Raw genomic sequence first — 72089 nt, forward strand, 5'->3', positions numbered from 1 at the left:
TAGTGAATGGAGTCCTGGACACTGTAAAATCTCAAAGTGTCAGTTTGTCTCAGAGAGTTCCAAAATATGCAGATCAATGTTTTGTTAACACTCTCTGAGTTGATTTTACAGTGTAGAGGAGTGGCACTGATCAACTGATCAACATTATGTAGGCCTTTGTTTGTAAAAAGTTGTACATGTATAGTGTAGTTTTTTGGTCCTGTGTGTGTGTGTGTGTGTGTGTGTGTGTGTGTGTGTGTGTGTGTGTGCGTTGCGTGGCGTGGCGTGGCGTGCGCATTGCATGCGGAGCAGCAGCCGTTTGGTCCTCCCGTCATCTTTATATCGGCCCCCAGTAAACTGGCGCGTCTCAGACCACCATCCAATGAGCATGGCGGGTGGGCTGCTGGGAAACCGGGGTTCCGTCTCACTTGGCCTTCTTCCGGAGGAGTTTCTGGGACTCAGGATAGTGGACCAGGATCTCTCCCAGGTCTTTCTTATCCAGGATGAAGAGGTTGGCGAAGCCGTGGGCCTTCACGTTGGCGGTACGCCTGTTACCTCCGCCACCTGCCAGCAAACTGAACCATTGGAGAAATACATCTTGTTACTATAGTCTGAGTCTCACACAAAGCCCCATCCTTCAACCTCTTCGGATTGCAATTTGCAATTAAAGTGGACTAAAACGTTTCATCCATTATTATTAAAACACGAAAGCATTTAATATAAAAGCATTTGCCTGACACCAGCATGCCATTCATTCATTGCCACATGTTTAATTATGTGATCAGCAAATCATCAAAAGGGAAGGAACTCCAACCTGATTTCACCAAACACGGAGCCAGCCTTGATGGTCACAAACACAATCGACAGGTCAGGACCTCCAACCACCTGCACCTCCCCTTCTTTGATGATGTACATCTCCCTGCCAATCTCCCCTGCAGGACATATGATGAACCACACTTGTTATGCCTGCCATGCAGGCGCGTGGACACATAGACATCGAAGGGGCCTTTCAGCCGCTGCCCTTTTACCCGTTTTTAAAATATATATATTTTTTTCTCCCTTGAATTCCTTGGATCATCACTCTCTGGCTCTTCGGCTACTCCTAAAAACCTGTGGAGTTTCATAATAATATGAGCCGCCAGATTATGGCATAATGGCGCTAAAAAGGATAGTCGTTTCGTATTTTAAAACAAAGTTCCAGACGCCAGAGGTTTAAAATATAATAATATTATACTTTTTATGACTTCGTATCAAGAGTAATATATTATACTAGAGGTAGTGGCCCGCACATGTAGAGTTCGGGTGGCTACGCGGCCCTCTACAATCATGAATTGAACAAGGTGGACCCTGTTGTAAACAAGTGTAATGCTTTATTGGGTCGTCCACTCACAGTTAACAGTCTTTGTATTGCGTTGTGCTTGAAATGTACTGTAATTCTGCAAACTGTTAATAAATATTTCAATCAAATCAATCAATCCACCGCCGATCAAACTGATATGCCCATACAGTATCTGGAGATCTCTGTCAGTCCTTGTCCCTTTTATGCCCAAATATGGGCATGATGTCATCAATATAATGCCACTACTGTGTACTGTATGTGGCATGCGCCTTAGGCCATCGGCACCCAAAGCCAATTTTAATATAGGATAGGATGACATATTACAGTATATTACATCACTTATATGGAACAATAATTATCCTTACAGGATCAGTCAAAAAGTACATTGGGTACACATTGGGTACTAAAAAGCCTCTCAAACCTGCCGTTGCTTCAAAATTAGATTGCGGTTGAAAGCCATTTGTTGACCGCACAAAGTTTACAATGGACTGCCATGTTTGCACTGGCCTGCAGTGTTATCTTTGGCAGCAAATTTAGATTTTGGTTTTAGTCATAGTCTCTTGAATAGTTTTAATTTAGTTTTAGTCACATTTTAGTCACCTGGAATGTTTTAGTGTTAGTCTAGTTTTAGTCGACTAAATATCATAAGGTTTTAGTCGACTAAAGCTACAGTTGATTTAGTCGAACAAAATGTATTTTTGTGTTTTTTTCACTTGCTGAAAATAGCCGATCTACAAGCTCACAATGCTATGCTAATTTTACGTCTAGTTTTTATTTGTTGACGAAATTGTCAGTATATTTAGTCATAGTTTTAGTCATCATAGCTTAGTTTCTATTTAGTTTCCATTTAGTTTTCGTCAGTGAAAAAAGGTAGTCGACGAACATTTTTCGTCCTAGTTTTCGTCCTAGACGAAAACAACACCGCTGGCCTGGCGTAGACCTGTGCACTGAGGAGCACATGCACTTTTCTACTTGTACACTGCATCACGTTGCGCTCTGAAAATAGCCGATATACAAGCTCACTATACGCATCGCAATGTGTTATGGGGCTTGTAGCTCATTTCGCTCCTATATGCCACTAGAATGTGGAATGCCCTACCAACAGCCGTTAAGAAATGTATATTTATAGGCCTTTCCCTTTTTTTTCTAAACATGAATATGATGATTTTTTTTGTTGCATTGTAGCATTACGCGGAAGTGGGGATTGAACGCGGGCGTCCCACTTGCCAGACCAACGCGCAACCTGTCGTGCCAATAGGGCTGAGCCTGATTGGCAGGGCTGTTGTGGGCTTGGTCTTGACTGTCTTGCCTACACAAAAACATTATAAATATTTGTATGTTTTTAATTAATCGAAAATGGAGGACCCTTACTGCATGTAAACAAATCTTATAGTTATTTTTCTGGTTTTATCCTCGTAACCTCGTTTTTGTATCGACCTGTACCTTCCTTGGACTGCACCCATTCCGCAATCAGTTAATAACAATAACATTTTCAATCAATCAATCAATGCTGTTTTGTGCACACGGCATGAATATGAACGTAGGAGGCCAAACATCAACGCTATATGTGCACGCATGCACACACTCATGCATGCTCACAGGCACACGCATTGACATACAGTACACCCACACACACACATTGACTCATGCACACATCCAAAACTGTGTTTTAAATGAAAGGCGGACGGTGTGATTCTTACCTTTTTACAGACAAAGTCCCCTGGCAGGTAGACCACAGACTTGAGTCTCAGGAGCATGTCGAACATCATCTGTCTGTCACAACCCTGACGGAGATGAAGACAGAACCATGACTAACAAAATACAAACTTCTTCTTGTTTATAGCAAAAGTGTTGTTGTTGAAAGTCTGTGCGTCTACTGTATGTGCAATTGTGTACAGTATGTACAATTGGGTGCATGGACATGTAAGTGCACGTGCCTGTGGCGTGCGTGCGTGCCTGCGTGCGTGTGTCTTACAGACCTGAAACAGGGCTACTTTAGCGATAATGGCAAAGTTGACGTCTGAGGCGATGTCCATCCTCATCTTGATTGGAAGCTGGACGAGCAGCTCCAGTTCATCTGCACGACAGAGACAGTATACAGACAGAGAGTTCCAACGTCAGTTCAGTTCAGAGTTAAAAGCTGTCTAATTCTGTTCATCTTAACCCATTTAGACCCGAGGACGATTCTACAAATGTTGGACCCCCATCTGAAAATATGTAGCCATACTATATATGCTCGATAGCAGGCTTGATAAGCTTAAAGCTTATTGATACCGGGTACTCAATAAGCTTGTTATTGGATTTTTTCGGGGTATCGGTTATCGAGCTCCATCCCTATCCAGGGACACCCCCCAGACGCAAAGATTTGAGTTAAAAACGTTTGCTCTGCCTGGGCCGCGGCTCAGCGGTCCAGGCACCTTGGCTGGTAATCCAGTCTGGCAGTGTGCCGCAGGTTCGACTCCCGATCCCGACGGCCTTTACTGCATGTCATCCCCCCCATCTCTCTCCCCATTTCCTGTCAGCCTACTGTACAGCACAGCCTAAATAATAATAATAATAAAGGCGAAAGCCACAAACAAAACATTTTCTCGCTCTGAAAGAATATACATTCCAGATTTGAGCCACATTTTCACGATTTTTCAAAAAATAGCAGATCTACAAGCTCATAGCGCGGCACCCTGCTATTTTTCAACAGCTAAAGTGTAACATAATTGCTTGAAACGCCAAAAAGGGTTCCCGCCCCCAGAATGTGTTAAAAGAGCAACAATCCTTGTTAAAGTGCAAGGCAGTGTTTGGTCTCTAAAGTATGTCTTTACTTTCTTTACTTTCTGTGTTTTATTTGTGCTCTCTCATTCGTCTGCTGGGTTGTGTCACCTTCATTGGCCTCTTTTTCTGTACAGTACTGTTTGTGAAGCATACAGTGTTTAACGCATTCTGACCTGAGATCAGATTCATACGAGGTTTCCACTGGACACACACTGGTCTGATGAACCCATTCTGACTTGAGATCAGATTCTAGAAATGTCAGTCGCTCTTCGATTTTTCAAAAATAGCAGACCTACAAGCTTGTATCGCGCCACTCGGTGGCACGATATGAGCTTGTAGAGCTGCTATTTTTCAATAGCTAAAGCATAACGTGATGCCGACACCAAAATGGGTGCCCGTTCAGAATGGGTTAAGAAGAGAAATTATTCATTATTGAGTTATTACGTAACAGCACTTTTTTTTAAATCAATTCTGCTTATGGAACATTAACAAAAGCATGGTTATAAAAGTCGATACAGTATGCATGCATTACAGACATAATTAATAAAGCCCGGGGTTATTTAATCCATTAACCCATTCTGAACGGGCACCCATTTTGGTGTTGGCATCATGTTATGCTTTAGCTATTGAAAAATAGCAGATCTACAAGCTCATATCGCACCACCGAGTGGCGCGATACGAGCTTGTAGGTCTGCTATTTTTGAAAAAAATCGAAGAACGACTGACATTTTTAGAATCTGATCTCAGGTCAGAATGGGTTAATCAGACCAGTGTGTGTCCAGCGGAAACCTCGTATGAATCTGATCTCAGGTCAGAATGGGTTAAATCATAGCGCCCAGCACATTTAGCGACGGAACCGGATGCTATCCCGGATGTAGCTGAAGTAGCTTGATGTAGCCAAAACACTCTCGATGCGATTGACAACAACGGGAGGTACGATTCATTCTAACGCGACTAGCGACGGGACCACGATGGGCCGTCTAACACATAACGTTTTCTTAGAATTGGACGGAATGATTTAGAATTTTAGACATTTTTAATGACGGAGAACTCCGTCCTTGCCGCTCAGGGTGTTCAGGGTGCTTTCTATAGCTCTTACCCAGCATGCCCTGGCTCTTCCAGGTGTAGTCGTACCATGTCTTGATGCGGTTCTGGACGTGACTGGGGATCTTTTCTGAGTTCATGTACTTGACGGTGCTGTCCATGCAGGATCTGTAGTAGTTCTCCCCCGCAGTCGCAGCCCCCACCACGTCTCTCATCTGGACCCACATTTAAAGCATATCACACACCACAAAAGAGTCACATTTGAACCTGCGCGTGCGTGCGTGCGTGCGTGCGTGCGTGCGTGCGTGCGTGCGTGCGTGCGTGCGTGCGTGCGTGCGTGTAATGCATTATGTAAATTAAAGCAGCGAAGCAAAGTGAAACTATATGCAGAGAGGTTTTAGTTGACTGACCTGACCAATCATGGTGGAAAAGGCAAAGACGCCAATAAAATAGTTGACACCCTGGAAGCTGATCTCAAACACGGTTTGAGGGTCTGGTAAGCCTCCGATAGTGATCAAAGTCTTCACGGCATAGAGGTAACAGCGGATGTAGCTGCACACACATACAAAACATCCATTGATCATTGAATGCACTGTGGTAAATTACACAATCAAATGTCTAGCTTTGTCTTTGTATAATCTGTATTTCTATACGTTATATTATCTAAAAGGAGAAATTATTTCAAAATACATGTTGTTTTCAAAATGTATTTTTGGATGTACAATTACCTACTCAAAATATTTTAATATTTAAAGAAAGTATTTTTCTTCTTCTGCATAAATCGTTGCTGTAGTAAAGTAGTAAAAAGTGCTTTGGACAAAACCTCTTAACTCCATTAGAACCTCAAATTGTCTGCTAAAACAACTAACTCCACCGCCTCGCCCCCTCTCATGGAAGTAATTGACAATACGTGTATATAAAGTTACGACACGAACTTTGATGAGGCTATATTGCTTTGTTATGAAAATATAAGGTTTTCTTAATTTCCTGAAAAATTAACATTTGAGTTATGAGGTTTCCTCCAGACAGCAGAGATATATATACTATTCATAGCACAACAATGACTAAATGGAAATAACAGCAGTTTGTCCATACGCAAAGCCCTTGCCATCGTAGACCCATTTGGTAGAAGCCAGTCCTTCCCAGTCAGAGCCCCAGTAGAACAGACAGGCGTTGATGTGGAGAGAGTAGAACAGGTAGAGTGTGGTTCGGATGATCCTGAACAGGAATGACGATAATTACAAATAAACACAAGAATCATGGATTGCAGGTAAAAATCATGAAATGCATACGCACGCACGCACGCCCGCACGCACGCACGCACGCACAAATAACAATGAAAATAGTTAGACAATGTACTGTAATTAATGTTCATGAGGTGTGTGCAATTTGAAAATTCTTCTGCTACCTGTAGATGTAGGCCTTTTTCATCACAGATTCGACACGGTCGTTGAATTCGCCAAAGACCATAAACTGGGAGGGAGACATAGTTTCAGTCACAATCACAAATACATAGCGTTTTATTACATTAAATTACATTAATGACTTAATGACTTTTGTCATTAAGATTCTTGCCCGGACAGTGGATGACGTGACTGTTTTTTCACCTAAATTCTTATCCCACGACTTTATGTAACCCATTTTTCACCCAGCCAGTGCCAATTGCCTAAACTTTAATCCTGGATGCTATACTCCCTTTGCCAACCTGGGGAGAGCCCTGAACTGAGCTCATGCTTCCTTCAATGCATGAGGAGTTAACAGGCCGCTTCTTATCGCCTGACAGGGTAGGATGGTAGGACGTAGCGTGTGGAAGGAACACGTTATTCCAACCACTTCCTTACCCCAGAGACCAGGATCACTGCATGTTTCCGTGAGGGTATACCTACATACTAGGGATGTCCCGATACCACAGTTTCTGATGTGTTGTGTTGTGATCTTGTATTGTGTTTATAGCTATCTAGCTATATACTGTATAACGTGTTGTGTTTATAGCAGACTCCTCACTCAAATGTGCACTTGCAGTTTGGGGCAACTCCAAAGCAAACTCCACATGCCCCAACATTTTATTTACCTGCCATAGTGTCAAACCCCTTTACCCACTGTGTCGGATCGGTGGTTATAGACTGGCATATTCGCCGATACCGATATGACCCGATATGACAAATAAGGGCCGATATACCGATACTTTTCCGATACAGTATCGGGACATCTCTAGTACCTACAGTACCCAAGGGGACACGGGGAGAACATGCAAACCCCACACAGAAAGGCCCTTTCGCCAACCCCGCGCCTCGGGTATGGGCGCTGATGACACGGAGGAGAGAACACGTACATCCCCAGCACCCCCACAGCGTCCCCGACAGGAATAGAATCTGGGACTTTGTAGCTGTGAGGCGACAGCGCTACCGCCTGCGCCACCGCACCCCCCAAGTGGATGATAATTTGGCAACTTTAGCGCTGAATAATATTCAAATGAATAGTTTGCAATAGAAATATTTCTGGGTCGAAAGAAGGGTATGAGTTGAGTTATTTAATATTTATATGTATACATTATTTATGCCCTTTAGACAACAAATCTGCACGTCTCTTCCATGACACGCATACATATACAGTAGTAGCCTACTGTACCCACATGCAGTACAAATGAACTGTTCTAGAACCACAACAGTTCTATATGCCAACAAGAATCCCCTACCTTCAGAAGACGTGGGAATCGCAACAGACTGTTGACCCCAGTGAAGACGTAGAATATCTCCATGGGACATAGACTTATAATATCCATCTGTAAAATGATTTACCTTGTTAACTCAGAATTCAGAAGCACTTTATTTCCTACATTTATATTCATCATACGCACAAGGAAACTGGTGCAGGACTATCACCATTATGCAGAAAGAACCATACAGACTCATCATAACGTATCATCACATAATTTATGTCAAACTAAATCTAGCTCTGCCAAATCTTTGAAATCTCTGAGAAAAAGGCTATACCAGCCCCCCCATGGGCTTGCACAACGTATTACCTCACCTGTATATCTGTTTCTTATTATCTTACCGTGTATCTTTCAGTTGACCGGTAGTGGTCATACATTTCCTTTGGATCAATCTGAAATGTAAGAAGATTCAGAAGATTTTATACGTGTGACTGACACAGGATCATGTGTTTACTGTATTTACTGTAACAAACAAAAAAAGTAAGACAATTTAACTGACCACAACGTCTCCACCACGGACAAACTGCAGCCTGGGCTGGAATACGACAATGTCTATGATGTAGATGGCGTCACAGGTGTAGTCCATTAACAGCCAAAACCAGAGGTTTTCTGGGGTCTGGTACGGGAAGGTCCAGCGCACAGGGATCAACCACACGTTCCAGTTCCACGCACATACCACCAGGAACAGCCAGCACACATACATTAGGTCTATGGAAAACAAAAGGAGACTTTGGTCATGTCATGTTCAAGTTCCTGATTCAAGTCAGCTCAGTTTAGCTCAGTACAGTTCCAGTTCCAGTTCCAGTTCCAGTTCAATTCAATTCAATTCAATTCAATTCAATTCAATTCAATTCAGCTCAGCTCAGGTAAACTCAATTCTGTTACATTAAATTGAGCTCAAAAGTTCACAAAAGTAATGTTCAGTTCCGTTCAGATCTGTTCAGCTATATTCTGTTTCGACTCCACACGTACCTGTAAACGGGTCAATGTTTGAAGGGAACTGATAATATAGAATGGCTTGGAGCCAGCCGGGCAGTTTGGAAATCTTGAATGGTAATTTGATGGGTTGTCCAAAGACCACAAAGGGTTTCTCCTCCACCTCCTCCTCCTCCTTCTCCACTGCTTCAGGTGCTACTTCCTCCTTCTTCTCCTCCGGTGGGGGGGGAGGCGGCGCAGCGCCAGCGGCGGGTTTTTGCACTGTGAAGATACAAATATATACAGATATATTTCTAATTGCAAAAAAATGAGATTTTAACCTTACTACTACTTTGTACTACTGGTACTTTGCAGAGGAAAACAATGATGTTAAAAAGAAGGGAAAATGTTATGCACATTTATAATAATAATAAAAATAATAATCAATTAATAATTTACATTTGGGGGATATCTTTCACAATAATTATTGTACATGTTCTAATCTAGACGTTCCTGATGATCACAAATAAATATATTGCAGGCGTTTTACTTTACTTTTTTCAGGGTTAAAGGTTAAAGGTCAAAGGTTACAAATTGTTAAAAAATGTAGTCTAGAGATTTTGAAGTTGTGTGAATTTCTGCCGCTGTGGTAATTCCTTATATGCAAATATCATGACCAATGGCATTGTAAGACTAAATAATGCACATCAATGGTGATGTTTAGGTGAAAAAAGAACAGAAAAAAGAAATGAATATGAAGCATCGCTGGGGAAAACAGAAACAGAACAGAAAATAAAGACGCAGCGCCGCAGATGGAGTGAGCAGGTTCCATACTTATACTACTTATTTACAAAAGGAAAACATTTAAAATATAAAAAAGAAATGTTCACACAGTGCACACTGAATTAAGCTGTTATGTTATGGCTTCATCGGGGAAAAGGATGAAGCTTACAATTTCGGTCTGATGTGCACACTCTTCTAAATGTTTAACTTTGTTATTTAAAGGACAACTTTAGTTTTTTTTCAACTAAGGTTCATGTTTTAGGTTGTTATTAGAGAAACTAAAAGGTGAGTGTTAATTTTCTTTCATTTGCTGCTTTCTTTAGTTTTGGGGATTTTAGCAGTTTTTGACAGGGGGGCAGGGGCATTCGAGCATGGGGCTAAATATGTATTTTTATACAAAATATTATGGCGATTTATCTTTTTATTATTTACTATAGTCCTAATAAACCCCAAGAAATTTAATCTGGCCACAAAAGATCACAGGGTCTACTGAATGTGACAAACTGACATATTGAGCCTATGACACACAGAATAAGCCTTCCCCCAGTAGGCTACCTTCACATTCAGTAGATCCTGTGATCTTCTGTGGCCAGATGTAATTTCCTGGGGTTTATTAGGACTATAGTAAACCATAAATAAATAAATCACCATCAAATTTGGTAAAAAAATACATATTTAGCCCCATGCTCGAATGCCCCCGCCCCCCTGTCAAAAACTGCTAAAATCCCCAAAACTAAAGAAAGCAGCAAATGAAAGAAAATTAACACTCACCTTTTAGTTTCTCTAATAACAACCTAAAACATGAACCTTGGTTGAAAAAAACTAAAGTTGTCCTTTAAGTGACTGTACCTGTGGGGACAATGGGACATATAACTGTACACTGATGTATTTGCACTGTGCCCATTTCTCTATTTAACCCATTAGACCTGAGGACCATTCTACAAATGGCTTCTAAATCCTAAAAGGTTTCTGAAAACTAAAACTGTGTTTCTATGTCAGTGGTTCTTAAACTATTTAATTTCAATGACCTGAAAATATGTTTTGAGTTAAAAATGTTCGCTCTGAAAGAATATATATTCCAAATTTGTGCCACCTTTTCATGATTTTTCAAAATAGTAGCCGTAGTGCGGCACTCAAGCTTGTAGATCTGCTATTTTTCAATAGCTAAAGTATAATATAATCCTTATAACACCAGAACCTCCTCAAAAATCAGTTACCCCTTCAATAAAAAGAATCACGCACGCACGCTCAGACATTAATCAGATACTAAACTTGCCATGTTGTTGCCATAATGGCTTTTAATTGGTGAACAGACAGCAGAGGCACTCCGCTGTCTGTCTGTCTGTCTGTCTGTCTGTCTGTCTGTCTGTCTGTCTGTCTGTCTGTCTGTCTGTCCGTGGTCGTTCCTTACGTTGTAACAATTCTTCTTGATCTTCTTCAGAATCATCAGGGTCCAACAGACGGTCTACGGACCTCGCTGTCCTCGCTTTAAACAGCTTGAGCAGTACAGAGACGTGCTCGTCCATCTTCAAACTGCCCAGGAGGGGATTTGATGGTGGCCTGTGGCTGTAGTCTGAGCATACTGATACTTCTGGTCTGTCGAACAGAACAAGAGAACTGATTTAACACAGTTATCACAGTGTGTGTGTGTGTGTGTGTGTGTGTGTGTGTGTGTGTGTGTGTGTGTGTGTGTGTAAAAGGTACTCATGTGTTTTATTTAAAGTATCAATACTGTGACATAGAAATTCTTAAAAATAGAAGTCTGGGATTCAAAATGTACTTGACTAGAAGTACAATGTTGGTATCAAAAGTACTTAAAGGACCACTTCAGCACTTTTCAACCTATCTTCATATAGCCTGACCTAAGCAGAGACATTTCTGGCCTAGATGGGAGGGTCGCGTCTCAGAAAAGCACGCACCCTGATTGGATCTCATCGATCTGTCCGTCACCCCCGGCCCCTCCTCTCCCCCCTGGTGCAGCGCTACGTCACATAATTTAGAGTGACGCCTACGCAGAAGGGTTGACTCCCACTTTTAGACTGGTTCAGCCCACGGCTTTTTCCAGGCTTTCATCTTTCACGCAGACGAAATGAAAGCCTGGGTATCGAGGCTAATCTTCATATAATAGGTCCTCACTAATAATCATGATAAAATGGCACGATTTTTACAAAAAATGTTTAGATTTTCATTATTGTGAGAACGATGGCTTCCATTTTCGCATTGCAACTTTTCAGGACTAGAAAGCCTGCAGCTTCTATTAGCTTGTATTCCCCATCGATGATGTCACTGGAGGACGGCTTCTGAACTGCCCACAGCCCTCCTATGAGACACAGACTGAGTAGGAAAAAATTGCGCCATTCTTTCATGATTGTTAGTGAGGACCTATTATATGAAGATAGGTTGAAAAGTTGTGAGGTGGTCCTTTAAAAGAGAAAGTTCTCATTATGCATTGTGCCGTTTTCAAACGTATACAATGTATAAAGAAATCATTTGAAAATAGCAGATCTACAAGCTCACAAGTCACAATGCATCACATTGTGAGGCCTAAAATGTATATGCTGAAGTGGTTAATGTATGTTTTATAATACTAATCAAAGTCTACAAAGTAACTAAACAGATAATTGGAAGTAGTCCAGTAAAATAAAAGTACCTTGAAATTGTACTAAGTACAACTATGTACTTAGTTACGTTACACCACTGTGTGTTATTATATGTTTCTCACACGTCCTTTGCACTCAAGTGTGTGTGTGTGTGTGTGTGTGTGTGTGTGTGTGTGTGTGTGTGTGTGTGTGTGCGTGTTCCACCGGTCCCTCCCCTTACAGCTGCCAGCTGGTCACGTGATCAGTTCTACAGCCAGACACTCCTGCAATATCTCACTGCATTGAGATTGCCTTCAATGATGACAACTTCAAGTTCTGCCTTGCCTGCTGTGAGACAGATACTGCCCCAAAACGCCCCATACCCATACCAAGCCGTTGTGGCTGCGCATGGATCTTCCAGACGTTCCCTAACACTGCAGTGTAAAATGAATAAAAGTGTAAAAATGTAAATTGTCAATTATGTGTATTATATATTTTTTCCCTTATTACTGTGGGAAAGAGCAATCATCCAATCCACTATAAGCAACCCAAAGCAAGGCTGAATACCAACCACTTGGAGGCGCTACCCACACATTAATTTAACTCTGACTGGGGAGAGAGTTAGTTAGTTTATTTATCTCAGTCATTTACAGTACAATACATTTCAGAATGGGGGTTTCAGAATTACAGTTTGACTGAAAAGGTTTGGGCTGAAGCCGCAGCTTATTATGCCCACCTTATTAATTATTCAAATAATAGAAGAAAGGGAAAAAAAGGAACAGAAAAAACAAAAACAAAAACAGGAACAATAGCAATGGGAAAAACTGATTCTCTGTAGTGATGTGCTTCTTGTATACCAATGATGAACAGAAAATTCATATTTAGCTTAAATGCCTTTACTAGTTACGTTACGCCCACATAGATTTAGCTTTTTTAGAGCGTACTTTTATATTTGAAGTGGTTGCTTCAAATATAGTGTATATTTTTATTCTCGTTTACTTTTACTGCATATGTGTTTGTATATTTATGTTTGAAGTGGTTACTTCAAATAATTTATTTTATTTATATATATATATATATATATATTATTATTATTATATATATATATATTTTTTTTTTGTAATATAATTTTGTAATATAATTTTGTAATATCTACTGCCTATGCATATTGTATATATTAAAGTGATTTTATATATTGTCAATTATCATAGCTTTATATGATTTTTTAAATGTTCTTATGGAGTTGCTCTCTTTTAGTTCTGTATTGAGTTCGTTCCACAGATTCACCCCAATGGCAGATAGACATCTCTCTTTTATGTTAGTTCTTGAGATTTTGATTTTTTTTAATATTCCAGAGTGGTAATAATAACCCATTCTGACCTGAGATCAGATTCATACGAGGTTTGGACACACACTGGTCTGATTAACCCATTCTGACCTGAGATCAGGTCAGAATGGGATAATAATTGAGTCTAATAATCATAGTGAAAGAAAATATTTCCAAAGAGAAAATTAACAATCAAAATCGGATGGAAATATTAAATTTTGATGTGGTGTCATAATTAAACGCAATGTCGATATGGCATGGCGACAATCAAGAAAATAGAAGACACAGCACTGCCACTTCATGTCAAAGGTTGCCAACCCCTGCTGTAGAGTAGACCTACTTATTTTACAGCAATGTCCCCGTGTCCCTATGTCCGTCCCTATGTTTAGAGTACCAACAGGGGGCACTGTTGCACCACTGACTTCAGACTGGTCTGATTTTATACTGTATCTGCTCTGCAAACTCTGCAATTGTTACTGTAAATTTGTATTGCCTCTCCCCCCCTCCCCCCCTTTTTAATTTCAGCTCCAGATTTTACAGAAGCCTCTTCGCATATGCTGTGTTCAGCACCAGGTCACTCATCCTCGCTCGTTGGCCTATCCACAGTGCCCACTAGTGCTCGTAGTCGGGATCAGTGGATTCTTAGCACGGCCTTCTAGATGTCCATGATGACAACAGGAGGGTGGTAGCCACAACTCACAAGAATATGTGTATAGTCAATGTCTGTCTGTGGCCCCCTCCCTACCCTGGAGGTATCGGGCAGAGGGGAAAGGGCCCCGAGACTGCATGCCCCTGAGCCCCATTGCAGCCCGGGGAAGAGCGCCGCATGGTCGCCACAGCGGTGAGCTGCTTTTTTTCCCCCCAGAATCTTTGGTATATGACCCGGCCGGGCATGGAAGCCTGACCTCCCAGTCCCAGGTCAGACACTAACCACAATACTAATAATTATTATAATTATTTAGTATTATTATTAACCACAAGGCCATTGGGCTGGTTCGGAGAGATGCCCTCTCTGACAATTAACATAACGTTGTACAAATCTCTCTCTCTCTCTCTCTCTCTCTCTCTCTCTCTCATTAGCAGGCAACAGTGCAGCACTGTCTCTCTCTCTCTGTTTCTGGCACAACAGCGCCCCTACTGGTACTCATAGTCATACTGGTGCTCATTAACGTCACATAGGTGAACCAACATGTGAACACGGACATTGCTGTTCCTTGGAGTGGTTGCACCACTCAAAAACAGTTCAGCTATAACACACAGTTTGGTAAGAAGCCGTTTTATTTGAATGTTGCATTGAGCATTTCAACTACTTTTGACACTTTTATTTATTTATTTAATTTTTTTTGACACTTTTATTTGAGCAGGATATGGCTGTGATACAGAAGAGGTGACCTGGCTCCAGTATTCCATCTACCTAGATGCCGGGAATGGACGTTTTCTGAAGTGGTCAGTTTGAAATACAACACTTACATAATCAGTACTATAGATTGCTAATGCTTACAGTTGCTTCAAACACTTAATAGTTATTAACTGATGTTAGAATGCAATAATTCAATGATATGTTTCAGTCACCTTTCTCTTTTTACTCTCTTAGTCCAGCTGCTTAGCTCCAATATATAAAGGAATCGTTGAGTTTGTGATAAAAGCATGAAATTTGGTACACTTATAGGATAGCCAAAGGCATTCCCAAAAGATTTGGATGTGGAGGCATCATGAATTTTCAACATGGCGCCCATGGCAGCCATTTATCAAAATGGCCACCAGCAACAACCGTTTTCGAATGATTTATGGATGTAATATGATATTGCAGGCACAATTTGTTGAATTTATTTGCCATACGTACTTGGTAATGTGTTTTTGGGGTAATTGAACATTGTAATTGAACAAATTCAAAATGGCTGCCATCTTTTCGGAGTTATGGGTGATCTCTGTGTCGAATTATACATTTTTGTTGATGCAGAATTTGAATTAGGAACTTTATTCTTCCTTCTATCTCATAAGACTCATTAAAGATGGAGTGCTGTGATCCAACCCCCCCTAAATAATATGATCATCAGGTACTACATGATTATATATACACTAGGAGGAAGATTTATTTCAAAATATTATTTTATTTTTCAGTGTAGAGAAAGTGTTAAAATTATGTTTTCATGTGGCCACACCCACCAGCTCATTAATTATACCTGGTTTTCACATTAGCACCACCCACCTGAACTTAATTAAGCCTCGCCCACAGCTGTGTGTTGTATGATAATGGTTATGATGAAAAATGGTGTATTTTCGAATGGGCCTTTTGACTCAAAGGCTTTCAGATTTCAGTAAGAAACCAAAAATACACAGAGAAGACATATGCTATTTGACTCCATCTTTAAGTGAAGCCAAACCTAGGGTGTTTCACAGGGAAGACTATTCACACTCACCTTCACAGAAATGGAGGGCTATGAGTGTGCACTGAGTCTGTAACTGAGCTTTTTTGCACTTGCACTGCCCAACACAAACCTTACATTTGCAAGAGACAAGTTCATAACTGGTCTGACCTCCATACACTAGCATAGTCCCTACTCCTTTGGGATGTTTTTTTGTCACATATGTAGGCCTAATAGGCCTATACCCTATTATAGTATGCACATATGTATGTGGTATGTCATTTGGGCCCGATGACAGTTTCAACAGGACATGTGTAATATCAGGGTCCCATACAGCCCACAGTCCTTTTCCCATGGCCATCAAAGCTTGACACAGTGTGACAACCCATATATTAGCACCATAGGGGCAGCAGTGGCTCAGGAGGTAGTGTTGGTGTCCACTTGGAAACTGGAAGGTTCCGAGTTTGATCCCCAGCTCACCCAAAAGTCAATGTCGAAGTGTCCTTGAGCAAGACACTGAACCCCTAATTTCTCCCGATGAGCATGGTTATTGCATGGATTCGTCCAGCATTGGTGTATGAATGTGCGTGTGTGTGAATAGGTGAATGTAGCACAATCTCTGTAAAACATCTTGGCTAAAGGCGCAATATACAAGCCCCCAGTGAGGATCTCCAGCGTTGAAGCACACGGCCCTAGTGGTTGGAGCGTGAACTGCAGGCGGACCCGTGGATTCAGTGCAGCTGGGCTTTAACTTTGATCGGTCGGTTGCACTTCGGGCATTTGCCAACCAAAATTTGGTTAGCAAATGCGGAAGTAGACTTCCTATATGAAACGAATGAACTGGTGAGGAAGTTTCCATAGTGGACAGTCTGAAGGTGGTTACAGAGGTAATTCACCCATAGCAAAGCCCCGCCCTCTACTAGTACTTGGACAGTAGACACTCCCACTTGGACACTTTCCAGCTGGGCTCATTCATTCCAATGTAAATATCATGGATTTTACACATTAAATACTGGTTCATTTTTGGAACCAGACCTTCAACATCTCTTCCAAATCCGTCAACAAGGCCTGCCGTATGCACTGGGGAAATATGTGACATTTCTTTTATCTTTTATTGGTGGAGAGGTTTGTCTAACCCATGTTATGCTTAGCTGTGCTTGGACCATAGCAGTTTGGGGAGGGGCTTAGCTATATAGGCGAGTAAATCTATGAAAAAAAGCACCTTACCCCCAACAAATTGCAACAAAAGGTTTCTCAACTGATTTATGTAGTATTAGGTGTCCTTAATAATATACTAAAAGTCTACTAAAGTCTGACCACCCGAAAGGTGTTATTTTCAAGATGGCGTCCAAGATGGCCTAAAAACCATTAAAATAGCCTAACTCCTTCATTATTCATCCTAGACAAGTATTTTTTGTGTTTAACCCTATGTTTTTGGGGTCTAGGAGTCCATTGAACTTGTCCAAATTGCAGAGATACAATTAGATAATTGTGAAATCCAATATTGTGTTTGTGACTCTGTTTAAAACCCTCTGAAATAGTCACCAGTTTCAAGTTAACTAAACTAAATATTTAATAAATGTCTGAATATTTATATATTTTTTGTAATAAGGTTTCAAGATATCAAAACACAACAACACTACTAGTCACAATTTTCAGTAATTCAGAAGGTTGTGGCAGAGAATATTGTCAGTTGATAGATAATAGCCTACATGATTGCAATATTGAAACGTTTTGGATAGCTCAGTGGATAACATTTGGCTCAAACTACTGTAAATAATTCATCTTTGACTATACACCCCACCCAAAACTAATTTATTGCATTATAGAGCGTCGCAGTCCCGCCCCCTTTCATGACGGCGCCAGGCCCAGGAAATAATTCCCAATGCATTTTTCCCATAGACATTTTGAAACGTATTTATTTAAAGACATCGTACAAAGCCAACTCTTGTCGTGACAAATCATGACAACAAACACAATATTTTGGACCAAACAAATAGTTTGGCCCAAAACATTGTGTTTATTGTCATGATTTGTCACGACAAGAGTTGGCTTTGTCCGCGGCGTAAACGTCTTTAAATAAATACTTTTTGAAAAGTCTATGAGGAAAATGAACGGTGATTTATTTTTCCGGGTCTCTCGAGGGGGCGGGACTGCGACGCTCTATTTACTCTTAGTGCAGAGTAGTAGTCAGAAGTCTCTACTGGGTGCAGAGGGGCGTATGATAGGTGGGGTTGGGTGAGAAGGTGAAGGGGGGTCCGGTCTAGAGTTTAGTGGGCCTAGGGTTGGTATGGGGAGTGGGGGTCACTGGATTTCTCCCTGGGGACTTGGAGCACAGAAGAGCAAAGTTAAGAAGACCCTCATGGTCTTCTCCTCTCTGCATGTCCGAGGTGGCTCATACATGTCCCATTAAAGCTATGGGGTACTTGAGAGCTTGAGAGATTGGGGCTTGTCTGTCCCTGTGGTGGTAGTTCTAAGACCTCCATGTTGTGCATTGCAATAGCCACATTCCAATATTCAAGTATACATTCTTGTCCAGGAGGGGGGAATAGACCTGCATCATTTTGAAGTAACAGCAATTATGACATGTCACACAGTTGGATTGTTGGACCATTCCGGAGCTCCGAGGATTGTCATGTAGAGAAGGAGAAATGATACGCCACACATTTCAACAAAGACAGTTCTGCAAACGATACATGAAAGATCTTTTCATCTTTGACATATCTCACTCCAAGTGGCTTAGGGAGCCTGCACTCTCCTCGTTCTCAACCCCTCCAAAAGCAAATTAGCATTTGGGATTCAAACAATTTCTAAGGCATGGCATGCTGGAGAACGGAGTGTGGAGGAGGTAGAAACTAAGGAATTGGGGTTTTGCTTAGGCTGGGAGGAGTGTTCCTATGTCGCCTGGCTCACTAGTCCCACTGGTCCCATGTGGACCATGCTGGCTCTTACTCCCGAGATAGGAGCTCTTGAGTTAGCATAGGTAGTGAAGACAGTCTCCACTGATGGTGGTTATAAGACCTCCACATGTTGCAAGACTGTCAGGCAGACAGTCGTTTTCCTAAATGTATGTATGCTGGTCCCAAATGGACCTCCTGCTGGCTCTGAGCTAGGCGCTTAGAGTGGGCATAGGTATACAGGAGGGTGAGACCCACATAGTGGTGGTTATAAGACCTCCACGTGGTGCATCATTGTTTGTCAGGCAGACAGGGGTGTCCCTATGTCGGACTGGCTCACATAGGAGAGTCGGCGTCTGGTTGGTGGCTGGGGCCCCCAGTGACTGATCATTATGGCGCAGAATGTCCTCTCCCCTCTCTAGAACAGCTAGTACAAAAATGCAAAAAGTGCAAAAATCACGAAATGAGGGGCACCCACTGTATTTATATCGGCCACATGTCATCCTACATTGTCATTTAGTACCATAAACAAACATTAAAGTCCATAGTCTTGGCTGCCACATGACTTCAAAAGACACGCATTGGAGGGCCTGGCACCCCTCAAACATGCAGTCTGACCATTAGGTCTATGCAGAAAGCAATGCTTGTTTGTTGGATAGCAGCAGGGACACAGCGTGGAGGGAGGTTAGATTGGGATTCTATGGGGAGACCGAGACTGGAGCCCAGGATTCACCAATCCTGGGCAGTACGGCATTATAGAAAAGGGAAATGTCCTATTACACTGTTATAAACAATTGCTTTAATATATCATTGTACTTTTAGATATAATTTATATATGCTAATTGGATTCCTAGATAACCAAAACATAGGGTTAGACACCAACATTTTCTAGGATGAATAATGGAGGAGTAATGGTATTTTAAGAACTGGCGGAGGCCATCTTGAAAAAAAAAACACATTTCGGGAAAATTGTGACTAGTAGTGTTATTGTGTTTTGAGGATATCTTGAAACCTTATTCCAAAAAATATATTAATATTCAGACATTTATTAAATATTTAGTTTAGTTAACTTTAAACTGGTGACTATTTCAGAGGGTTTTAACAGAGTCACAAACACAATATTGGATTTCACAATTATCTAATTGTATCTCTGCAATTTGGAAAAAAAAAGTACTTGTCTAGGATGAATAATGAAGGAGTTAGGCTATTTTAATGGTTTTTAGGCCATCTTGGACGCCATCTTGAAAATAACACCTTTCGGGGTCAGACTTTGGTAGACTTTTAGTATGTTGTTAAGGACACCCAATACTACATAAATCAGTTGAGAAACCTTTTGTTGCAATTTTTTTGGGGTCAAACCATATTCTCACCCGCCTAATAGGTCAATTAGGTAGATTTCACACAATATTATTAAAATCAACCACAAATCAAAGTATCTGTGTTGACTATTACCCATATGCAAGTATAGCATGACATCACAGGTCTTCAGATTTGGGGTGACTGGATCCCTGACTAATGAAACTTTCTGCATAATCATCTACATATCAAGGTTTGATTTCAGATGTGGAAACACTGACCTCTGGTGACCTTGAGGGGTCATTGACCTCAGAATCACATTTTTGCCATGCACTTTTTGCCCAATGATTCTCCATTATTATGCTTGTTAAAATGACAGTTTTGGCAAGAACACTCTCCTGGGGTTTTTATGTGGGTAATATGTGTTAAATATTTAAAATGTGTGTAGAAATCTTTGTATTTCAGAGTGTCCATGATGTCATGGACACTGGGCTCACTTCCTTCCTGGACTACAATTCCCATAATGCTTTGGTGCACGGTTCCTCCTTGTGGATATGTTGTTACAGCTAAATTCCAATACCCAAAATCTCGGCCACTCGCTCACTCCCACTCGGTCACTCGGGGTCATTCCAGCGTGACCCGGAAATGGTTAACGTTCCGATTGTTAAAGTGCTCCATCGAGGAGGAGAGTGGAGTTGAGTGGAGGAGCCGAGTGGGCTCTCCGAGACACGGCATAGAGCGAGTGTACATCAGGTGCAGGCTCGGTGGGGTGTTTTGTCTCCTCGCAGCGGATTTCCGCATCACGTGTACATGTTTTTTCCTTCTCCAGTGACATAAGTCCGCCTCCTCCACATGTGGCACATAAAACACTGCTTGAAACCCGATACTATGCACCCCCCCCCCCCCCATCCACCGGCGGCTGAGTCGCTGACCCAACACACACATGCACGCACTGTGCCTACATAATGTGAAAGTGAAAGGACCACAACAAGCCACTGGCTTTATTGCGTTGTGTCATATAAGCATAATAAAAGTAGGATATATACATTAGGCCGGCTATATTGTGCACACCTCAAAAGCTATAGTTAATTTATCTCTGTGCATGCCTGAATGCACAGACTGCTATGAATGACGGTGACAAAAATGTATTTATTTATATGTGGACTGAACTGAATAGGCTATGTAAGTCAGAGAGACTTGTAACCTAATTCCTGTTATAGTGTCCGTTATTTGCAAAGACCGTCGGAGGAGGACTTATACTGTCGGAGGAGGGGGGGGGTGATTTATACGTGTGCGCATCCTGGCGCTTATTCACTATTTTCAGGAATAAATAGCCTTGCCTTGCACATGTTACCAATACATACACATTGGCCTCGGACCCTCGGTTACATGCACAAAATGATGAATTGTCTATTCTGTAGACTGTACGGCTCTGTTCGGAGTTCCAGTGCATGATCCAGCTGTGTGACACTGTATTGTTCCACCACGGAGCCGAGGAGCGAGTGGAGGACGCGAGGAGAGTGAGCGAGTGTGAAAGTTGTGGTATTGGAATTCAGCTGTACTGAGACAACATGTAGTCCAGGAAGTAAGTGAGCCCAGTGTCCATGACATCATGGACACTTTGAAATACAAAAATATCTAAAAACACCTATTAGGCCTACCCACATAAAAACCCCAGGAAAGTGTTTCTTGTCTCCCAAACATCATTAAAATATGATCTGGTTGCAAAAAGGATGAAGTGTGTGTGTGTGTGTGTGTGTGTGTGTGTGTGTGTGTGTGTGTGTGTGTGTGTGTGTGTGTGTGTGTGTGTGTGTGTTAGGCTGCACAACAGTGACACTTGAAAACCAACCAAACGCAATTCTCAGGCTCGGATGGACACAGGCAGCCAGGGACAGACGCAGAAAACAATCCATTTCCGACAAGGGAACGCCGCTTTTATGTTTCCGATTATCTGTTTCCGTTTCTCTGTTTCCTTTCCTCTGGTTGGCACCCCCCCCCCCCCCCCCCCCGGCCCCTCCCCTTGCAGCTGCCAGCTGGTCACGTGATCAGTTCTGCAGCCAGACACTCTTGTGTTTTTAAGCATGCACACACACACACACAGACACGTGTGTGTGTGTGTGTGTGTGTGTGTGTGTGTGTGTGTGTGTGTGTGTGAGTGTGTGTGTGCGTGTGTGCTTTGTCTCACTCGTCCGCTGGTTCCGCCTGCAGCAGGTTGGCCTGGGTCTGGGCGACGGCGATCGTCTCCTCGGTCTCTTCTTCAACCATCTGGTCAGGTGTGACGATCACTGGGATAGTCATGCTCCCATCCACATCCTCCACTGTCACTGTGGGGGTCAATGAGCTGGCTGTGGAACACATCACAGCTCTCTCAAACCGTTTGCTAACATAGCTAACACATATACGCACCGCTATAATGGGCTAAATCTGATTATCCAGACCTGACCTGAACACTTGAACTCTCTGCACTTTATATTTATTCACCATTAATATATCCAAATATATGAACACCAAATGATGTACAGTGGGTAGTACAACGAAGTCATAGATCCTATTATTTTGAGGTGTAATCAGTCTGGACCAGGGGGTGTATATACTGTACGTTGGTTAGACATGCCAACAGTCCTACAGTCATTAGTCCGACAACACCGTCGTTAAAAGTAACCCGGGTGCTGCAGGTTTAAAATCACCTGTGGCTCCCGACATGTGCTGCGGCCGTCCGTGTACGGTTACTAGCCCGGGCACCAAAAAGTGTGTTTTGAAGAAGAGTCAAATTGGCTGAAAGTCTATCCTGACACAAATGGGCGTGGCCTATATGGGGAGATGCGTCATGACCCACGGAATCCAGGGAAAGTGAATTTTTGATTTTATGACGTACGGTTCAAGAGTTATAAGGCGAAATGTAAAGTGGGCTGTTTATTACATTAATGTTAATTATTATAAACCTCCCCTCCAAGTGACGTTTTCGCATTTTCCCATGTAAGTCGATGATAATTTTTAATTCACTTATAAATTAATTATTAATTAATACTTTGTTAAATTGAAAAAAGGGCTTTGTTAAGACCTACCTAACATTATGGGCAATGCCTGTGTGAAAAGTCGGAGCGTTTGGTCCAGCCAGTGAGGAGCTACGACAGTGTTTCAGACAATCATTCATTCAGACCGACATTCATTCAGACATTGAGTGAATTATAGTTACATTAGATAGGTATTTAAATGTCGATTTCAGCTCTGACATTTATTTCAGACATGCTCTAGTATGTGAAGAGTCTGCCTGTGCTATTAACTCATTTTGGATTTTTTTTTTTATGCTTTTTTCTCCTGCGGTGAAAAGCTTAACTGAGGGGCTGCACGGTGGCAGCCCCTCAGTTAAGCTGGGTCACATATCTTTAAAGGTCTATTCAGTGATTTCACTTAATTCAAATTATCACATTTTCTAATTTATTTTCTTGATAATCCTCCATACTATAGAGTATAGAGTGTGCTGACTATAAGGAGTTCCTCCCTGTTCCCAGTTTCCCCTGGGGTCAAAAAAACGTAGGTTTCGTTTTTGGCTAGAGGGCCTAGCCTTCATCCAATCAGGATCGAGTGGGGGCCTTGGTACACCAGCTGTTGGCCTGTTGTGTCTCCCCCCCACTGTAGCATGTGTGCACATGTGTGCATGTGTACATCTCGTTACCGTGGCGGACTGTTTTTTTTCTCCAAATCACCCAAATCAATGAATGCTCCTTTTATCGTTAAATGTATGGAAAAGTAGCTTCGGTGTTCAGTGAATGAATAATCAAGGGAAGTAAACTATGCATACATAAAAGTTATACTGAAATGCAGTAACAAAGTAATTGTACTTGGTCCCAAACCTTGGAGCAAAAGCACATTACTTGAATGCACAGCACAGCACAGCACAGCACAGCACAGCACAGCACAGCACAGCACAGCACAGCACAGCACAGCACAGCACAGCACAGCACAACACAGCACAGCACAGCACAGCACAGCACAGCACAGCACGGTTCTAAAACATTGAGGTCACCTGGTCGGTTGGCAGCTCATTGCGAAACAGTGCAGTTGTGCAGAGCGACAAGAGATGCAAAGCCAAAGAACAAGCTGTGCTGTGGTCGGTAGGTAGGTAGGTAGGCTGTGGTAGGTAGGTTTGGCACTTCAAAGTTTGTTGGTATGAGGACTGCCATTAATCTTGCTGAGAAGGGGTCTGGGCAGTTTAAGGCAATTGAGTCGGTTGACAATGCTCCGGCAGCAGGCTGGACAATTTAGAAGCGCCATGTTTTATTTTATGCTGCAGTTGTCGGTAAGTTGGGAGGCACTTGGCAATGTGGGGTATTCGAAGCAACATGCTCTTTACTGGAGAAAAGGTGGCGGAAACTGAGAGACAGCCATGGGAAGCAATGACAAGTTGATAAGACAATGCAGTGCTAAACCACATATTGAAGTGAAAATAGCAATTACAGCATTGTCTGCATCTGTTTATTTTGATTCTGTTGTAGAACTCTTGAATCTGACCTTCACGTCCACCCTCCACATCTTCTGCCGTGTCTTTACCTGCTGTCTCTGGTTCAGGTTCTGGTTCTGGTTCAGGTTCAGGTTCTGGCTCTGACTGTGTAGTAGCTGGTTCAGGTTCTTGTTCTGGTTCTGGCTCAGGTTCTGGTTCAGGTTCTGCTTCAGGTTCTGGTTCAGGTTCTGCTTCAGGTTCTGGCTCAGGTTCTGCTTCAGGTTCTGGCTCAGGTTCTGGTTCAGGTTCTGGCTCTGGTTCAGGTTCAGGTTCTGGCTCTGACTGTGTAGTAGCTGGTTCTGGTTCAGGTTCAGGCTCTGGTTCAGGTTCTGGCTCTGACTGTGTAGTAGCTGGTTCTGGTTCAGGTTCAGGCTCTGGTTCAGGTTCTGGCTCTGACTGTGTAGTAGCTGGTTCTGGTTCAGGTTCAGGTTCAGGTTCAGGTTCTGGCTCTGACTGTGTAGTAGCTGGTTCTGGTTCAGGTTCTGGCTCTGACTGTTTAGTAGCTGATTCTGGTTCTGGTTCAGCTTCTGGCTCAGACTGTATAGTACCTGGTTCAGGTTCTGGTTCCGGTTCTGGCTCAGGTTCTGGTTCAGGTTCTGCTTCAGGTTCTGGCTCAGGTTCTGGTTCAGGTTCTGCTTCAGGTTCATCCCCAGGGACTTCTTTAAGGCTGCACAAAGATACAAAAGCAGCTTTGACGCTTCCATCATCAATATGTACATTGTTGTTTTACAGAAGTAGAAATGATCAAACTAGTTGTCCATAGTCTGGCCACACTCATAGATTGCAGACTTATGAGGTGTGATTGTGGACAAAAATGAAGCCAAAGAGTGTCACTGTTTGTAGTACCAGAAATTAGTTTGCTCAAATATTTGTTTTTAATTCATGAATAGTTTTGCTTTTGAAACTGTTTTGAATTAATAATAAATTAAAAACAAGATTTAGGAAACCAAAAGATAAATAACAATGTGTCCGCAACCCACAAATGGGTTTGGGAAACAGTTTCCCAATAGACTCTATTGCACCATTTAAGCTCCACGCCTCAGTGATCTCTCATCTAGATCTTTAGACTTCGCTCAAACAAGCCCAACGTACCTTTCGACGACGCCTGGCCTGATTCACAGAAGAAGATGTTACAAAACAACATAAGACATGAGTGAAACATACTGTACAGTAGGCAACAGGGGTTCGGTGCATAGAATGAATAAAGCCTCAACGCAATGCATATGCAGCAGGTGGCAAGCTACGTGAGCATGGACAGTCACACTACGGAAATATAAAGTAGCACACATTGTTTGTCTTGCACTGAGTCCTGGGTTGATGCTGTATTCCAGTGGTTCTCAACCTTTCCAGGCCCTGACTCCCCCAAGAGAATCATAATTTGAACCGTTGAACTGGAGACCCCCCACCCTGATAAGTAGCCTACTTGGAATGTAGAGTTGAGGCATTACATTTAGTACTCTGCTCCACAGATAAAACTGTAAATATTGTGAAAATAGCCCATCTACAAGCTCACGTTGCGAGGCGTTGTGAACTTGTATAGATCTGCTGTTTTCTCAATGTTTGCCTCCGTCTTATACTGTATTATTTGGCCAATGTTTAGGCTAGTTTTTATAGTAGCCTACAGTTTGTTGATTACTTTTGATGCAGTAATGGACTTTTTTATTTGTTCTCCACTCTACTGGAAATTCCATGAACCCAGAAATGGTGATTAATGTAAACTTTTATGATAGAAATGTTATCTATAGGCCTAATGGATTGGTTGGTTGCTAAAAGTTGCACGTTGAGCAATTTGAGTTATTAGCATAATATGTGACCATACCATTAACATCCAATATAAGGCAAAATTTCAGCATGAGACATATGAAACTATGGGTGGTTTTCATGATTCTGAATCCATTCCAAGCATTAGTTTTGCACAAAAAACACTCCTTGGGCTAAATTCGGGCATATCCCAAATGTGCTGACCTCATCACATTTGTGATGACGGCTATGGCTGTTTTCCTCCCAAGGAGTGTTTTTTGTGCAAAACTAATCCTTGGAATGGATTCAAAATCATGAAAACCCCCTAGTTTCATATGTCTCATGCTACTTAAAGAATGATGACATTTGGACTTTTTAGCCATACTGATATATAGGATGTTAATGGTCACATATAATAATCACATATTATGCTAATAACTGAAATTGCTCAACGTGCAACTTTTAGCAACGAAGCTTAATCTCATCTGCTAAGCCTATAGATGACATTTGAATCATAAAAGTTTACATTAAACAACATTTATGGGTCTAACATGGGACCTATGGGGGCTTTCAGTAGTCTTGAGAACCACTGCTGTATTCTCATTACTCTCTTCGGGGTCACATGTTACACCTTGTTCACGGGTTTCAGTGTCTGTGACGTTTTTTTCCCCCAACTATCTCTGATGTATTTAATTTGTATCCCCTTTGGCATATTACGTTCTACCTTTCCACTCTTTATCTTTATCTTCAGCATTTATTTTTAACTTTCCAGAAATTATTTCTCATCAGCTGTAACTGCCTTCATGTTTTCATTATCTCTCCCATTGTCCTGCTGTGTGGTTGGACTTCCTTTGATATTTTAGGCATTCTGTACTACCACTTTTTTTTTTTTTTCCTGAGACTATCGCTTGATTTGATTAAAGGACCACTTCACCACTTTTCAACCTATCTTCATATGATAGGTCCTCACTAATAATCATGATAAAATGGCACAATTTTGTTCTACTCAGTCTGTGTCTCATAGGAGGGCTGTGGGCAGTTCAGAAACCCCTCCACCAGTGACATCATAGTTAGGCAGATGTTTTTTAACAATATTTTTTCGCAAAAATGTTTAGATTTGTATTATCGTGACGGCTTCCATTTTCGCATTGCAACTTTTCAGGACTAGAAAGCTTGCAGTTTAGGTTTGATTCCCCATGGGTTTCTGAACTGCCCACAGCCCTCCTATAAACACAGAGTAGAAAAGTGCCATTTTATCATGATTATTAGTGAGGAGCTAGTATATGAAGATGTGGTGAAGTGGTCCTTGAAGTTCCATTTTCCATTTTATGTGCAGCAAACATCTTTTCTGCGGTGTCCAATTCAGTTTTGTGACGCGGTCCAGAGTCGACGTTGCCCTCTGGCAGCTGTATTTCCTCAATGCATTTGGTTTATTGGTTATTTTTGGATTTTCAGAACTCCTACTGTTATTTTGCTTTCTGTGTGTTTGCTCTATAAGGATGGCCACTCTCTTCTGTGGATGAACTGATTCAAAACCTTCCTCTGTCGTTATAACGTCCTGAATATAACATGTCCATCAATATGCTGACCATCCTGCGTGACAAGTAGGTGCTTGATATTTCTATCATGATCTTTGATTTCACAAGCTCAATGGCTCCCACCTCCTCTAACTCCTCTAACTCACTCTCCAAGAGTCTTGTCCTTTTTAGGATTATTTTCTTTGTCTTGGCCATTCTCTGCTCATCATCCTGTTATCTCCCACAGGAGTCTTTCTCCCAGAGATTGTGCATGAGGGGACAAACAGGTTGTGCATAACATAAACAACAATTGGTACTATATCTCGCCATGTTAGGAAAGTCACTGATTATAATGCACTGTTAGCATTGCACATGCTATAGTATTGCCTAATAATGCATTACAAGCAGGAACTAGCTTTCTAGCTTTCAAAAAGCGTCACATTACATGTCATTCATTATAACATGTTTCACATTAAGCTCTGGTCAGTTAAAACAGTTGAAGAAAAATAAATATTGAAGCTTTCAGTAAAATACATGTTATTTTCCGGGGTCAAAGGTCATCATCAGGATTCTTGTTGTGAACCTTTAACTGCATGAACCCTCATGAGAGGTCCCGGTTCTGGGAATAGACGAACAGTCGGCAAAAAGCCACAAGCTCACAACACGTGAGCTTGTGGCTATTTTCACTATGACCCCTTTTCCACCGGTTGGTTCCCAATGGGAACCGGTTCAGTTCTTTTTGGTTCTTAGTCCATGAGCCAGAGCTCCAAAAATTGGAACGTTAATTATGAATTGAGTGGGCAAAACTATACCTATATTAGATTGTTTATATGATCAATATAAGTAAAGTAGCTTTAGCTTTTTAGTAGCTTTTTCATATTATCTATTTTTTGCATATTTTCCTATACATAATGCCTCATTTACAAAAAATATTATTCGTAATACAATAAATCATTCGTGCAAGTAATCAACTAGGGAAGTTTCATGGTGATAACAATTTTATATACAGTACTGTAGGTATGTTTTTTTTGCCCACTCAATTCATAATTAACGTTCCAATTAACGTTCCAAAAAGAACTAAACCGGTTCTCATTGGGAACCAACCGGTGGAAAGGGGGCCTATTTGATGTACAACAAAGTGTGTAGCGTTCAAGTGCAGCCTATACTTAATTTTGCATGCGCGGGCTTAATTCCTACAGTGCAATACACTGTAAGAGAGTTGCAGGAGGGATTTGCGGCAGAGTGCAAGAATAAAAGGTACAGTCAGACTTACTCTGGTTCCTCTGGTTCGTCTTCCTCTGGGATTTTGGGCAGCCTTTTCAAAACAAACAGCGTCAGGACAGTTTTATGGCAGGAGGTCTCCATGAAGACGCAATGTCCTGGTGGGAGTGTTATGTGCATCTGTGTTGTGTGTGTGCGCGCGCGTGTGTGTGTGTGTGTGTGTGTATGTGCTTGCATGCATGAGTGCATGCATGCATGTGATGTTCAACTCTTTCTATCCAAGACTCAGGCCCACATAGCATTATACATTGACTCCATTAGGTGGAGCCAGCACGCCTGAAAGCACATCTCACTGAGCCTATACCCTTGTCCAACACACAGGGAGGAAATATCACGCCCCTTCCAATGACAACAGTACGCCTTGTCTAGCTCTAATCTAGCACATAGTCATCCACATACCTCTCCTCCCCTCTTGCTTGATTCCCCACCCCGCCACACCCCCCCTCAGGGGCGTGCACAGATAAGACACGAGGTAGTGCCAGAGCAAGGGTTCTCAACCTGGGGGGGGGGGGGGGTGCGAGACATGGCCAAAAACGGTGAGAACCCCTGCGCTAGAGCACCTGCCCTTTTGCCCTCTGGACAGCAATGTGCCCTTTTTCAAAAGTTTGTTTTTGTACAGTTTGTTCATTACATTTTTGTTTTGTACAGTGTACAGCAGGGGTGGGAAACTGGTGGCCCGGGAGCTACATCATGCGGCCCCCACCTTCACTTAATGCGGCCCGCATGTTAATATCAGAATACTGATATAGTATTGATTTCAGCTGTTACAATTCCAAACACGCTTTGATCACTTCATGACTACCGTAGTATTAAATGTAAGTTATGTTAACAGTTCATGAAGTTAACATAACTAAATGCATTTGAAGTTCAATAAAAAAGGTTACTTTTCAGGATTCCAATTGAAAAATAGCAAAATTATTCGGGTTTTCAATTCAAATATAGCCGGTCTACAAACTCAAAACGCGTCGCATCGCGACGCATTTTGAGCTTGTAGATCGGCTATTTTTGCTCCACGCACCGCACAGCAAGGTGTCCTTTTTTTCACTTGAGCACCTGCCCCTCGAAATGTCTGTGCACGCCCCCCCCCCCCCCCCCCCCTGTCTTCCTTTTAGTCAAAGACTAGAGAGCAATCACCTACCATTAGGCCCTGAAACCCAACTCAGTACAGCGCTTTGTTGGTGGTCGCATTTTAGCACAATTTTAGTGCGTGTCCACCAGCGACCAACCCCGTTGGCTGAAGCCCTGACACTTCATTCAGAGCACATCAGAGCTACACTACATGCTTATGCAATCACCATCCATCACACAGTATAGCAATCAAAACAAGGCTACCAAGTAGCCCATATTGGCCAGGTCTGCTCTTCAGAATGTGCTTCTGTTTGTTCTCTGGTGACACTTACTGTTTCTTAGAGTCCTGACTTTCTACGGTCATCTCCTTCATCTCAGCTTTAGACTCCTGTTGTTCTTTGGCCAGCTGTAGAGCACTCTCTGTTTTCTTGGCTGCCTGTAGAGCAGTCTCTATTTTGCCGGCGGTCTCCTTTTCCTTTTCCATTCGCTCCTGCAAACACATGTTATCTTTTTCACGGGGGCAGCTGTATAAGGCCGTCGTTTGCCAAACCTTTCAGCTCGAGACCCAAAAGAGAGATTAGACGTTTGCCCGGGACCCAAACCAGTGAAAATAGCAGATCTCTCTTGTTTTGAGCTGCGTTGCGAGCTTGTAGATCAGCTATTTTCACTACTTCTTGAAAGTATGGTAAGTGATTTTCTTTGGTTAACATTTAAAAGCTCTATGTTGCGATAGAATCATTGCTAGTGTAACAGGATCAAGTTTCCATGTCTCTCCAGCTTTTTATTAAACAGAAAATGCATTTTCAGGTCGGGATACAAATTTCGTCCAATCGGGATAGAGAATGCAGTCAGGACTCGGGGTACAGATTAAGTGGAATTGTAAGGCCTCATTCACACGTACCAAACACCAATCAAGCAAATGTTTGGTCGTTTTTTTGGGGCCACCACAATGCTTTTCCAATGGGAGTTACATGGTTTGACCAAACATTTGTGTTTGATTGCTGATTGCTGGTGGTGTTCTGCCCCTCCCCTTCAACAAACAAAACTGTTTGGTCAAACCATGTGACTCCCATTGGAAAAAACTACCAAACATTTGCTTGATTGGCGTTTGGTATACATGTGAATGAGGCCTAAGTGATGACACAAAGAAATGAGCAGACAAAATTGGATCTGGAATACTATAAAACTTAAGCTGAAAAATGGCTACTCCCTCCTTATTGGCAGAAAATGTGTCACCTAACAGAGAAGCTGTATAAAAAGTCTGTAAAGTTTATTAAAGCGCTGGAGAGACATTCCTGTTACCGAACAAACACTATAGCAATGATTAGTGATTTTAACAAAAAAACTTTTTGTTTTAAATAAATAAAAAGACCACCCTAACCTAATATAGCCTAACTTTAATTATAAAGTTAGGGTAAAAACACGGGGAGAGAAATACAGAGAAACATTTCTTTGATCTAAAGTGAATGAATGCCCTTTGACCTATATAGACTCACCTCATTGGCTCCGGGCTTTTACTTTGTTTATTTGGACGTGACATTGTATATTAATGGACATTACATATGAATGCAATGTAAATACAGAACAGGCAGACAGTGAAGCACATTCCACTGGGAAACAAAGCATAATTAAAAACATACGTACCATGTACTCCTCGTACATGGACTTCTGGGGCGGTGTGACCGCTTTTTTGCTGGTCGCCACTTCCACCACCGATTCTGATGGGTTTTGAATGATGTTAACGGAACACATGTCACAGGGTGTGTGTGTGTGTGTGTGTGTGTACGTGTTCCATTATTCCACACCCAATTCTTACAAAATAAAATGTGTAGTCTGTAGTGTCTGTAGTACATGTATACCAATGAGTCCAATACAAATATATCACCTTGTTTATGTGTGTATCATAGCTACACACATAAATAATGGAAAAAAGCATTGTTAAACAGTAAAAAAACAAAAAAACAAGGCTATGTTGGTCACTCCAAATGCTATTGCAGCTCCAGTGAACATCTCCACTCGAGATGGAACTCCCATCGAGTGGGTGGAGTGGTGTAAATACTTTGGTTTCTGGTTGGATGTCAAATCAAAATAAAGGCTTGTGTTGTATCATACAACTGTTTCTAATTAGTCATCATTGCATGCCATTAAGTTTCTACTTTGAAGAAAATAAATGAGTGAGGAAATCTATGTGTGTGTGTGTGTGTGTGTGTGTGTGTGTGTGTGTGTGTGTGTGTGTGTGACTGTGTGTGTGTGTGTGTGTGTGTGTGTGTGTGTAAAACAAATCTGAACTATCATATATTTTTTTTTGCAAAAAGGGTAAAGTGTCCCTTTAAATGGAAACTAGGCTGAAAGTTGGGTAGTGTCCCAGGGCCTTAGCCCTTAACTGCAAGCTAACGTGTCAATGTAGACTGGGTAGTTGAACTATTTCAAAATGTTTTTCAAAATAGTAAAATGCAGCTAATAAGTTTAGGGGTAAGTAAGTAAGGCCCAAATGTATATTATTGTCTAAGACGGGGTTAAGGGAGCACTCAATTTGTTTATCGTGATAACCTATTCCATCCACCAAGGTTGAATTTGATTTTAAAGATGGAGTGCCACAATTCTTGTATTTTTCCAGTTTTCCATGTGACAGCACTTCATTAGACACCCTGGAGTCGTTTTTATGTGCAATGGTGTATTAACTTTGTATTTAGGGTTTCTTCCTGGAGGATGAACCCTTGACAGTCAAACGGGCCAATGAAATAAACAGTAATATAGTGACATTACACTATCAGCCCCTCCCCTAACCCCTCCCCTTTTATCATACAACTACAGCTGTGGGTGCGGCTTCAGTTCAGGTGGATCACCACCCATCACCACCCACCAGGCAAACCAGGCATACTTAATGAACTGGTGGGCGTGTCCACATAAAAACAACATTTTAACAAATACTGTACACTTTTTTGAAAAAGTTATACCTCCTTATATAACAATAACACCTGATGATCATGTTTTAGGGTGGAAAACAATCACGGCACTCATGCATTTGTTGTAAAACCTTGTTGTAAAACACAGGAGGCCCAAACGTGCTGCTGAGCGAACCAACCTTTTCCTTAACCTCATGATACTGCATATTGTATTGGTCATACAAAGTACAAGATATACATTGTGCAAATTAAAATGAGTGCTCTTACATCCCCTCCTCATACTGCACATCCCACATCTAAAAGTGGTGCATGTTATTTTTATGGTGGGTGGTAGTCCCTATTAGGGCTGACCTCGGTTAGTCGACTAATCGATCGGAACGGGTCTCAGTCGACTGATTGGTTGTTTTTCTTACCCCAAAATATTGTATATAAAAATACAATATTTACAAAAATATACAAAAATATTGTATTATTCCACTAGGTCTGTGGGGGACATAAACACATTTGAACATTCTGACTGTTCAAATCTCCAATGTGTGTCTGCCTGTGTGGCAATGTGCCACTGCCTGTGACTTGAATCGCACATGCGCTGGCCTGATCAATCTGGCTAATGACAAGCCTCTCAGTCGATGTTCACAATTTTTGGGGGGGGGTGCTCAGTCGACTATTAGTCGACTAACAGCAAATTTATTCATCTATCAGTCGACTATACAAATCCTTAGTCGGGGACAGCCCTAGTCCCTATACCTGAATACATTTTGGAGGTAGTTGGTCATGGTTAAAAGTCACAAACACAATACAGTATATAATCATAATAATAATAATAAACTTTATTTGTATAGCACCTTTCATACATAAATGCAGCTCATATAAACCAAACAGATTGATTAATGGATGGATTGAGATGGATGAATGGGTGGGTGACTGATTGTTTGTTTTACTAACAGACAGACAGATGGATTGACTGATTTCATAATACATGACATGAACCAATTCTCCTCTAATCTATTCAACTTGACAAGCACGCTCTCAGCAACATATTTTCCAACTCATGCGTTTATTGTTCATGAACATGATACTGTATACTAAAATATGTGTTGGTGAACATAGTGCATATGTAGCATAATATGTGCTACGGCAAAAAGTAGACTCGGACAGTTAACCCATTCTGACCGGGCACCCATTTTGGTGTCAGCATCATGTTATGCTTTAGCTATTGAAAAATAGCAGATCTACAAGCTCATATCGCGCCACCGAGTGGCGCGATATGAGCTTGTAGGTCTGCTATTTTTTGAAAAATCGAAGAACGACTGACATTTTTAGAATCTGATCTCAGGTCAGAATGGGTTCATCAGACCAGTGTGTGTCCAGTGGAAACCTCATATGAATCTGATCTCAGGTCATTTGACAGGGTGCCCGTTTTCTTACTTACACCCTGCCAAATAAAGGCTTTGAACTGTCCGAGTCTGCTCCAGTGCCTTATACCAGTCCTGTTCCTGAGATGCACCAGAAGCAGCCTAAAATAGACTTGAGGCGCGGTGGAACCCCCTTGTACTAAAACCTGTGCTTCACACATGGTAGCTGCCCATTTATAGCTTACAAACAAAACGCACAAGTTTACACTACAAATAATCCCTTACATATGCCGTTCGTACACACAGCTAATTAAGATTTGTATGATGACGTTTGTTCCACCGTGATGAACTAGTAAACAGTAAAGGCCCACTGTTTATACAGGCATATACACGTGTTTTTATGTCATTGACAGTTGGTGAGTAAAAGTACAATAAGTTAATTATGTTTCATAGCTGCACGGTAACTAGCAGAATAACTGATTTGTGTGTTCCTGAGTCCCACCAACTCCTCCTTCTCCTGTTATTCTAATTAAGAGGCCCTCAGCGCCCAGAGCCATAGAGTAAGACAGAGTTACGACATTGAGGGGGCAGAAAACTGAGCGCTCGAGTGTTGTTCATGCAGCCTGAACTGGGACAAGCTGGAGTTGGAAATGCATTGTTTTCAACGAGGGGCGGCGCAAATAAGAGCTATTTCAGGCATGTGTGCAACATGACAACTGTTTTAAAGTGTTGTACAGTAACAACTAAAGTCTCTGTAATGTTTATCTAGTACTATTACTGAAAGACAATCTAAAATAAAGGGATTTAAGATCATTAAAGCTGGGCTGTTGCGTGAGTCGAATGCTTTTCTGCCAACTTCCGGTCCAGGACATGTCACTGTTCGCAATGCTCTTCGCCTCTAAGACTCTGTCTTACTCTATGGCTCTGTCAGCGCCTATCCCCCTGTAAACAGAAGGAGAAGAGGAGCCTGGGTTAGAGTCTGTCTGCCTCGCCACTGACGCTTGAAGCCCTACGTAACGTAAACCATTACCAAGCAACTAATCAATCAGTCAGTCAGCCAGCCAATCACATCATTAATCCACCCATGAGCTCATTTTTGTGTGACTGGGCTGTTTGTTTCGGGAAATAATTGAACATCCCACACATCCCAGTAAAAATAAAAATAAAAATCCATCTCTAGGGTCAAAATGGCCAATATGTGTTGTTTTTTTTCCTTATTACTGTGTGAGAGTGCAATTATCCAATCCACTAAACAACTCAAAGCAAGGGTGAATGCCAAGCACTTGACAAGCACAATTTTGGGGGATTTCGGAGGCGAGTACCCACATATTTAGCTGTGTTGCTCATTCCACGAACGCCCCATCCTTACAACTAAGCTATACTTCCTTGTAAATAGGGATGGAGCTCGATAACCGATTCCCGAAAAAATCAGATAAGAAGCTTATTGAGTACCCGTTATCAATAAGCTTTGGGCTTATCAAGCTTGTTATTGAGCATAGCGGCATAGTGGCCCGGTCATGTTTAAACAATCAAGACAAGAGGCGATGAAGAAATAAATGCCAACCAGCACTGTCTGGGTAAACACAATTAAGCTTTTAAAGTGGCGGTACATATACGTATTAACCAGTTAACAGTTTCTTTAATATTATTTTATTGGTAAAAAGGTCAATTGCCTTCTGTCTGTTAGAAAAGTACTGTATTTGAAGGCCCTATAGTAAAAGATGCATGGTTCTGTCCAGAATTTAATGTCTCCCGTCTTTCCACAAAATAATAGAAAATGCTCGATAGTGGGCTCGATAAGAACCTGGCTCGATAAGCCTGCTCGATAAGGTGATCGTTATCAATAAAAATGTACGAGCTCCATCCCTACTTGTAAAGGTGACTAATCAATTATAATGATATAAAATACAATATCAATTGGTATTATTAAAGTGGAGACATTATGGATCAAAGTTAAGTTTCAGAACTTCTGTTGCCGAGTTGTATGAAATACTTGCCATTAATACCATTAATACCATTAATTAATGCCATTAATGTTTGCAACTGTCCTACCCGAGTCCCGTGGTGGGAGTTCTGCACAGGGGGCCACGCACCCAAGTCAATTCATCCACCAAACTAGCATCATTTGTATTGTTGACCTATTTCTAAAATATTAGTGCAACTTTCGTGCAACTTTGACCCCTCTATCACATAAAACATAGTTCTGTGTGATCAAAAATTTACAAAAGTTACACTATATGGCAGAAATAGGTGAACAATATAAATTATGTTAGTTTTGTGAATTAATTTACTTTTAATGCGTGGCCCCCTGTGCCCCCCAGAAAATGGACCGGAACTACTTAATATTTCACCAAAACCAGAGCAGAACTCCCACCACGGGACTCGGGCGATCAATTAATACAGTTGCAACCACTATATTAATGACGTAGTATTTCATATCCCTTTAATGTTATGTGCGGGCTTTCCAGAGCGGGGTATAATCTGTAAAAAGGCTCTACTTACTCTTCTGGACTTCATCTGCGCCATTCTATGGAGGAACAGAACCCAGGAATGTTTCTTTAATTGATTTAGATCATCTGAATATTCAAGATACATTTGTGTTTAGCCTGCAGTTATGCATCTGTACATGATGACCTGGTGACTCACCTTTGATGCAGGTTGAGGTAATATTCGCTCAAACTCTTGGACGATCCAGCCGACCCCCCTATGAGTGAAATATAGATGTTACACAGCGTCTGTTAACGTCTCGCTCCCCATCCACTCCACATCTATGTGCTGTGTGAGCAGCAAACTCTCACTCCACTCCAGGTTTTGGAGCACCACTCCCTCCCGCCTGCTGTCGGAAGCATCCGTTTGGAAGCATCCGCCACCGTTTTAAGCATACAGCAGGAGCTCCGGGGAGGTTTCGGATCTTCAGCAGTCCCAAGCCGCTCAACAGCATAGTAAGTAGTAAGCCTTGCCGAGCCATGAGGCCCATAGGGCAGGAGCCTAGCAATCTCCTGTTTCTGTAGCGTGGGGCAGCTTGATGTACAAGTACACCCCCTGGACATGACGCTAGTATGTCGCAGGGACTTACCCCCAATCCAACCCTAAGATGTGTCAAGCAGGGGAGGCACTTGGCGGACCACAAGGCCACTGAGCTAGCGATAACAGCATGCTCAGGTTAAACAACTCATGTCATTGGTCAAGGATCTTGCTGACCAGGTCGCCGCGCTCAGCACGCATCTCACTGCCGCTCCTTTCCAGCCGGCACGAGCGCCTGACACGGTCCCTGTGCACGCTCCGTCTCCCAGCCAGGAGCCCTACCTCACCGCCCGGGGGGCGGCAACCTTTGACTCCCTCTGCCGGGAGTTTCTCATGCAATGCGAGTACACGTGTTTGATCTGCAGCCCATGCAGCATGTATTCCACTGACCCCGCCTGCATAGTTTATATTACCAACATAACCATGCACCTGAGGGGCGCGCCAGTGGATTTATGCCAGCCTTGAGGGTTCTGCTACATACATGTAAATCTACAAAGACTTCGTGTTGGAGTTTAAGGCTGTGTTTGACCATGACGTCCCGGGGCAGGACGCCGACACAGCTCTCTCTACCCTCCAGCAGGGCACTATAGCTCAGTAGCAGATTATGCCACTGAGTTCCACATCCTCGCCAGCGCGCCTGTCTGTTTCCATTGACGAGCGACGCCGTGCACGTGAGTGTGACAGGGCTTCCCAGCATCACGCCGCTATCAAGCCATCTCCCGCCTCCACCCTCACCAGTCTCACTCGGCCCGAGCAAGTGGGTCGCTTATCTCCAGCTGAGCGTGAGCACAGCCGACTACATGGACTCTGTATGTATTATGCCAGCTCAGTGCACGGTGTTCGCTCCTGTCCCATTCTGCTCCCCAAGGTGTCCACTTCCCGGGCCACCAGGGGGCGTAGTTGCAACTACTCACGTGGACCACGTGGAAAGCATTCCCCGGGCACTCCGTTCATCCTGGGCAGACCCAGGCTCCAGGCTATGGTTGGTAAAGTTAGACGGCCAGACTTAGGTCTGCAGTGCTTAGAGTTAGACAGTTAAACGTCATGCCGTTACTGTGCTTTATTCTCTCCTCTGTGAACCTGCCTTTGACTCTACCTCTCCTCTCGTCTACAGTGCAGGACTCCAGCTCTGTGGAGAACTGTGGAGATCTTGTGCCTTGGAATAATTACCAGAATTTGCTACTTTTTTATTTAAACTATCAGGTGATAAACCCACCTTAAACATGATCTGATCCTTTGTTTGAGTCACGGATGTTTGAATTTAATTTGTAACTCAATCTTTATTCCATGGACTATTTTCCAATCAATCTGCTCTTTCAACTGCATTAAAATGCAAAGACATAACTTTTGACAAATGAAAACAAAATAGCTATTGCCTAGCTCAAGCAAGTTCATTTCAATCAATCATGTTGATTTTCATATCGTAAGCCAGTGAAAAGAATGGCAACCGCTTGCATGAAAAACAACACATGACAAATACTTGCATGCTTTGGACAATGGTCTGCACTCCTCAGTAAAGTACACTGTGAATGATAATCAATTGGCTAAACATGGAAGATGACTGGTAGTTAAAGCAAATCTATACAAAAATAATACACGTAAGATAATGGTGCGCTTATAGTACAGTACAGAATACAAGACTTTCACTTACATAGGTTGGGACCCACTGAAGGACAATAGAGGGAGATAAGCAAAATGAGAACATTGGCGGTGTCTTTTTAACTTTGACGAGGACTTTTGGGGAATGAAATAAAACACATAAAAACTGACTTACTTTTCTGCTTCTGCAGGTGGTTTTGCCTCCGCTAAAGAAATATAAGACACCATTAACCGTCATATCACAATAATGAACTAAAGCTTAAGCACTGCGACACAGAGGGTGCCTTGCCTTTACTGAACAATTACAACCTTTTTGTTGCAGGAATTCAGGAAGGAAACCCTGTGATGACATTTGAATTTAAACATTGGTGTTCCGTTTCGAATCAAAATACAAAATTCAAGGAAGTATCAGGGGCCAACTGTGACTCAGAAAGAAATGGTTCAGTGTGTTAAGGCCTACCTTTTTTTCTTTTTTGCGCTTTGCCATTTGCATTGATGTAGATCTCAGGCTGAGGGATCAAGTTCTCCAAGGTTCTCTTTATCTTTTTAATCACTCTGTGATGCACACACAAACACACACACAAACACAGTAGAATGATTTCCTATCTCCTATTTCCTATTCTCTCCCTCTCCTCCTCACATTTGCTCCCGTGCTGACTAAGCACAGGAACCCATAGCGTCCCAATTCTGGGCATGTCATCATAATAGGTGAACATGCTGCTAAAAATAGACATTTTTTTTTTTCAAGTAAAGCCATTATACAGGCCCACAACGCATAATAGGCTCATCATCATCATTTTTAGACCGCGGTTGAGATCATGGATAACGCCACGCCAGACTTTCCGGTCCTTCATTGCCATCCGCAGTTCCTGCTTACTGCCTGTGTCCCTATAGCGATGACACCAGGGAACGACAGTTTTCTACCTCTGGTCTGCTTTGAGGCAGGCGTCCAGTGAAGAAGGGAAGATATAACCTCATTGTCATGCTCTGTAGCAGTGGCCGGCAAAATGTGTTCTTCTGGATCGGACCAGTGAAGAAACACGGTGGAAGGTTGCCGTATATTAGATTAGTCGATGAGTGGCTCTTCCAAGATAAGATTTTGCGTTCTCGTTAGAAGGCGTGTGTACTGTAAGTGCCATCCAACCGTTTCTCTAATTTATTTGAAAGTGTCCATGTCTCGGAGCCATAGAGTAGAATCGGCCTATAACGGTCGTCCTAAATATTTTTTACTTTTCATCTTACTAAGCTGGGATGACCAGATCGTATGCATGTCATTGCAGGCTGACCAGGCCATACCCTTTCCTAGTTTGAAAGTGTTTTTATAATGTGGTTATTGGTGGATTCGCATATATTTAAACGTATTCAGTTTTCGTCTCGTTGAGATAAAGACCAACACAGTTGGAGGCCTGCTCAAGAGACTGAAGGAGAGCCTGAGCGTATTCCAATGATTGACAGATAAGCGCGATGTCGTCAGCGAAGTCAGATCCTGTGATCTTCTGTGGCCAGATGTAATTTCTTGGGGTGTATTAGGAGTCGGACTATAGTAAATAATAAAAAAGGAAATCGCCATAATATTTTGTAAAAAAAAATACATAATTAGCCCCATGCTCGAATGACCCCGACCCCCTGTCAAAAAAAAGAATTAACACTCATCTTTTACTTTCTCTAATAACAAACTAAAACATGAACCTTGGTTGAGAGACAGACAGATACCTGGGGGGGAACGGCTTGGTGGGATCGTCGTCCTCCTCCTCCTCCTCCTCGTAGTCTGACACTTCTATCGCAGGAATATGAGGCAGATTCTCTGCGTCTATGGAGAGGAAGAGAAGACCAGAATGGATGATTTACAAAGAGCATTCCTGGATGTGGCTCTATCCATGCTGAATGAAAAGAAAAAACTAAAACAAAAATAACTAACAAACACATATTTTAAGTTAACATTTGGTTTAAAATGTCTCATCTAAAAAGACGTGTTATGTTTTGTCTAAATAAAAATATCTTACCTGGCATTTCTTCCATGTCATACACCTGATGCAAAGGAAAACCAACAACATTTAGACAGAGTAACCGTGAAGTTAATTTGAGTACTGTAAAGTGCTCTGTAAATCCTGAAAGATTTGCCTTTGAAAATGTATGATGAAGAGTTGTTAATGTAGTAAAACTGCCTTGTTACAGCAGTCCCCAGGTATAGCCTGGGGACTCCTCACTGGTCGACAAAACACCTTGAAGACCCTAACAGGAGCCCTCGTACAAGGTTTCTTCGACTCTGCATGCACCTACTGGTACCACATCACCTCAAAGGCCCTTAAAACAAGGCTCCAGACTTCCCAAAACAAACTGGTCAGGCTACTACTTGGCCTCACTCCCCGAACCCACCTCACCCCTGCCCACTTTGACAGGCTGGAATGGCTTAGGGTCGACGACAGAGTACAGCATCTTGCAATGGGCCTGGTCCACAAGATTCGCTACAACACCAAGATACCTATGTACCCGTCTAAATACTTCCTTAATGTCAACGAAGTCCACACCCACAACACCAGAGGGAGTGCAACAAACCATGTGCAACCCAGATTCGGCACAAACAAGGGACTAAATTAATTTCGCTCCTATGCCACCAAAATGTGGAAGACCCTATATACCAACAGTCATATAGACATGCAAATCCCTTGGCTCCTTCAAAACCGCTCTCAAAGGGCACCTACGGAGGGCTGCAATTTGAAACTGGCCCCCGTAAAATCGGAGTCCCCCACCCACCCCCTGTGTATAATTTGTACGTCTCTAAATGTTATGATGAATTGAACATGGTGGACCCTAGAGCGTCACAGTCCCGCCCCCTTTCAGAATTACAGTACATTTCAAGCACAACTCAATACAAAGACTGTTAACTGTCGACGACCCAATAAAGCATTACACTTGTTTACAACAGGGTCCACCTTGTTCAATTCATCAAAACATTTAGAGACGTACAAATAGACACTTCTATATAGCCAAAGAACAGAACAGGAATTCATCATAAAGAGGTAAAAAAAGGGAAAAGAAACATATACAGTTGCCATGACCCCTCAAATTCCCTCAGGGGATCAATACAGGTTATCTTGTCTTATCTTGTGTACAGTTACAGTAGCCTACTGTGCATTCAAGGGTTTTTAAATATATTACCTCTGTTTCCTCAGGTTCGTCCGGTTCTTCCTTGGCCACAGGCTGTGGAATTGGAACAACTGTCTCCAGAACGTCCATCAATACGACAATCCGACCAAGCATTCCTTGCCTATATGAAGAAGAAATTGAACCACTTGAATCTCAGCATCCCTATATTGGGAACGTCTGTTAGAAATAGCAGACCTACACCTTCACGATGTGTGTCGTTGCAACGCATTGTCAGCAAGATATTGGTGTATTCGGAAAAAAGCTGTCCAACTAAGTGCAGTCATAAGTTTGCTGACTACCAGTATATTCAAAACGTGCCTATAGGTGTACACTAGAGGGCACAAGAGAGCCAAGTAGAAATTATTTTTCTGAAGTCATTTAAGATGACTGGCTGAACTCAATGGTCAAGGGACCTGGCAGAATTGTACCCTTAATGTACTTTGCAATACTACCCGAGTAAAAGTCCAGTAAAGTAATAATACCTCAGAATTGTACATGAGTACATGTACTTAGTTACTTTACATCACTGGAATGATAGCTGTGTGTGTTATAATCAGGGGGGCAGTCAGACAGATATTTTGTGAAGCCACTAAGGAAATCAGGACTTCCTGAAAGTTCATATAATGGCCTGTTGTGGCGCTGTCATTGGGCCCAAAAAAACCCATAGCTCCATAGAGGCCCATGTATTTGGGCTTCACCTAGACTGTATTACCTTAATAAACATGGTCATGAATACTTTCTGCTTCCAGTCACTAGTTTAAAGTCTCATTTCTCATGTCATAATATTCTTTTTGGAAAATTATGGTCCCATTTATTAAAAAAATGACCATAAAGTTGCGTATGTTCTGAGGGGCGTGGCTACCGTTACAGTCTATGACCGGGAGCCACCCCCCCGTTCAGTCAAAATAAAAACCAACAGAGAAGAAGGGGGGAAGTCCCGCCTCGTTGTCTGGGCCAGCCAATGGCCAGCTGGGCCCAAACGGATCTAGAAATATGGCGACTTACAGTGCAAGGAATTACAGGCTTCATTTTACGTCCATGTTAGACCCGGGAAACACTTTGTCCATATTTTTTACAGTCTATGGTTATAATAAGAAAATAAACATGTATGATATTTTTAAGCCGTGAATGTGTAGTCAACATGTTTGTGGATGCTTTGGATCCTTGGATTAAGGAGGCAGCTTATATTAGGAAACGCTGAATAGATAGCCATGCCATTAGTTGTATACTCACTCTTTGTTTATGCTGCTCATAGAGGGACTCCTGTACAGGAGGGAAGAAATGCATCAGTGAACCTTAAAGCCTCCGCTTACAAAGTACCGTCCGGTAGTATGACGGTATAATACAGTATAGTTGTTGGCTACTGTATGATAAACAAGGTCCAAGGATATGAAAACGTACGAGTCATCCACAACCGTGCACGCACGCACGCACGCGGCACACAATACAAATGCATAGTGATTTACCTGCTTAATCCATTTTCTTCCTGAATTTCGAAGGCACAGGGGAAGAATAGAACATACAGACATGTAGTAGTGTAGTGGTAGTAATTATAATAATAATGACATGCAGTATGAACTCATAATTAAAGAGAACAGGGACACTGAGCACACACACATAGGCTACTGTACTGTACAGTATAGCATTGCTGCAGCACTCACCTTGGCAGTCACAGGCTGAGGCCGGGTAAAGCTCTCCGAGATCCATGACAACACCTTTTTCCCACTGAACACATGGAGGGAAAGAAGACGGTTATGAGGAGCAAAACAAATGTTTTAATGTTCTGCATTCCCTTTTTTGTTTTGCTTTCCATTCTTGGCAACCTTAGGACACTGGACAGTACACCCCCAAAAATATATCGTCGGAACACCGCCCCTCGGAACAGAGATCCTTTCGGAAAACAGCGGACTGTCGGACTTATGGGTGGACCCCTAGGACACCCCACTTTTGTGTAAAAACCTCAATGTTAATTTAACTCAGATAGGGTAAAAAAATGAAACAAGATTAATTTGTACACTCTCACAGGTACCGTACACGTGGATAAATGATCACTGAAGAGTTTCTGTGTACAACCAGAATCAAAGTCATACTACTGTATGTTCACAAATGGAAGTTAACTTAGTATGCAGACCGAAACACAAGCAAAGAAAATAGAAATAGAAATCCAAAATATGAAGAAATATTAATTAGGTAATACGAGATCTGGTGATGACAGTGAGTTAAAAAAAGAATGTACATGTCACAGTAAAGGTCCTTTCACAATCACAATATTATTATATCAAAATCAAATACATTACACTGAATATTGACCAGAACCTGGGCGGGAACCCCATTTGGTGTTTTAACTAAGCATTATGTTATACTTTAGCTATTAAAAATTAGCAGATCTACAAGCTCATAGCGTGCCACCGAGTAGCGTGCTACGAGCTTGTAGGTCTGCTATTTTTGAATAATCGTGAAAATGCGGCACAGATCTTTGAATATATAATACATATTCTTTCAGAAGACTTTTTTTTTTATTTCGACGTCAGGTCTAAATGGGTTTTAAACATAGAATGAATGTCAAAGTAGGTCAAAGGTTTGTAGAATTATGTACATTGTCAATTCCTGGAATTTCAGGTATATTGTCTTGATTTAACAGTGTAGTGGCCTGAGTGACTTACATTTAAAAGACCACAATGCTGTCAATACATGTCAATGTGTCCCTTTTTAGTTATTTTAGCCATGAAAGCACATAAACTCAGGACATTTTCCTACTCCATTTTTTTTTAATGAATAGGATCCAATGGCTTCCTCGAAAATGTCAAGTATGAGTTGTTGTCAATTATTCATGATACACAATTTGATTGTCCACAGTACAGTTCAGTATGTTGACAACGTCCTGGGTTTGAATTTTGCTCTGTGTAATGCCACCAACGCTCCTCCACTTAACCTGCCTTAAAGGGATTGTGACATAAAAAAAAAAGGTTTTGGAATTGTTCTTGGTTTTTTTTAGGTTTTCTAATCTCAATTGCACCCAAAAAACATGAACTTTTAACATTCAGTAGATTTTCTGTGATCTGGGGTTTTCTGGCTCAAACAGGTGCTCTGATTTGCCGGCAGTAAGTGATGTAAGACCCTGCAAATCCCATATATGTCAATGGGATTTGCCAGCAGATGTCACTGTTTCACTGTGTTGCCTGTTTTCATTGTAGCTCAAAAGGCCCAAAAAACCCCAAAGAAAACTTCAGACCACAGAAAATCCACTGAATGTTCAAAGTTCAGGTTTTTTGGATGTAATTGAGGTCATAAAACCTAAAAGAAAAAAGAAAAAGAAATGAAAATGAATGTCATAAAACCTTTAAGGACATTTGTTATATAAATACACAATCGTAGATTTTATGTCAAAGATTGTGAGTCTTCAGGCTGTGAAATGCTGGGATCCTGGGTTTGATTCCCGCTGGGGACGCTGGGGACACTGTGGGCACTGGCGGCGTGTTCCCTCCTCCGCATCATCAGTGCCCATACCCGAGGCGGGGGTTGGCGATATGGCCTTTCTGTGTGGAGTTTGCATGTTCTCCCTGTGTCCCCTAGGGTAGGTACCCTCACAAAAACATGCCGTAATCCTGGTCTCTAAAACTACCTCCCCCTGGCCAGCCGGGGCGCCTGATGGAGGGGAAAGGAACTGGTCGGAATAACGTGTCCCTTCCACGCGCTACGTCCGGCCGGGGAAATTCCCCTCTGTCGGGTGAAAAGAAGCAGCTTGGACTCCTCATGCATAGAAGGAGGCATGAGGTCAGTCCGCTGCCCCCCCCAGGTTGGCAGAGGAAGTGTAGCGCCCAGGATTACATTAGATAATTGGCACTGGGTGAAAAGAAAACTGGGTTACAAAATCGTGGGATAAAAAAAAAAAAATGCTGGGATCCACCCAGGTGCATTCATGTCCGACCAGCATTTAAAGACATACGTTTTAAGTTACCCATTTAGGCCTGACGTCGATTTTTTTTAAATGTCTTCTAAATCCTGATAGTTTTCTGAAATACCTGTTTCTATATCAGTGGTTCTCAAACTATTTCATGTCAAGGTGCCCCAAAAATATATGTAATTGGCCGCCGACCCCCATCTGAAAATAAACCCCCATCTTAAAAATGTTCGCTGTCAGGTGTAAAGGAGCAACTTGGACACTCAAGCATGAAGGAAGCATGAGTTAAGTCCGTTGCTCTCCCTAGGTTGGCGGAGGGTGTGTAGAGCCCAGGATCACATCACAGGATGATTGACACAGGGGTGAAAAATGGGTTACAAAATCGTGGGACAAAAAATATAGATTAAAAAAAAAAAGAAGTTCGCTCTGAAAGTATATGCAATGATTTGCGCCACATTTTCACGATTTTTCAAAAGATCTATTATAGATATTACCGATTATCGATATGATCTCATTCTGTATTGAAAAAATATTATATTTTTTGTCCATTCTGAAAATACATGTACAGTAACAGGGTATCTGCACTGCAGGCTTAGGCAATACAAGTCAGATTTAACTTAAATACATTTATATTGTGAGCTTGTAGCTGTTACTTTGGGCTTGTTTAACCCATTCTGTGCGGGAACCCCTTTCGGCATTAGCATTACGTTATGCTTTAGCTATTTAAAAATAGCAGATCTACAAGCTCATAGCGCGCCACCGAGTGGCGCGCTACGAGCTTGTAGGTCTGCTATTTTTGAAAAATCGAAGAACGACTGACATGGAAACATAGCTTTTTCAGAAAACTGTCAGGATGTAGAAGACATTTTTTGAATATGATCTCAGGTCAGAATGGAAAACTGTCAGGATGTAGAAGACATTTTTAGAATCTGATCTCAGGTCAGAATGGGTTAACTGTAAGGACAGACCGATTAATCGGACCGATATATAATCGGTCTGATTGATTCATCAAACCGATGCCGATTAATTTAAAAACAAACTAAAATGTTTGCAGATTAAACTCCCGTCACTAGTTTAAACTATAGGGTCAGACGGCTCACCTGACACTGCTCTCCTCAGGTTGCTTTGTCTTCTTGGCGGCTTTGGGAGCTGTGAATTATGGGAGGAGGTGACATTGGATTACACAGTTGCAAAGAGTTAGTTACCGCTTGGATTATGTCGAGCTTCCAATAGATGTGTGCAAGTGATGCCTTACATTTCACTTTGGGTTTGGGTGCTTCTTTAACCTTCGTTACATGTAAAGAAATGTACAGTAGAAGCATTATTGGATAGTTTGGAAGACGAGGAACACACAACAATGGTCAGGTGATCAAAAGCTCTCCTTTTGACATCACTTTTCTTTTAATCTAAAATCTGTGTAGGTGAGTATCACGAGAGAGAGAGAGAGAGAGAGCATGACTTACAGGAGGAGGCTTGAGTTTAGTTTTAGTAGGGGGTGGCGGTTTCTCTGGTTCCTTTTTCTCTGGAGGTTGGGGCACCACTTTGCCCACCCAGCTCAACATCCTGCAGCACACGAGATGGTCAGTCTGAAGTAGGAATGAAAGAATATACATATATACCTGTATAAAAATGTCAACTTACTGTTTACTCTTTATGCTATTTGAATTGGGGAGAAGATATATATGGAGTGTGGACATGCAGATCCGGATACAATCCATACAATCGGAGGTTTGCGCGCGCACACGCACACGCACACACGCACACAGACACACACACACACACACACACACACACACACACACACACACACACACACACACACACACACACACACACACACAGTATATTGACACCTGTTTCACTGTGTAAAGTAATGAGGGGGACAATATTTGACCTGCTCAAATGTCATCTCCTGCTCCCTCAGGTCTGGTGACTCGCGACACCAACCTACTTGAGCTCCCCAAGATCAACCAGTGTTGTTTTAGTCAGCAATTTTTTTTGTTTTAGTCACAGTCTCTTCAATAGTTTTCGAGCTACAAGCTCTCGTTGTGAGCTTGTAGCTCTGCTATTTTCAGCATGCAACCAAGTGTAAAATGACTGGATCTCTTGTCCACTAGTCCCTTCCTAACATTTTAGTCCGGTTTTTATTTGTTGACAAAATTGTCAGTATATTTAGTCTTAGTTTTAGTCATCATAGCTTAGTTTTCATCTAGTTTCCATTTAGTTTTCGTCAGTGGAAAAAGGTAGTCGATGAACATTTTTCGTCATAGTTTTAGTCGACGAAATCAACACTGGGATCAACTACCATACCTGGGGCGAGAGGGCTTTTTCTGTCCCAAACCTGTGGGATTCCACCTCTTCCATATATGGCTTTCCCCAGCCAAGTCTTAGCCCTTCCTTAGAGTCTTTTAGAGGTACAGCACTAGTCCCTCCGACGTTTGGCTTTTGAACGTCATATGGCAGCCATGGCTATGGACGTTTGTTTAGGGCACATTTAACAGAGTGGTATGCAGCCAAGTCTATGGACTTGTAATGTTTGTTAACAGCAGTAAACATGTGGGTCAATATAAATATTAACAGGCGCTTCCCTCACATGCACACAAGTGTAATATTTTTTCCTAATAAAGTATATATATATATATTCTTTTCTCCTTCCTCCTCCCCCCAATGTAAAGCATCTTTGGGTACTTACAAAAGCCGCAAAGCGCTATATACATTTTAGATATTATTATTATTATTACTTTGAATTATCGATTTCTAATCAACGAATCAACTATTGAAGATATCTCACTAACTAGTTTCATCATGGCAAGCTACTACACACACAAGTTGACACAACCCAAACCTCTACCAAAGTGTAATTTTGATAAAGATCCTTAACCCATTCTGGGCGGGAACCCCTTTTGGTGTTTTAAGCATTATGTTATGCTTTAGCTGTTGAAAAGTAGCAGATCTACAAGTGCATAGTGCGGCACTGAGTGCCGTGCTATGAATATATATTCTTTCAGAGCGAACGTTTTTAACTCTAAACTTTGCTTCTGGGGGGGGGGGGGGGGGGGTCCCTGCATGGAACAACATATTTTGAGATGGGGGTCGGTGGCCAAATACATATAATTCTAGGGGAATGAAATAGTTTGAGAACCACTGACGGGTTTCTCAGAAAACTGTCAGGAAGAAGACATTTGTAGAATCGTCCTCAGGTCGAAATGGGTTCTATGATAGGCCCCGAAAATATCATTGATGATACTGTAGTGTACAGTACATCACGTGGGCTCACTTCTTATTGAAAGCATCTGAATGGGAACACAGAGACCCCCTTTTCCACCGGTTGGTTCCCAATGGGAACCGTTTCAGTTCTTTTTGGTTCTTAGTCCATGAGCCAGAGCTCCAAGATTGGTGGGGAAAAACTAGACCTATATTAAATAGTTTATAGGATCAATACAAGTAAATTAATACATGATAACCCTTCCACAGTAGTAGCTTTTTCCCTACATAATGCAGTAGTAGCTTTTTCCTACATAATGCCTCATTTGCATATTTAAAAATGTAAAATGTGTAGTACAATAAATCATTGTCTTCGTGTAAGTACTCAAATGGGGAAGTTTCATGGTGATAACAATCTAATATAGGTATTGTTTTGCCCACTCAATTAATAATTAATGTTCCTTTTTTAGAGCTCTGGCTCATGGACTGAGAACCAAAAAGAACTGAACTGAGAGAAAAAAAAGTTTTTGAATGCCATTTTGTGCCAGTATGAAGCCAAATGTGCCATCAAAAGCACTAGCTTAACTTGCTATAGCCACCAAGCCTGCATAGAAGACATGGGGGACGTTTATCGGCTCTGTGATGTCATTATCAAGATTATCTTATCAGATAGCAGTCTTATCTCCCTGAGTCACGTGCCATCATAGCCCCTTTAACCCATTTAGACTTGAGAACGATTCTACAAATGCCTTCTAAATCCTGAAAAGCTATGTTTCTAGGTCTGTGGTTCTCAAACATTTTCATGTCAAGGACCCCCGAAAATATATGTAATTGGCCGCCGACCCCCATCTGAAAATATGTTGTTCCAGGGACTGTTTGCGATTTTTTCAAAAATAGCAGTGCCGCGCTACGAGCTTGTAGATCTGCTCATTTCAACGGCTAAAGTATAACATAATGCTTAAAACATAATGCTTAAAACACTAAAAGGGGTTCCCGTCCTGAATGGCTTAATAGAAACAGTCCTTTTGTACACCTAACGTGAAACTGTGCATACTGTAGATGCTCATTTTAATTATTTCACAGCATTGAAGAAGCCTCCACAGACCTTCATAGCAGTGTTGTTTTCGTCGACTAAAACTATGACGAAAATTGTTTGTCAACTACCTTTTTTCACTGACAAAAACTACATCAAAACTAAATACAAACTAAGCCATGATCACTAAAACCATGACTAAATATACTGTCGATTTTGACAACAAATAAAAACTAAAGTAAAATGTTAGGAAGGGACTAGTGGACCAGAGATCCAGTACAAGTCATTTTACACTTGGTTGCGTGCTGAAAATAGCAGATCTACAAGCTCAAAACGCGTCACGCTGCGACGCATCGTGAGCTTGTAGATCGGCTATTTTCAGCAAGTGTAAAATCAGTCATTACGACGGCATCGGCATCGCCAAAATACATTTTAGTCGACTAAATCAACTGTAGATTTAGTCGAGTAAAATCTTATGATATTCAGTCGACTAAAACTAGAAATGAAAACCATTCAAGAGACCACGACTAAAAGTAAAATAGAAATTTGCTGGCAAAGACAACACTGCTTAGGTAACCGAATGTAAAAAAAAAAAAGAAGCTGAGGTTCAGACGGAGCTGCAATAGTATAAAGCTACTTCTCCAACACAGTTCCATTGGTGAGCTGTGATGATGGCCGACATTTAGACAACGTCGCCCTGGGCAAGACCTATAAGCTGAAAAGACTATCAGCGGAAGTTGCTGGGATTTTAGCGGAAGTGAAATCGTTGACGCCTTACAAATCACTTTACATTCTCCGCGAATGAAACAAGTGTTGTGATTGGTCGGGGAAATATCCTATATCCGGGGGAAATACATTTGACGGCTGTTCCCGGAGGATACAACCAGCCGATAGCTTCTCTGCCTTAGGTTGTGACCAGGCTTTTCTTTTTGCAGATAAGTAAGCCTGGGACCGAGGCTAAGACAACGTAATGAAAACTAATGAAACAGCATCAACATCTGGTTGGTTCCAGTGTTTCAGAGCCATGGAGGCCAGCCAGCCAATAGCATGCTGAGACAGCTTAATCCGTGTGTCCCCCCGTCCCCCCCCCCCCATCTCCTGTTTGTGACCATCCACTCACCTGTGTTGTGCACACCAGTGGTTCCCAAAGTGTGGTCCGGGGACCCCCAAAGGTCCTTGAGGGAGTTCCAGGGGGGGTCCCCCAGCTAAATGATAGTTTGGAACCAAATAGACCCTTGTGGGACTGTAAGTCTGAGAGTGTATATACAAATGGAACCAAATTGATTTTACAATATCATTTGGGGGTCCCAGAGATAGAAATTCCATTAAATGGGGGTCCGTATATAGACTAATGCGTGTCAAACTGGAGGGTCCTTCAAATTAAACGGGTTGAGCCGTAAAAACCTCCTCTTGTGGGGGGGTCCCTGGCATATCTTTTCTAATGGGGGTCTGCAGGCTAATTTGTGTCAATTTGGGGGTCCTTGACATGAAAGTGTTTGGGAGCCACTGGTTTACACGGACGTAACAGGCAGGTAGAGACGAGAGGGACGCCATAGGGACTGTTAAACACAATAGTCACACTGCATAGCTCAATTCATTTGAGCTCATTAGTAATTCAGTATTTTAGCTGTGACGTGAGCGCCCCCTCCTGAGATACTTCCGGGTCCTACTTTTGTGTCACTTTTGTGTCCCCATGGAGTTATACTGTGACGCTCCGTCGGACTAAATCTGAGACGAAAACAACCACGAAAGTCTCATTTTACCGCTTTCCTCGCAACAACAAAGCTGCGCTGCTCTCCAAAATCTGGCTGTGACAGGCCGTCTGCCCCACATGGAATACTATCGCCATTTTATTTGATTGTGTCAACTAAATCCTCATTAATGCAAACTAGATTCAACATACTCAAGCCTGCACACATTGTAAATATCCCCCGAAATATTTTACCGAGCAAATGGACTGTTGCCACCTTCAATAATAATGATAATAATAGTCTTTATTGTCTCCACATCATATATTTTTGTTGTCATGGACACATTAATGTACAAAATAATTCTACTCGAGTTGGAAGCATTAAGACCCATTTTAACCCTCTATGGCTTCCTTTCTGAAATATAACGTCAATTTAAAAAGATTCACGCGTTTAGATATTCTATTTACAATGGGATGCGGACGGGAGCTGATGCCACTTGGACCCGGACGTAACGTAGCACTACAAAATGACGTCGGACTTAAATACTGAATAGACTGAATGTTTTCAGAAGGAAAACATCCCGTGGACATGTGTCGAACATTAGCACTCGTCTTGTGCTATAACAACAACCCGGTTTGTCCAATGTAACGGTGATGTCCACGTTCAAATAAAATAAACATAAACACAGCCCATAATGCAAGATTAATATCTATGCCATGTCACGTGAAAACAAATATTATGGATTAAGCTAATACGATTCAAACAAAAGTATAGCCACAACCGAAGATGTACAGCTATAGTGCTGTAGCACTGAAAGATTGACCGCGATGAAACAAAGTATAGAGCAGCAAGAGAAAACAGCACATTCACTCTCCGACAGTGACACAGCGGGTGAATGTTACAGGGATTTGTTCAACAGAATCATCATCAACGGTGGTATATAGTTCCAGACCACCCAAAATCAATGTACTGTATACGTGTATGTAGCTTAGCTCGAGAGGTGGAACCATAGCATTGGTAGTGTGTTCTAATCTAATAGGTTGGGTGACCACTGGACCTCGGAAAGGAATATCTGTCTGGGTGTGTAATAGGGTTTTTTTTAGGGGTCGGTTGAGGCTCTGCAGGGGGTTCATATATATATAGCTTACCTGAGGGCTTCAGCAAGTGTCCAGCATCCCAGAGGCTCTGAGAGTGTGCAGGTGGAGGAGCTCCGAGCGCTGTGGGGGGGGATTAGAACGCAGTGGGCTCTGCTAACAGGATTAACTGGACTGATAAGGACAGAGCTAAAGGCTGGGAACGGGCCTTAGATTAGTGTCTCAGGTCTCCAACAGGAGGAACCCGCCGGGGACGCTTTCCACTCAGAGCCGGTCCCGGTCCCGTGCCCCCCCCCCCCCCCCCCCCCCTCAGACAGGGGGGGGGGGGGGGGGGGGGGGGCTGTGCTGGGGCTGGGCTGTAATAATAATATCAATCAAAAGAGATTTCTGACTAGGCCTAATAAATATGCTGTATGACAGTATCGGTGCCTTATCCTGGTTAAGGGAGAGGGTAAGTAAAACCCACTTTTCTGCGCGAAGGCGTGTATACGCCTTAGAGTATATATGAATAGAGACGGCACCCAGCGGAAACCCTGAGGCGAAATGGACATAGTTTGCCGAATTTGGTATTGCAGCCAAATGACACGTGAACGAATGTTTCATACGTGAACGCGCACAAAACGGCACAATGATAGTCAACGACCAACACGTTCATGTGTTTGGGGCCAATCCATCCCAGAATGCACTCTGTTCCTATACACGGAAGGAGGAGTGAAATCGCCTCATGCGCTTTTGAGCAACTTAATGCAAGTGGATGGGAGGAGAACTCGGGGGTCTTCTCTATTCATATATACTCTAAGGTGTACGCCCCCCTACTGTAAATATCTTCCCGCGGCCATGATGTGGACTCGTATAGACCGATTCCGTACCGGTTTCATGGTCGCAGCCTACGTATTTCCTGTAGGCGGACTCGACATAGCTGCGGGGGTAAAACCCTCACCAGGCGCACATCTTCCACTACAGTGAACGGCAGAGTGACTGATGTTAGTTTGCCTCAAACTTTACTCCTTTACCTGCTTTTTTACTAACACTAACATTACAAAGATGCCCAGAACATCGAGATGAACCTGTGTAGTTTATGGCTGCTCCAACAGTAGTGGCAACATAACAAATAAAATAAAACGGAATGTCTAATATCCACCGCGATGGCTGAGACCAGAGCCATTGAGTAATGGTTGAGACAAAGCAGTGAAGAATCCTGCAAGATACATAATTTCAGTCTTACCCAATACCCAATCTTTCTGTTTTATGAACACAAGGCTGCTGTATTTTATACCTCATACTAAGCATTTAAAGTATGAGGTATAAAGTACAGCAGCCTTGTGTTAATAAAACAGAAATATTTGGTATTGGGTAAGACTGGCGTTATGTATCTTTCACTGCTTTGTCTCAACCATTGCTCAATGGCTCTGGTCTCAGCCATCGCGGTGGATATAGACATTCCGTTTTATTTTATTTGTTATGTTGCCACTACTGTTGGAGCAGCCATAAACTACACAGGTTCATCTCGATGTTCTGGGCATCTTTGTAATGTTAGTGTTAGTAAAAAAGCAGGTACAGGAGTAAAGTTTGAGGCAAACTAACATCAGTCACTCTGCCGTTCACTGTAGTGGAAGATGTGCGCCTGGTGAGGGTTTTACCCCCGCAGCTACGTCGAGTCCGCCTACAGGAAATACGTAGGCTGCGACCATGAAACCGGTACGGAATCGGTCTATAGGAGCCGTTTTTTTTTTCTTTCTTCCATTTCTCCTAGTTTGCAGAGGCTCATAAGTATTTTCTCTGATGGTATGGACTCATAGCAGTAAAGAAAACCTGTGTCTACCGGCACAGCGCTATACGTGGCTCCATCATGCCAACTTTGCATTCACTCCCTCTAGCCCTCTGTGATGTGTGCGCCAACTTTGATGTCAGTTGGATCAGCGGTTCTGAACAACCGAATCCCCACCATGCCTAAAGTATAATGTATGTGTGAATACGAGACTGCTCGCCCCTTTACCAACTCGCCCCCCCGCGATCTTTTTAATGTAGTTAACAGTTAATTTAGTATTTCCCTCCCTCTCTGAAATCTGAAATTATCTTGTATACAGATTTATTTTATTTCATAGTAGTCGATCTCTATACTCTGTAAAACAACATGTCACAGAGACGGTGACTGCTCAATTAAGTTAATTTAGGACATTCTAGCAGTTAATTTTGTTTTATTAATCACATTTCTTCCATGTAGCCCATGTTTTGTAATGGCATCATCATGCTATTATGCCCGTGGAATACAGAGTAAACTTAACAATGATACATTAATATGATAATACCTTTTAAATAATCACAAACATGACTTATGTTTGTTATTTACAGCTAGGTAGAGTAGTGGGGCGAGTTGGAGCGTACCCGTTACCTATGTGGGCATATTGTTCGGAGAAGCAGTTCTGGACTTTAGACCAGGGTGGCAGTCAGTATTTTGTGAAGCCACTAAGGAAATCGGGACATCCTGAAAGTTCATATAATGGCCTGTTGTGGTGCTGTCATTGGGCCCAAAAAAACCCATAGCTCCATAGAGGCCCATGTATTTGGGCCCAACTTCACCTAGACTGTATTATCTTAATAAACATGGTCATGAATACTTTCTGCTTCCGGTCACTAGTTTAAAGTCTCATTTCTCATGTCATGTTCTGAGGGGCGTGGCTACCGTTACAGTCTATGATCGGGAGCCACCCCCCGTTCGAGTCAAAATAAAAACCAACAAAGAAGAAGGGGGGAAGTCCCGCCTCGTTGTCTGGGCCAGCCAATGGCCCCAAACGGACCCAAACGGATCTAGAAATTTACAATTCAATGACTGACTGCAGGCTTCATCTTACGTCCATATCAGACCCGGAGAACGCTTTGTCCATATTTATTTTTACAGTCTATGCTCTAGACAGGCACTACAGACAGACGTGAACTACAGGCACTACAGACAGACGTGAACTACAGGCACTACAGACAGACGTGAACTACAGACACTACAGACACAGACGTGAACTACAGGCACAGACGTGAACTACAGGCACAGACGTGAACTACAGATACTACAGACACTACAGACACAGACGTGAACTACAGACACTACAGACACAGACGTGAACTACAGACACAGACGTGAACTACAGGCACAGACGTGAACTACAGATACTACAGACACTACAGACACAGACGTGAACTACAGACACTACAGACACAGACGTGAACTACAGACACAGACGTGAACTACAGATACTACAGACACTACAGACACAGACGTGAACTACAGACACTACAGACACAGACGTGAACTACAGACACAGACGTGAACTACAGATACTACAGACACTACAGACACAGACGTGAACTACAGACACTACAGACACAGACATGAACTACAGACACTACAGACACAGACGTGAACTACAGACACTACAGACTACAGACATGAACTACAGACACTACAGACACAGACGTGAACTACAGACACAGACGTGAACTACAGATACTACAGACACTACAGACACAGACGTGAACTACAGGCACAGACGTGAACTACAGATACTACAGACACTACAGACACAGACGTGAACTACAGACACTACAGACACAGACGTGAACTACAGACACAGACGTGAACTACAGATACTACAGACACTACAGACACAGACGTGAACTACAGACACTACAGACTACAGACATGAACTACAGACACTACAGACACAGACGTGAACTACAGACACAGACGTGAACTACAGACACAGACGTGAACTACAGACACAGACGTGAACTACAGACTACAGACGTGAACTACAGACACTACAGACACAGACGTGAACTACAGACACTACAGACACAGACGTGAACTACAGACACTACACAGACGTGAACTACAGACACGCACAGACAGACTGATATACAGTAGATGTGACTGATTTCAGTATACTGTAGTCGAGCAGTGGTTCCCAAAGTGTGGTCCGGAGACCCCCAGGGGTCCTTGAGGGAGTTCCAGGGGGTCCCCATGCTAAACGATAGTTTGGAACCAAATGGACCCTTATCTGTAACTCTGACAGTGTATACAAATTTGTACACTCAGAGTTACATTAACATTGAATTGGATTGAATATAAACTGGGGGTCCCAGAGATAGAAATGACATTAAATTGGGGGGTCTGTAGACTAATATGGATGTCAAACTGGGGTCCTTGAAATCAACCCATTCTGACCTGAGATCAGATTCTAAAAATGTCTATTACATCCTGACAGTTTCATTATTAACCCATTCTGACCTGAGATCAGATTCTAAAAGTGTCTTTGATTTTTCAAAAATAGCAGACCTACAAGCTCGTATCGCACCACTCGGTGGCGCGATATGAGCTTGTAGATCTGCTATTTTTCAATAGCTAAAGCATAACATGATGCCAACACCAAAATGGGTGCCCGGTCAGAATGGGTTAAACAGGTTGAGAATCACTGCTAGAGCCGTGGGGATAATTAGTGTCAATGTGGGGGTCCTTGACATGAAAACGTTTGGTAACCACTGCTGTAGAGCATGTTTATGTGCTTCTGATCATAACTCCGTACATACAGTAGCCTACAGTAAGTAAGCAGAAGCATAGCTTTTAAGAGCCTTTCCTGACATATATATAGGCCAGTGCACCGGTTAGATTTAGAATTGCATTTTTTTTTTTTTTGAATTTTCTGAATGATATATCAAGTAAGTGTCCACAGTACATACAATGAATTAAAGTAATTACTACTGATTTGCTCTCAGATTCAGAATATGAGTGTATACGCTGCAACCACTGGGACTAAAGCTGTTAATGTGGGCCCTAGGAGGATTAGCTGCTAACGAGGTTAAGTAGCCGACAGCGTCAGCGAAATAGAAGATTGGACAGTAGTTCAGTTGAACCTGACGATACCTCCCATGAACTCTCTTCTTTATACCGATAATATGCCTGTACAACATCATAATGGATAGTTTATAACACACGCACACGCACACACACACACACACACACACACACACACACACACACACACACACACACACACACACACACACACCTCCTGTGAGCACCTGGTTGTTCTTGTTTTGTGTTTTTTGTTGTTGTTGTAAGAAATAAATATATCTAATAAACACAGACATATAGTTTCAAACACATACAAAGGTGGAAATACCGTAATAGAATATAATGTGACAGAATGTATTATGGTATAGTGTGTCCAGTAGGTGGCACTGCAGTGCAGCCGTTAAGAACCAGCTTGACCATGCAGGAATGCACTCTATCAGCCTCTGGGCTCAATCCTCATGATCTAATTAAGCGTATTACATGGCTTGGTTGAATGCTTGATTCTGATCAATCGCCAAATTCAGCGGTGTGTTATTTCGGGATAATGACCGTTCTGCCCTATAACAGACCGCTGTCTAATCAAACCCTCAGAGAACCTGTATTTGTATTTATTTATTCAGCACAGTGTAAAAACAACACAGTGAACATATAAATATAAGAAGGGTAAAGTGCTAGGCTGAGGCATATGAGCGAGGATTGGAGAACGGACGATGCAGTACGCAGAGAATGGATTCAATTTGATCAACTTATATCCTTGTTTTTTCCGACTGCTGCAGCTGGGCAGACGCCGGCCAGCGCGACACTTACTGTATGGAATACTTTCATTAACAAGCGAGGAAATATACCTCCGCTTCGTGTCGGTGGTTAAAGGGATATTTCACTTGCCAAAAAAACGTTTGGTGATTTTATCGTCTACTCTACGTCTTATGTAAACACCCCAGACAGTTTTTAAGTTGCTTGATTCAGTATTTAGAACTATTTAGATATTTGATTTTGCTTGCCCCGCCCCCTTCCTATATACAAACCCATTTAACTTCAAATTTCATTTTAACCAAGCCTTTTTTCTGGTGACTGATAGGCTACAGGGCTCCATACTTGGTCCCCTACTGTTTTCAGTTTACATGCTCTCCCTAGGTGTCATTATCCATAAACATAACCTCACTTTCCATTGCTATGCAGACGACACCCAAATATACGTCCCCATAAAGTCCCCTACCCCTGACAGTCTAGTCGCCCTTAAGGCATGTCTCCTGGACATAAATAGTTGGATGTCCCAAAACTTTCTCCAGCTCAACGCAAATAAAACCGAAATAGTTCTCTTTGGCCCTCCAAGCGACACCGTCATCCTAAAAAACAGCCTAGCAGACATGGCTATGAACATCACACCGGTAGCCAAAAACCTTGGGGTTTTCATTGACTCAGGCCTTAGCTTTGACACCCAAATAAAGAAAACCGTACAAGCATGCTTCTTCCAATTAAGAAGCATAGCTAAAATCAAGCCATTTTTAACAGTCCCCGACCTTGAAAAAGTTATTCATGCATTCATCACATCACGCTTAGATTATTGTAACGCACTATACACAGGCCTAACCCATAAATCCATTTCCCGCTTACAACTTGTCCAAAACGCTGCCGCCAGACTCCTGACAAACACCAGGAAACGGGACCACATCACTCCGGTCCTGGCTACACTTCACTGGCTCCCTGTTGTTTTTAGAATTGATTTTAAAATCCTTTTACTAACATTTAAGGTACAAATGGGCCAGGCACCCCAATATCTTGCCGATCTCCTACACCCCTATAACCCTCCCCGTATCCTTAGGTCCTCAGACGGGGCTCTTCTAAAGGTTCCCGAGAAATTTCATCGGGTAAACAAGGGAGAACGAGCCTTCTCTGTCCGTGCCCCTAAAATTTGGAACACCCTCCCCAAAACCATCCGACAAGCAGACACCATTGCATCTTTTAAAACTCTTCTCAAAACATACTTGTTCAGAAAAGCATTCCCCCCCTAGCATTCCCCCCCTAGCCCCGTTGAATGTTCACTGAACTCTGTCGGTATTTTTATTTTTATTTTTTTATCTATTACATTGTTGTTGTTTTTTTTATATTGTATCTTTGAATATGCTTTCTGTTGTGGGTTCTTGATTTGCTGTGCTGCATCCGTTTGGATGTGCTCGATTTTCCTGTGAATTTGTTGTGCAGCACTTTGTGACTTTGTCCAGAAAAGTGCTATATAAATAAAGTTATTATTATTGTCTCCACCAGCCGAAGGCATGGTGGGAGAGTATGTTTTGCACTCCGTCCGTCCGTGTGTCCGTCCGTGTGTCCGTGTGTCCGTCCGTCCGTCCGTGTGTCCGTGAGCAGCTAATCTCGGCCACCGTTAACCCGGTCGATGCCAAATTTTTCACACACACTCCCTGGATGTCAACGATGAACCTCTGCCCCAAACCTTCCAGAACGGCCTGTTATAGCGCCACCAGGAGGCTGCTTTGTGCAAAACAAGTTTTTGCACAGTACACCTACAGATTTTGTCCAAACATCACGCAAATTGGTACACAGTCTCTCTAGAGCCATTCAACGAAACGGGTCTTTCACATTTCTCAGACTCCATCCTGATTGGTTAAGATTGGCTTCCAAAATTCACAGGAGTGCTCAGTTTCAAACAAAATGCTGCTAATCATAAACACATCGCGTGATTTCCGTGAAATTGTGCACCCACATTCCCACTAGGCTGAGGACGAAATGCCACATCAACAATTTCAACTCAGCCTCAAGGTGGCGCTATAACTGGCCCAAAAATGTTTTTACCTCTAACTGCACGGATCTGTGGATAACTTTGTATGCCAACTCCCTAGAGGCCAAGGAAAAACCTTTGCCTGGAAATTTTCCCATCTGCTCTTTATAGCGCCACCAGGAGGCCGGCATATGTAAAACACATTTTCTATTATTACTCCTTCACATTTTATCCTAATTTCACGCAAATCGGTACACATGATCTCCATAGTCATGTGATCAAGACAGGTTTGTTTGATTTCTCATATTCCATCCTGATTGGCCACGATTGGCTCCTACAGTTTTCAGGAGTAGCCCGCTTTGTACAAATCGCCACAACTCCTCAACGCAGCGTCCGATTGCAATGACATTGTGCACCCACATTCCCACTAGGCCCAGGACGAAATGCCACATGAACAATTTCAACTCAGCCTCAAGGTGGCGCTATAACTAGCCGAAAAGTGTTTTTACCTCTAACTGCACGGATCTGTGGATAAGTTTGTATGCCAACTCCCTAGAGGCCAAGGAAAAACCTTTGCCTGGAATTTTTCACATCTGCTCTTTATAGCGCCACCAGGAGGCCGACATATGTAAAACACATTTTATATTATTACTCCTTCAGATTTTATCCAAATTTCACGCAAATCGGTACACATGATCTCCATAGTCATGTGATCAAGACAGGTTTGTTTGATTTATCATATTCCATCCTGATTGGCCACGATTGGCTCCTACACTTTTCAGGAGTAGCCCGCTTTGTACAAATCGCCACAACTCCTCAACGCAGCGTCCCATTGCCATGAAACTGTGCACGCATATTCCCACTAGGCTGAGGAAGAAATGCCACTTGACAGTTTTCAACAGCCTGATGGTGGCGCTACAACATGCCAAGTCGCGTCATGCACTCGCACACACACACACACACACACACACACAACCGGTCGATGACAAATTTTGCACACACTCCCTGGATGCCAACGATGAACCTCTGCCCCAAACTTTCCAGAACGGCCTGTTATAGCGCCACCAGGAGGCCGCTTTGTGCAAAACAAAAACATTGTACCTGCATCCCTCCAACACCAACCTCCGGCCCAAATCTTCCTCAACAGCCTGTTATAGCGCCACCATGAGGCCACAACCTGACCTGCCCTGGTGGAGACCTGTGCCGATTGGCACTTTATCTAGTTAATAATTATTTTCGATTTTTAAAGCGGTGCCGGAGTAGGTTATTTTCCAAAATAATTATTTCATAAAACTAAATGAAAAAATTAAATGAAAAAGCACGGCCCCCTCACATAGGACAATATCAGTCAACAGAAAAAGGGTGTTTTCGATTAATCTATCATGGTTATGAGTTTGTACAACTAGTAAGTAAAAGCACTCATTGTGCAGAATGTGCCATTGCGACGTATTGTGAGCTTGTAGATCGGCTATTTACAAATGGCCAAATGTATAGGGTTGAAGTGGTTAATGTGTGTTTTCTAATCAAAATTAAAATCTCCAAAGTAACTATAGTAACTAAAGTTTTCAAATAATTGTAGTGAAGTAAAAGTACAAATGAGATGTAGTGGAGTAGAAGTAAAAGTATTGGAAATTGGAAATACTCAAGTTAAGTACAAATACCTCAAAATTGTACTTAAGTACAGCACTTAAGTAAAAGTACTTAGTTACTTTCCACCAATGCCTATTCCCCATGTTTAGCAAAGTGGGATTGAAATCGTTGGGCTACGTCACGCTTCACTGGACGCTGAATGTATGGGACATGAAAGCTGAATGTACGGACCATGAAAGCTGAATGTATGGACCATGAAAGCTGAATGTACGGACCATGAAAGCTGAATTTATGGACCATGAAAGCTGAATGTACGGACCATGAAAGCTGAATGTATGGACCATGAAAGCTGAATGTACGGACCATGAAAGCTGAATGTACGGGACATGAAAGCTGAATGTACGGACCATGAAAGCTGAATGTACGGACCATGAAAGCTGAATGTACGGACCATGAAAGCTGAATGTACGGACCATGAAAGCTGAATGTACGGACCATGAAAGCTGAATGTACGGGACATGAAAGCTGAATGTACGGGACATGAAAGCTGAATGTACGGGACATGAAAGCTGAATGTACGGGACATGAAAGCTGAATGTACGGACCATGAAAGCTGAATGTACGGGACATGAAAGCTGAATGTACGGACCATGAAAGCTGAATGTACGGGACATGAAAGCTGAATGTACGGACCATGAAAGCTGAATGTACGGGACATGAAAGCTGAATGTACGGGACATGAAAGCTGAATGTATGGACCATGAAAGCTGAATGTACGGGACATGAAAGCTGAATGTACGGGACATGAAAGCTGAATGTATGGGACATGAAAGCTGAATGTACGGGACATGAAAGCGTGGCCATGGCAAAACTGGACCCGTTTGAGCAGGTGAGAAAATGAGAGAAAGACGACAAAAAAAAAAACGGCTTCGGAGATAGACACTGAATAGGCGAATGAAATAGGAAAGAGCTTTCTATCACTTATCGCTCCGAATGAAGTAGGCCTAAATAAATACTCAAGTAGTGAAGTACAGATACCCCAACATTGTACTTAAGTACTAAAGTACAGCACTTAAGTAAATGCACTTAGTTACTTCCTAAGTTCCTACCACTGGTTTTATCTGCACTTGGATGTGTGCGTGCCACTTTGCCTGCGCGCTCTCTCTCTTTCCACGTGTAGCCTAAGTGGATGAATGGATGCGTGGAAACAAGTACATATGCTAGAGAAGGCTGTACAAGATGGAGAATGTCACATTGTTGTAGATGGAAATGAGATGTGAAGCCAGGATGTTTTTTTTTTTTGTAATCCTTTATAGCTACTAAAACAAGTTATGGAATTAATGGGGATCAATTTAATTGTTCCTTGCAGAGAAAGTACGTGTCTTGGCTGCACAGTTGGACCAAAAGCTTTTAGAATCCGCTGTGAGTGGAGGTCATACTAGTAGAGGCTGTAGTCCTGGAGGTATGAAAGTACATTAAATAGCACATTTTTCCAAACCCAATGAAAAGACTTTGAACATTTTTTTTGCACATAATGCAATATAATACGGTTGGGAAATATAAAGTATTCATAATGTTACTTGTTCATGTTAATTATGTATTTATTTTAGACCAAAGAACACTCAGCTTAATATGTCACATGATGTGCATGATGATTGTCTCTGTAATGCCCTGTAATCAGACACTGGAAATATATTTTCACAATATAAGTGATATATTGCCATGCTTTTTGTTCTTGCTTAATGTAAGCCGCTCTGGATTAAGAGCGTCTGCTAAATGCCTAAATTGTAAATTGATTCCTAAGCCAATAATGCTGCTGCTCTGACAAAACTCAGTCTAATCACTAATCAGAACAACTGATGATATTTTCAATGTCATTAATGCATTTTTTCTTCTTTTTTGTGCGACTCCTCTGTGTACCACTAGTGGTACAAGTACCAGTTGGGGAACCTCCGTATTAAAAGATACAAGATACGTTATTTTTATGGTTTGCCTTTGACCTACATTGTCTAACGTTTTGGATTGTAATTTTCTTAATCACTACTGTAGTAAACTTCACAGCACTACGTAGTTATTTCTCAGCGTGGTCATTTATTCACAGGTAAAAAGAACACAGCCTGCTAGCTCATTAATTCAGTCATTCTGTAATTCAGGGCTCACAGAGCCATTCTGTTATCATTCGTTATGCACTTGAGCCACTATTTAAGGTAATTTATTTGCCTTTTGAGTATTAAAGAAATACTCTTTTATGAGCGGTGTTGTTCTTTCATACATAGACAAACCCCTAGACTTCAGAACAGTCCGTAACGGTTATCAACGTGGCTATGATTCGGGATGCTTATCGGCTAAATGTTATTATTCATATGAACGTCATTTAAAAGCATATAAGTATGCGTATACGTCTGTGACGTTTTTTATAATAAACCAAACCGTTTCGGTTTGAAAATTGGCCAAAGCAGGAAAAAGGGCCTAGCTGTGTATTCAAAATGCCATGCCCACCCTCGCCATGGCGATTGCCTCCCAAATGAAATCCCTACCTATGTTTGCACAAACAGCTTTCATGTCGCCTCCACAGGCCATCACTCTTCGCCCCTTTATCCACCCTCTCCATCTCTAATTACTGCACCACACCGAGGACGTCACACAAGATGAATGTGTGGGAACGAGGAGAGGAAAGATGCCACACCACCGGGGAGGTGTGTTTGTTAACCAATTCTGACCGGTCACCCATTTTGGTGTCAGCATCATGTTATGCTTTATCTATTGAAAAATAGCAGATCTACAAGCTCATATCGCGCCACCGAGTGGCGCGATACGAGCTTGTAGGTCTGCTATTTTTGAAAAATCGAAGAGCGACTGACATTTTTAGAATCTGATCTCAGGTCAGAATGGGTTCATCAGACCAGTGTGTGTCCGGCGGAAACCTCGTATGAATCTGATCTCAGGTCAGAATGGGTTAATGAGATGGATCTGATTTGGCAGGTATAGCACAGCTTGGCAGTCAAGCTCCTTCCAAGGAAGCCAGGAGGTGATATCAGTTGCATTTTCCACGGCTATAGCACCTCAGACAGATAAATCTGTTGCCCAATAACCCCTATTCCAACTCCTGTCTGTCTCTGAGATTCTACTTTAGGAACATGGATTAGCTGCGTTTTCAAGAGATGAAAGCAGGCAGGATCTAGGGTGGCTGTCGTGGGTTGAAAAGGCAACGTGCCGTAGATGGGAATGAGCGAGATGATTGATGGAGGATGAGAGAATGAGGAAAACATCAGGGCCTCAGCACAGCTAGAGGCTGGTCTAGAACAGCACGTATTTACTCATCTATCTAGTCCTTCTTGGTTTTGTCATCTCAGCTGGAATCGCACGCACGCACGCGCATCTTTTTTATTGGCCTAAAATATTGTCTATATACATATATTCATGAATCCACTTGCTGACCGGCTGTTCGTATTGGGCAATTTGTTTTATAGGGTTTTCTTGTGACCCTAACATTAACATCCTATGGCAGGCAAAAAATGTCAAAAATGTCCCATCGCCAGAAGGGATGTGACGCTCTGATTGGTTCTGAAACTTCAGAGTCAGAGTTTCAAGCTGAAACCGTCTGAAACCTCACTACGCCTTTAATGAAAAAATAAATTGCCCAATACTAACAGCCGGTCAGCAAGTGGATTCATGAATGTATGTAAATAGACAATATTTTAGGCCAATAAAAAAAAGAGTATATAGGCTACCAAATTTCCCACTTTAAACAAAAGAAGCCTGTCGGCTGCCGGACTAAGACAATCAGTGGGGTATATCCACGTGTGTCCTCAAATAGGGTTTAAATGTCACTTCCACATGCAGCAGGCCATGCCTGCTTCTGAATGAAGACTCTGTTCACCCAACCATCCGCTCCATGGACGGCAGTGACATCAAAGAAACTGAGGATTTCAAATATCTTGGATCATACGTAGTCAGTAGCAGAAAGGACTTCCTGACAAGGAAAGGACAGGCCTGGAGTGCTTGTAATAAGCTACATCTTATATGGCAGTCAGACATCTCAAGAGCTACCAAGATCAACCTGTTCAAAGCCTGTGTGGAAAGTATCCTTCTCTATGGTGCCGAAACATGGACAATGAATAAGGAGTTTCGGGATCGTCTTGACGGAACATACACAAGACTCCTCATGCGTGTCCAGAACCTCTCATGGAAGGACCATCCCACAAAAGCTCAGATTTATGGAGGCACCCCCCCCCCCCCCATCTCAGTTGTGGTGGCAGAAAGAAGACTCCGCTTTGCTGGACACTGCCACAGAGCAAAAGACCAGGTCATTTCGGATATTCTTCTGTGGAGACTACCCTGCCCATCAAGAGGAACACGACCTCTCACTTTTCCAGATGTTCTGAGTAGGGACACAGGACTGACTGTGAATGAACTTGGTGTGGCAATGAGCAACAGAGACCAGTAGAAGCAGCTTGTGTCGCAGATCTCGAGGGCACTCGAAGGATGATGATGAGGCCATGTTTACAAAGTATACAGAAAATCCAATATGGGGGAAAACAGTGTTATTTAAAATATCCTTGAGGCACTAGAAATAATATTAGTTAAAAACATCGATTACAGTAGGTTTGTTACCTCTGGCTACTGTAGGACTCAAATGCTGCTCACAAACATTTTGTTTAACATTATTTTCTTTACTTTATGGACTATATACACAGTGAATTTACTGTCGGTATGCACACACACACACACACACACACACACACACACACACACACACACACACACACACACACACACACACACACACACACACACACACACACACTCTGACTCACTTGATTGCACATATTGTTTTTTCGATGGACACTCTCCATGAAATGTTCTCTTTACCTGTCTCTATCTCTTATCTTGCTCTTACTTCTGAAATTGAAACAGTAGCCTCTCTGTGCTTTGTCACCATGTGAATCATAGCTTCAAATTGACATATTATTTGTTCAGTTTGACCCACCCGCTTTGGAGATAATGGCTTATAGAGTAATGTCGTGCAGAAAACAGCGAGTTGAGAAAACAGGCTTGAAAGGTTCACTTCTGTGAATTTTGCATTTATTTCATATTTATATGTCAATTTCAGCTCTGACACTTATTTCAGACATGTGAACAGTCTGCCTGTGCTATTAACCCATTTGGAAATAAATAAATAAAAGTTTTTCTCCTCTGGTGAAAAGCTGGAGTTTGCGCGATGGCAGGCTCTCGGTCAAATCTGGTCACATTATATCATTCAATCTCACTTTCCCCTCACGTACAGTGTTCCAATTCAGGTAGCCAGGAATACTGCTATTGGCACTGCTGAAGTCAGAAATAACCAGTGCTAACTTAATGCACCTCATGGCCATACTGAAGACTGTAATGCCTATAATGGTCTATCGACCCACAGCAATTCTCTGTCTCTCTCACTTCTGCTCCTGTTTTATTTGCCTGCTTTGGCTTTGTGGCACTCCTGCAGCTTTTCTCTTTCAAATGCTAACCCTCATATTATCTTCTCCAATCCAATCCAATCCAATCCACTTTATTTATATAGCACATTTCAAAACTCAGGGTTAACAAAGTGCTGTACAGGAGAAAATAAAATCAAATACACTATAGCTACCACACAGAATAAACTACAGCAAGAATACAAAGTACAAACAAGTACACATCACAGAAAAGTACAAGACGCAACATCGTCACAGTGAAACAAAACATTTACAAGGACAGAAGAAACTCAAGCGGAATTAAAAGCCAAGGTATAAAGGTGGGTCTTTAAAAGTCTCGATGGAAGGGGCCAATTTGACGTTCCATAATTTGGAGGCTACAACAGAAAAGGCTTCTCACGAAGGTTCTTCATAAATTGCTCAGTCTCTGCTCCATCACCCACTCAAAGCTTTCATCTGCCATCGAATCCATTAGACAACCTCTGCAATTTCATTTCCACATTATGTTCTTTGAAAAGAATTGTGAGGTATGTGTTCTCAGGTATGCGCAATATTACGAGGCAGCAAGGTCAGATAACAAGAGGACAATGTTTCCAAAGCTTGTTTATAATTTATCACATACTTATACCCATAGCCTTGTTTAAAAAAAATGTGCTGCTTGGAGCAGATATTTCTGCCAGGCTGGGTTGCCTACCCACGGCACTATCAGATGAATTGTATAGACCGATTCACAGAGGGGTGCCCTGGGCGCGGCCATTACTGAGGGGTAATCCATTGAGCAGGTGCTGCATAGGCCAGGTGTAGCTAATCAGTGCTGCTGCACTCAATGGTACACCTCAGTAATGGCCGCACCCAGGAAACCCTCTGTGAATCGGTCTATAGGGTGCAGGTGTCAGTACACAGGGAAGCTGTGTGGGGAAATAGAGCTCGTATGACAGACAGTGCGAACTTTCATGATTGTGGGGCCCCCTATAGGGCACATCACACTTTTGGACATGACGATCGTGCTCTAGAAGTCCCTTAAAAAGCAATTCCATTTTCGGGATCCCTCATCCCGAATGATTGAATTAGAATTATTCTCTATAGTTGTCATTTACTTTCACCTTTTTTAGGGCCTTGTAGCCATGAGTGAAGCGCCATCCTCCATACCAGCAGTGTTGTTTTTGGCAGCACATTTTGATTTGAGCTTTTATAGTCTCTTCAATAGTTTTCATTTAGTTTCAGTCACATTTTAGTCACCTGGAATGCTTTAGTGTTAGTCTAGTTTCAGTGGACTAAATATCATAAGATTTTAGTCGACTAAATCTACAGTTGATTTAGTCGACTAAAATGTATTTTGGTGGGCTTTGATGCCATCATAATGTTTTTACACCTGCTGAAAATAGCTGCGACGCGTTGTGAACTTAATGTAGATCGGCTATTTTCAGCATGCAACCAGGTGTAAAATGATTTATAGTAGATCTCTTGTCCACTAGTCCTTCCTAACCTTTTAGTCAAAAATGTTCGTCGACTACCTTTTTACACTGATGAAAACTAAATGGAAATTAAATAAAAACTAAGCTATGATGACTAAGACTAAATATATTGACAATTTAGTCAACAAATAAAAACTAGACTAGGAAGGGACTAGTGGACAAGAGTATAAGACATTTTTTTCTTGGTTTCATTCTGAAAATAGCCGATCTACAAGCTCACAACGTGCGTTGTGAGCGTTGTGAGAAATCAGTCATTGCGACGGCATCAAGGCCCGCCAAAATACATTTTAGTCGACTAAATCAACCGTAGATTTAGTCGACTAAAACTAGACACTAAGACACACTAAATCATTCCAAGTTTCAGTCCAAAGACTAACTAAAATAGAAATTTCCTGCCAAAAACAACACTACCTGGAGTTCACCATTTGGCTGATTCATACTGTATGTTCCAATTTGAACAAGTCTGTCTGGATCTGATAAACTATCATCATCATAACACCTGGCTGCGGAGAAACTGAATCCACTCTCTTTGGATCAAATGGAAATCTCAGCGAGGCCGTCGACTTCTCAGTCAAAGTGGGTGCCAATATTAGCACAAGAAAATATGAAATTAGCTACCTAGTTTCCATCCTGGAGGCAAATCTTTTCCTGTGAACATGAAATGTAATAAAACAAAGTCAACCAAAGAACACGATTCCTGTACAGGATCTCCTCGTACAAGGTTTCTTTGACTATGCATGCACCTCTTGGTACCACAGCACCTGAAAGGCCCTTAAAACAAGGCTCCAGACCTCCCAAAACAAACTGGTCAGGTTACTACTTGGCCTGACTCCCCGAACCCACATCACCCCTGCTCATTTTGATAGGTTGGAATGGCTTAGAGTTGACGACAGAGTACAGCAACTTGCAATGGGCCTGGTCTATAAGATTCGCTACACCACTAAGATGAGAGGTGGACTCAAAGAGCACTTACGGACGGCTGCAATTCGAAACTGGACACCCCCCCCCTCCCACCCCCCGAATAGATCGATGATCGAATCAATATACATTGATTAGTTATGGATAATTTATTTATGACATCCTAGGCCATTTTAGCATGTCATCTTGGACAGACTATCCATTTGTACGTGTATATGGTCAAAGTGTTTGCCTGGCAGACAGAGCTTCCAATTGTAATCTGTTGGGCGCCTCCTGGTATGTCAACAATATTAGATAGCAGGTTAACCTTAATTGGAGAAGCAGCAGCCTCTGCTTAAAATGTCACAACAACCCCAGGGAACTATGCACGTCGTGATGGCTGAGGTGATGACACCAGACATAAATATGTAACCCCATCATGTGTATATAACTCTGTATCGCTGTTTAACCCATTCTGAATGAACGGGAACCCCTTTTGGTGTTTTAAGCTATTGAAGAAATAGCAGATCTACAAGCTCATAGCTATTTTTGAAAAATCGTGAAAATGTGGTGGGGGGGGGGGGTCCCTGGAGCAACATATTTTCAGATGGGGGTGTGCAGCTAATTACATGTAATTCTGGGGGTCTTTGACATGAAATATTGAGCACCACTGATATAGAAAAATAGGTATTTCAGAAAACTGTCAGATTTCAGAAGACATTTTTAAAATGTTGATGTCAGGCTTAAATGGGTTAATGACATGGCACCGTGACAAACTCGAGATTTCACATTTGAGCAATAATCTACTACAAGCCTTGTGAGCTTGTAGATCGGCTATTTTCAAAAAATCGTTAAAAAAAGCGAGGGGCGCTCTGCCTCTTATCATCGTACATCATCGTGACGTAAAATATACACCGTGGCTATTTGCTCACATGTAAAATCCTCCATTCATTGTCAATGGGAATTTAATGTTTGTTTTAAAAGTCTGTGGATGGTAACCGAAAGCTGGATGTAGAAGAGTGGAATATTTTATGGTCGTCCATGTATCCAATGAATCCAGTAGTGTCCAGAATCCATGCAGTGCCCTGTAGGCCATGCAGGTGTAGCTAATCAGTGCTGCGGTGTAAAGTAGCACTTAATGGGACACTTCATTATGTTAATGACGTTTCGAAGATTTAGAACACTTTCCTGGGGGTCTTTATGTGTGTAATACCGTATGTGGTTTTAGATATTTTAGCAGTGAGCCCAGTGTCTCTGATGTCATGGACACTGGGCTCACTTCCTTCCTGGACTACAATTCCCATAATGCTTCGGTGCACTGCTCCTCCTTGTGGATCTTGTGGACACTGGGCTCACTGCTAAAATCTAAAATATCTAAAACCACATATTACACACATAAAGACCCGCAGGAAAGTGTTCTAAATCTTCTAAATGTCATTCAAATATATGTTTTTGCAAAAAGGGTGACGTGTCCCTTATGATGCAGTTTGGAGCAGGAGTCACTTCCTGGTTTTTAAACATGAATGAGAATATTGGGAGGATGAACAAGGGGCCAGCTAGGCACTCCAATGTTGAAGCGCTGGGCCCTAGTGGTAAGAGGAAGGACTGCAGGCGGACCCGTGGATTCATGACGAGGAAACCCCGTGCAGCTGGGCTTTAATATTGAGCGCTCGGTTGCACTTCCGCATTTGACCTCCACATTTTGGAGGTCAAATGCGGAAATGCGCCCAAAAAGGCGGAAATAGACGGCGGCATCAAAACGCCACTGAGCAACTTCCACTGACATGAATAGCGGAGGGGGCGGAGCTTCGCGCCAGTTCAGTCTCTATCCTTTTAATACTCTATGAGGATGAAGAGCAGGCATGGATACATTCAAGGAAGCTCTGAGAAGGAAGTGAAGTGGTCACGTGACTGGGCTGCGCCATGACACTTTCATGGACACTTTCATGGGAGCCAAACTCACACAGGAAGTGCAATGAATACATGGCAGTGAATGGAGCCGGCTGGACCACCTCATAACAAACAT

The 72089-nt window shown here is 42.2% G+C and overlaps 2 protein-coding genes across 2 annotated transcripts; both read right to left on the reverse strand.

The window, feature by feature from the left end:
* Positions 1 to 403: 403 nt before the first annotated feature.
* On the reverse strand, positions 404 to 31866 carry cngb1a (cyclic nucleotide gated channel subunit beta 1a; the record flags this gene model as incomplete). Its single annotated transcript, XM_083759376.1, is given in 20 exon segments — positions 404 to 554; positions 794 to 908; position 911; positions 3019 to 3102; positions 3298 to 3395; positions 5184 to 5343; positions 5539 to 5680; positions 6224 to 6346; positions 6537 to 6601; positions 7824 to 7910; positions 8186 to 8236; positions 8344 to 8552; positions 8817 to 9041; positions 10954 to 11138; positions 22193 to 22374; positions 24520 to 25000; positions 25047 to 25175; positions 29039 to 29080; positions 30447 to 30604; positions 31759 to 31866. Coding segments are annotated over 20 exon segments (2796 nt in total).
* A 3252-nt stretch (positions 31867 to 35118) lies between these two features.
* LOC310854704 (uncharacterized protein) lies at positions 35119 to 48410 on the reverse strand (the record flags this gene model as incomplete). Its single annotated transcript, XM_083759377.1, has 14 exons — positions 35119 to 35317; positions 36878 to 36902; positions 37022 to 37079; positions 39174 to 39204; positions 39459 to 39553; positions 40712 to 40808; positions 41002 to 41026; positions 42158 to 42266; positions 43379 to 43408; positions 43612 to 43631; positions 43807 to 43870; positions 47147 to 47195; positions 47506 to 47632; positions 48357 to 48410. The coding sequence occupies 14 exons, from the start codon at positions 48408 to 48410 to the stop codon at positions 35310 to 35312; spliced, it is 792 nt and encodes a 263-aa protein (XP_083615503.1). The 3' UTR covers positions 35119 to 35309.
* Between the last annotated feature and the right edge of the window lie 23679 nt (positions 48411 to 72089).

This window comes from Protomyctophum parallelum (assembly GCF_964188405.1).
Source record: "Protomyctophum parallelum genome assembly, chromosome: 2".
In the NCBI taxonomy this organism is placed as follows: domain Eukaryota; kingdom Metazoa; phylum Chordata; class Actinopteri; order Myctophiformes; family Myctophidae; genus Protomyctophum; species Protomyctophum parallelum.